Raw genomic sequence first — 72,089 nt, forward strand, 5'->3', positions numbered from 1 at the left:
TCCATCTTTCAGTATAAATTTATTCCACTGAGTCCAGGAAAAAAACGATATAAATTTTCATTAAAGAAAACGCTAGGGCTTCCCTGGTGGCGCAGTGGTTGAGAGTCCGCCCGCCGATGCAGGGCACGCGGGTTCGTGCCCCGGTCCGGGAAGATCCCACATGCCGCGGAGTGGCTGGGCCCGTGAGCCACGGCCGCTGAGCCTGCGCGTCCGGAGCCTGTGCTCCGCAACGGGAGGGGCCACAACAGTGAGAGGCCCGCGTACTGGGAAAAAAAAAAAAAAAAAGAAAACGCTATATTATGATAGCACTAAATGAATCAACTACAATCACTTTTAAGAGGCTTGATTTATTTCCTGCACTTGGGAGGCACTATGTTGTAAAAATATTTTCACTAACAAGTATGAAATATTGTAATATATATTTTTATACATACTGCATGTGGCTATATAATATGTTTCATTTTTGTGTGTATTTGCACACACGTGCATATCTCTAGTAGGCCCTCCAGGTAATTTCTTGGTCACATTTACTTCTTAATAAAAAAAGGAAAACAAATTGGCCAAGCAGCCCAGATGCACATCAAATTCAACATAGCTGAAGATAATATTTTCTTGAAATGAGTCATATTCTCACCTTCCTGCAGGAGTTTTCTCCACCCAGTGACAGAGTGACATAGTGAAATGTCACTGAAGTGAAGGCTATTTCGTTTAGCCTTGAGTAAACACAGAAGCTGAACTGTGGATACGCAGAGTTCCTTTCCCTTCTAGAAGCTGTGGGTTTTATGCATGTGTAACTGGAGCTAAGCTGAATCCAGAGAGCTGCTGCATGATAAGAGCTTGGTTTGAAAACATGTGCAACGGAATGACTTGAATAACAAAATCCCTGGGCAGAGTGTTTCTGAGCCAACTGCATTTGCACTCTGCAAGGAGATCAATGCTTCCTTCCCCTCATTGATTTTCCTCCATTGCAGAGTCAGGGTTATGCACATTGTGAAGCTGTGTTCCCAGATTCATCCAATCTGATTTCCTAGTCAGCCCTAAAAAGGCATAGTGCTCAACTGTAAACTGGAGGCTATAAAAGTATAACTGGACCATATCTGTCGCTCCCTTCTGCATGAGAAACAGAAGCACGCTGATGTATTCCTAGTGTGATGCAAGGGCTGCCCAGGACAGGAGGAATTCTGTTTGTGTGCAGCTTCTAAATAAATGACAGAGATGCCGAAGATAAATCTGAGATGCCTTGCATACCTTTGTGTAACTAACTCCCAAGATATTTTCCGATGTGCCTGAGCCTTCTTTCTGGAAGACTTGAAATGCAAAGTAAGCACGTAAGGAAATTTTTCTCTTCCTACATTCACGGATTGACTATAGCCCTTCCGATTTTGAAATTGCCTTAACATTTATAATTGGAGAAGGTGGATGGTTAGAAGGCTGTAAATATCAAGGGTCTATGAAAAAACTGAGGGTCCTTTTCACTGTAAACAATCTAGTGGTTGGTGTGTTTATTCTGCAGTTAACACAATTCTTATCCTCCTTCACTTTGTGGAACTTAATGTAATTCCGTTTAGCACTGACAACCAACTGTAAAATGAAAATACCCAAAAAAGGTGACCTCAGCTCTTCCCAAATTTTAGCATACTGTTAGTAAGGAGGAGAGGGGGAAAGCTGACACCCATATTAAATTTTCCTTTCCTCACTCCACTCTGAGGATAGGCAAGGTGTCACATTACCACTAGAACTTCAAGTTTGCTTTTGAAAAAATGATGTAAAATAAGCCATTTCCTCCCAAGCCTAGATGAATGATTACACAGCTGCTTGCCTTTCAAACAGAATTTGCTCAGGATCTGAACTTGCCTAGGTGCTCACTTCATTATTAGATGCTGCTGAGACAGCTGACTGTCCATGTGTGCTGGGGAGCAGGGTGCCGCTCACATACCCGCCGCAACGGCTGCTTCCTCTAGGGAAACCATGTCTGGGGGCGAAGGAAGGAGGGCTGGACACCAAAGAGCTTTGGGTAGACCTACATCCAGGATCAACAGTTTCCGCTTCCCAGACTTAACGTGTAAACTGACCTGGCAGATCTACCCTCCTAGCTAGGAAATCCGAGCATGTTTCCAAGTTACCTAATCAGTGGACATTTTCCTAGTAAAAGATTAACCAGTTTATCAGTTTTTCAGTGACTGAAAGTGAAAAGTGAGTTCTCTGTTCCAAACCCCCAGACTTAACCCACAGATCATCCTTCCTCCTCTGATTCATCACAAAGACTTTTTAAAAATTAAATAAGTGTTGCTGTCAAATCTAAATGTAAAGGAGACCAATTCAGTCTTACCCATGAAAAACTGACACCTCTTGGTTTGCTTATGTATTTCTAAACTGCCATGTGCAAAATACACACTTTACTTGCTGGCATTGGCTGTAAAGCATATTTTTCCATTTATTATTAACAAGTGTTAGTGATTTTCAATTAACTGTGATGTGGCATTAATTACATTAATATTTAAATGATACTATTCTAAGTATTATTTTTTTATTAAAGTAACTGATATGTCCCACATAGTAATTTTGAGATAGTTGAAACATATCGGAATTGTTTTCATTGAGTGCAAAGGAACACATTTCCCGTGTTCCTACCCAGAGACCTTTTCTGTTGGAGTGTTCACTTTAATGAAGTCTTCTCAGAAAGTCGTGTTTTTATAACTGGTGCCATTGATTCAGCGACAGTAGTCTAAATAAACATCGTGAAGTAATTTGATAATGAATAAGCAGGAGGAGATACCATTGTTTAACCTCCAAACTATGCTAATAAGTAGGGTGATAGACTTGCTGGGCTGAATAATGGAACTGTTATTCTAGCCCAGTGGGACTGTCTCCAGGGCCTCCTGGGAGGATTTGCCCAACGAGCTGTATGTTGTTCCTGAGTGCACTTCAAGTAGCCCCCAGGATCTAGTTACAGCACATTTATCAAAGGAAATCACAATTCGGAAGAAAACTGCATTCCCTACTCTTTCAAATAAGAAGCATCCCTCTATGTTACTTTCCCTTGACTTGTTTGACCTAGGTAAAACAGAAGACTAATCTGGAAAAATCATTGTTAATACAAAGAACTACAGCCTGGAGAGAATTTCATTCCTTTGAAATCTACATTTTAAAGAGACCGTTTTAATACGGTCAGGAAAAAAGTCTATTTTCTTAATAAAACCTGAACATGCTAATATATTATTATACACAGCATAAAGTTAAGGGTGTTTGGACAGTGGAAATGGCAAGCATTTGTAGTTATTCAACCCTGAATACTTAGGACATTTCATTTCTTTTTTACAGCAACCATATTCAGTCGATAAAAGATCAAATACTTTTGGTTACTGGACTGAAAAAAAATCAAATCCTCCAAACTTTTAGCACTTGATGTTCCCTGAGTACTTGCTCTCATCTATAGCTCATTAAATGAGCGGATTCACCACTGAGTCTATAAACTGAAACAAAAGCAAAGAGCCCTTATTTTTAAAGTAGATGGCACCAAACTGAAGCACACTTAAATCTGGGTTGTTTGCACATTTTTCTTGTGCATAGTAGGTATTCTGCAGAATAAGTACGTGTCCATTCATCTGGCAATTTTTCCGTAACAACCTAAATAGGACTTTTCTGAGTAAGAGTGGTAAAACCATGATTATTGATTGATAACTGTTTGAGATTGAAGGGAGATCATGCAAAAGGTAAAGGAAGCTAGATAAACTGAGTATTTTGTAATGGCATGACTTGCATCTACTTTACAGTTTTTATTGAATTTTATTTATCTCGTTTCATGCAAAAATATAGGCACTATTCAAGGCATTTTATAAGTATACTAAACAAACAACTCTGTGAAATGGGTATTATCACTTATCCTTAAAGGGGATGAACTGGGCCACAAAACTTACAGAGCTAAGAAGCAACAGAGTTAGGACTTGAACCCAGGAAACATTAGCCTAGAGTTGATCCTCTTAACCAATATACTACACCACCTCTTGCCTCTTTCTTTAAGGATGCTAAATAAGGAGACTTTTTTCTTCTTAAGGGACGTTAAATAAGGAGTCCCAAAGAATTTGAAATGGATTGACCAATATATATAATAGCCAAGACATTCACACTACCTATTTCTTCAATCTCCTTGTATTATACATCTTATTAGATGAGCTGTAAATCTAAAATCCTGTGATTTCTGGTGCAGATGAGTGTTGATTCATTCACTTCTCATTGAATTTCCACCTCAGAGGTAATACTGGTAATATTACTGATTCTCTATTTCAATCATTATTTTTCCTTTAATTTATATCCTAAACCAAAAGTAAAGGTTTGCAGCAATTTTGGGGTCTTAACCAAGTCAAGATGGTATTTTAATAACAGCTCTGCAGTACTCTCTAAACAACAGCAAAACAATCTTGAAAAAGAATAAAGTTGGAAGACTCACACTTCTTGATGTCACACTTAACGACAAACCTGCAGTTATCAAGACAGTATGGAAATGGCATAAGGATAGGCATGTAGACCAATGGAACAGACTTGAGATATAGAAATAAACCCTTATAATTAGTCAACTGATTTTCAACAAGGTACCAAGACAATTCACTAGGGAAAGAATGGTCTTTTCAGAAAATGGTGCCAGGACAACTGGATGTCCACATGCAAAAGAATGAAGTTGGACCCCTACCTCATAGTTCACACCACATACAGAAATTAACCCCAGATAGATGAAAGACCTAATATAAAGGCTAAACTATGAAACTCTTGATTGAAAGCATAGATGTAAACCTTCATGACCTTGGGTTAGTTGATGATTTTTTTTAGATATGACAACAAGGCACAAGTAACAAAAGAAAAAAACAGATAATCTGGACATCATCAAAATTAAAAATTTTGTGTTTCAAATGACAGCATTAAGAAAGTGTAAAGACTGGGGCTTCCCTGGTGGCGCAGTGGTTGAGAGTCTGCCTGCTAATGCAGGGGACACGGGTTCGGGCCCTGGTCTGGGAGGATCCCACATGCCACGGAGCAACTAGGCCCGTGAGCCACGACTACTGAGCCTGCATGTCTGGAGCCTGTGCTCCGCAACGAGAGAGGCCGCGATAGTGAGAGGCCTGCGCACCGTGATGAAGAGTGGCCCCCGCTTGCCACAACTAGAGAAAGCCCTCACACAGGAACGAAGACCCAACACAGCAAAAATAAATAAAAATAAAATAAAAAATTTTAAAAAAAAAGAAAGTGTAAAGACAGTTCGCCAAATGGAAGAAGATATTTGCAAATCATATTTTTGATAAGGGGCTTATATCTAGAATATATAAGGAACTCTTACAGCTCAATAATAAGATAAATAATCCAATTAAAAGGAGCAAGGTACAGACATTTCTCTGAAAAAGATATTCAAGTGGTCAATAAGCTCATGAAAAAAATACTTGACATGATTATCCATCAGAGAAATGCAAATCAAAACCACAGTGATATACCATTTCACACTCATTAGGATGGCGAGAATTTTTTTAAATATGTTGGCAAGGATGAGAAGAAACCAGAACTCTCATACAGTGCTGTTGGGAATGTAAAATGTTGCCACTGCTTTGGAAAACAGTCTAGCAGTTTCTCAAATGGTTAAGTATAAAGTTGCCATGTGATCTAACAATTCTACTCCTAGGTATATACCTATAAGAATTTTTTTAAATGTCCACACAAAAACTGGTACATGAATGTTCATAGCAGCACTATTCATAATAGCAAAAAAAAAAAAAAAACAGTGGAAACAACCCAAATGTTCATCAACTGATGAATAAGCAAAGTGTGGTTTATCCTTACAGTGGAATATTGTTTGGCACACACACACAAAAAAGAAGTACTGATACATGCTGTAACATAGATGAAATTTAAAAACACTGTGTTAGGGACTTCGCAGGTGGTGCAGTGGTTAAGAATTTGCCTGCCAATGCAGGGGACACGGGTTTGAGCCCTGGTCCTGGAAGATCCCACATGCCGTGGAGCAAATAAGCCCGTGCACCACAACTACTGAGCCCATGTGCCATAACTGCTGAAGGCCCATGCACCTAGAGCCCCTGCACTGCAACAGAGAAGCCACTGCAATGAGCAGCCCCCGCACCACAGCGAAGAGTAGCTCCCGCTCGCTGCAACTTCAGAAAGCCCGTGCACAGCAATGAAGACCCAATGCAGCCAAAAATAAATAAATAAATAAATTTGTTTTTTAAAAAACTACTGTGTTAAGTCAAAGAAGCTAGTCACAAAGAACCATGTATGATTCCATTTACAAGAAATGTCCAGAATAGGCAAATCTACACAGCCAGTTGTGTGGTTGCCTTGGGCTGGAGGAAACAGGAAGAATGGGGGTGATGGCTAGGATAAATGGGATTTCTTTTAGGGGCAACGACAGTGTTCTAAATTTGTAATGATGGGTGCACAGCTCTGTGAATATACTAAAAGCCATTGAATTGTGCACTTTAAGTGGGTGAATTATATAACATGCGACTTATATCTCAATAAAGCTGTTTTTTAAAATAGTAAACTATAGAAATAAAATCCCTGCCTTCTTGGTACTTACTTTCCAGTAGGGGTAATTCTATGTCAGGTGATGATAAGTGCTATAAAGAAAAGAATGAAGTTACAGAGTGATAGGGCAAGGTCATGGTGAGATACCATTTTGTAAAGGGCGGCCACTGAAGGCCTTTCTAGTGAGCTGAATTGAAGGATTCTGTATGGTACATAGAACACTATAAGGACTTTGTGTTTTATTTTAGATGAGATGGGAAATCATTAGAGGGGTCACAACAAAAAACTGATAGGACATGATTTCTGTTTAAAAGGGTCATGCCATCTGCTATGTTAAGAATAGGTTATAGATGGGCAAAAGAAGCAACAGTGAGACCGATTAAGAAGCTATTTCAATAATCAAGGCAAAAATAATGGCGACTTGGATCAAAGTGGTAGTAGTAGAGGTGGTAAAAAGAGTTCAGAGATATTTAAGAGAGAAATAGAAAGAGAGAGAGAAAGAGATTTTGAAGGTTGGGCTGGCATGATTTTGGATGTGAGAGGAAAGAAGAGTTAAGGATGACTCCAAAATTTTTTGCCCTGAACTTCCCAAAATATGGAGCACTCATTTACTGAGATACTTCCTTTGATTGGGATGGGGGTGGAAGAATGAAGGAAAAGATAAAATCGAAATGAAAAGTTACAGCTAGACCATTAATTATGTCATAATCAAAGTGACTAATCAAAGGAAACCAATAAAATTACACAGAATGCAAAGAAAATTCTATTCCAAAAGAAAACTCAATGACTACAAGACTCTTAAAAATACCATCATATGAGAGCATTGAAATTCTTTAAATGTTTGTAATTCATGTTTTACAAATTACAAAAGTAATGCATTTTTTTAATTCAAGCAATATGAAAACTATAAAACAAAATATTGAAGTCTCCCTCTCCTCCCAACAGGGTTAACCACCTTTAGTGTTTTACTCTTGTTGAACTTTTTATGACCATATATTCAACTGTTACGTGAGATATAAAGGGATATTTTACAATGCAAATAAAAATGTTTGGAATGTTATAGTTTCACAAATATAAGAAAAACAGGAGTGTATTTACAAATATTCAATTGTCACACAACTTGTTGGAAAATAACTTTAATAGAATCAGGTTATGTAAAAATATAAAATATATAAGAAGATATTCCAGTGCTCAAGATCACATCATAAATTTAAATACAAATTATAGAGGTAAAGTTAATTTTTTTTTAATTCAGATAACTTTAAACTTAATGATAAATTCAGTTCTTCATGGCATTTTCTGGTGAGTTATTGGTCTCTTTTTTTTAACACACTATTTTTAGGAGCACTCCTAGGTTCATAGCAAAATTGAGTGGAAAGTACAGAGGGTTCCCATATACTGCCTGTCCACCCACATACACAACCTCTCTCATTATCGACAGCTCATACTGAAGTGGTACATTTGTTACAATTGGTTAACCTACCTTGACACATTATTAGCACCCAAAGTCCATAGTTTACATTACTTTTCTTCCTTGGTTTTTTATATTTGTGGGTTTTAACAAGTGTATTGACCCATATCCACAATTACAGTATCATAAAGAATAGTTTCACTGCCTTAAAAATCCTCTGTGCTCTGCTTATTCATCTATCCCTCTCCCCTAATCCCTAGAAACCAGTGATCTTTTTACTGTCTCCGTAATTTTGCCTTTTCCAAAATGTCATATTGTTAGACTCATACAGTGTGTAGCCTTCTCAGATTGGCTTCTTTCACTTAGTAATATGCGTTTAAGTTTCTTCCATGTCTTTTCATGGCTTGATAGCTTATTTCTTTTGAACGGTGAGTAATATTCTATTGTCTGAATGTACCACAGTTTATTTATCCATTCACCTACTGGAGGATGTCTTTGTTGCTTCCAACCTTTGGTAGTTTTGAATAAAGCTGCCCTAAACATCTGTGTGCAGGTTTCTGTGTAGACATAATTTTTTAATCCATTTGGGGAAATACCAAGGAGTGCTATAGGGGAGGAAAGTTTTTCTCAACTCTCTTTGGGTCCTTAGCTAGGCCTAAAATTAAGTGTCATAAGACAGATTAACAGGAGAAAAGCTTACACATTTATTTAAGATAAAACTGTATGTGGCACAGGAACCTTCATAAGGAAATGAATACCCCAAAGAAATGGTTAAACTTGAGTGTTTGTATGCTAGTTTTGAGAAAGAATGGAAAGTCGTACGTAGAAAGAGTATGAGGCAAGTGTAGTAAACTGGGGAAATTTACATGGCCTGTTCCTTCAGATTCCTCTGTGTCCTTCCATCTTCAGTGATAAGGATGCTCCTTTTTTCCCAGTATAGGGAGGGCACCTCTCATAGAAGGGTTTTATGACCTGCCTCAGGGGAAGATCAGAAAGTCCTTCCTACACTTGCCATTTCTCAAATTCCTTCAGCTTGAAATATTCAGTATGCCAAGGTGCCGTATTTTGAGGTAGCATATACTGAATCCCATCAGAATTATTACTGGACTGTGTGGCAAGAGTATGTTTAGTTTTGTAAGAAACTGCCAAACTCTGTTATGGACTGAATGTATGCTCCCAAAATTCATACATTGAAACCCTATCCATACCCCCTTCCCTAACGTGATGACATTGGGAGGGCCTTTGGGAGGTATTTAGGATTAGATATCATGTAGATGGAACTCTCAGGAATGGAATTAGTGCTCTTATAAGAACCGTATAAGAGACAGCTTGCTTCCCCTCTCTGCTCTTTGCCATGTGAGGATATAATGAGAATCGGCACTTTGCAGTGGAGAAGAGGGTTCTCACCAGAACCTAATCATGCTGGCACCCTGATATTGGACTTCCAGCCTCCAGAACTCTGAGGAATAAATTTCTGTTGTTTATAAACCATCCAGTCTATGGTACTTTGTTATAGCAGCCCAAATTGATTAAGACACCATCTTTCAAAGTAGCTGTACCATTTTGCTTTCCCACCAGCAAAGAATGAGAGTTCCTGTTGCTCCCCATTCTCATCAACATTTGCTGTTGTCAGTGTTTTGTATTTTGGCCATTCTAATAGGTATGTAGTGGATCCCATTGTTGTTTTAATTTGCAGTTTCCTGATGACATATGTTGGACATCTTTTCATATGTTTATTTGCCATCTGTTTATCTTGTTTGGTGAGGTGTTTGTTCAGGTCTTTTGCCCATTTTCTAATTGCCCATTTTCTTATTTTTGAGTTTTAAGTGTTTTTTGAATTTTGGGGATAACAGTCATTTATTAGATATATCTTCTGCAAATATTTTCTCCCAGTCTTTGGCTTGCCTTCTTATTCTCTTAAGCCTCTTTATTTTTTAAGTTTAAGGAATTTGGTTCACTGAAGTGACAAACCAATTGGAAAATTTTAAATTTCTACCATAAGATCCCATTTTCTCCCTTCCATATTAATTAGAGTTTGCTATTCCCATTCTCCACCCATTCTCTGAACCTTATTCCTTAAATTGCCTAGAGTCATCTTATACTCACTTCTCTAAAAGTCTGGGTAACTAGATTTCCCACATAAGAACAGACCTCGTATATGTTGCCCTTTGAGCCTTGGATATCTGATGTAAACACAGAGGAAACCTCTTTACCGTTATCCATCTATATTCTCTGTTTCATTTTCTTGAACCAGCTCCCCATTTGCTTCAATCGTTCTCCTATTCCCCACAGAGCCATAAAATAAAAATGTACCTTAGTTTCACAACCGAAGGGGACAAAGAATTGAACGTGATTGTTTTCACATAGAATGCAGTGCTAGAGCCAGCAGCAAAGCAAATTCATTTCTCATTTGCATAACCATTTTCCGGCATTAGCATCTTACTTATTAATAAATGATGTAAGGAAATGGTTGGAAGAAGGGCCTACATAAGGACATTTATTTAGATTTTCAAGTAGTTTGAAAAATTGAAGCCTAAGTTTAAAGCTCAGGATCAAAAGCTCTGTGTTTTTGAAAACGCATGTCTGTGGATCAAACATAGAGTTACAAGAACTCCTGCTCATTTAGGGTGACCGTGGAAATCATAGAACAGTGGAAACCACTATTGTCCAGGAAACAATGTTGCCTTTGAAAATCTCATCTCCCAGAGACCTGTCTCTCTGAGATAGATGGAAAAAGCCTCCCTGGACATTGTCGTGAAGCTTAAATGTCTCCTATGCTTAGCACAGAGGAGAAGACGTCATTGCAGTGAAGATGACTAAACCAGCCAAACCAGGTTGGTTTTCAGGTTTTAAGAGTCATCTTCTCATTTGGCAGATATTTACATATCCCTATTCTGTGTAACTCAGTTCAGACAGCAAGAAAGACATATTCAGATGAACACATAAAAGACACCAAGAGCTAAATGACATGAGAGGAACAAAAGTAATTTTGTGACTTAGATGAAGCGAGTACTCTCCATTCAATAGACATGATCAGACAGGCTTTAAGGTGGAGATGTGACATGAACTGGGCCTTAACGAACATGAGGAGGACATTGGCAAGTGGAGACAGCAGGGAAGGGCAGTTTGGATAGAAGAGCATCTTGAGGAGAAGGTGTGGATGTAAAAGTCTGTATCCTCTCGTTCTGTTTGGGGGAAGAAGACCTGTTCAGTTTGGCTGGAGCTTAAAACACATATAAGGGTATAAGGGAGAGGAGAAGACAGATGGAAAAGAGCATCAGGACTATTTAGTATTAGTTCTCTTTTGTTGCATAACGAATTACCCAAAACTTAGCAGCTTCAGGCAAAAAATAATTGTTACATCACAGTTTCTGTAGGTCAGGAACCCTGGTGCAGCTTAGCTGAGTAATTCAGGCTCAGAGTCTCTCATGAGGCTGCAATCATGGTGTCTATGAGTCTGGGCTACAGTCACCTAAGGCTTGTCTGGGGCTGGAGTTTCCATTTCTCAATTCACATGGCTGTCAGCCAGAGGCCTCGGTCCGCCTCCGTGGGGACCTCGCCGCATGGGAGCTGGTTTCCCCTAGAGTAAGTAATGAGAGACATAGGCAGAAAGAAAGACCAGATCAGAAGCTCTAGTGCCTTTTGTAACCTGATCTTGGAAACAACTACCATCACTTCCACCATATTCTATGGGTCTCTCAGCCCAACCCTCCTGCCATATGAGTGGGACTACACAGGGCTGTGGATATCAGAAAATGGGGATCATCCAGGGCCATTTTAGAGTCTGACTAGCACAACCACCATTACAATTGCGCAGATGGGGCCGCTCTAAGGGGCTTCATTCATACTGTAAACATGATGGAAGAATTTTTGAGCAGTGGAGTGTATGAACAGATAAACAGAACTTTATGCTGCTCACAATGTACTTAGTGACATCTAAATTCATGCAATAGATAAATGGTAGAATGGTAAAACTGTCTGATCATGTCTATTGAATGGAGAGTACTCGCTTCATCTAAGTCACAAAATTACTTTTGTTCCTCTCATGTCATTTAGCTCTTGGTGTCTTTTATGTGTTCATCTGAATATGTCTTTCTTGCTGTCTGAACTGAGTTACACAGAATAGGGATATGTAAATATCTGCCAAATGAGAAGATGACTCTTAAAACCTAAATTCATGCAATAGATAAATGGTAAACGGCAGGGTGAACAGCTGGAAGGGTACTACACGTCCAGATGAGATCTCATAAAGCCTCAGCTGGGATGGAGGCGGTGGGAGGGGAAAGAAAGGTCTGATGCCCAAATCAATAGCACAAGACTCAATCAGCAGAACTTGGTACCTTTCTCCAAAGTAGTTCAAGCAGAGGGCTAATGGTGTGTAATGTGCTTGCTCTATGCACCTGAATATGTGAAAGACACTAAATATTTAATATTTAGGTGGCTGACAAACAGAGAAACAATACCTTTATAAAGATCTATAGAAAAAGAATGTAGTTTCAAGGACTAGCAGCTATGAAATCATTTCCTTTTTTGATTTCCTAAGAGGTCATCTAGTTTCATGAAAGCAAAGAAGGGAAAGAATAGAATACAACGTACTGTTTCCAATCCCGTTGCTCATCACCAGCACATTTCACTCCTCATGTGCTCAGAAAAACAATAAGCCAGCAAACCCCTGGGCCAGGGCCCAGAACTGGCATTCACTCTAGCCCTTGGACATGAGTCAGACCAATTACAGGTTTTGAAGACACTGCAGGTTGTTTGAAAATATTAAGTAGGTCAAATCATCCCATGAAACATAGGCTGCCAACTTCTTTGTTAGTAGGAAGACCATTTATTCAATTATTCATGTATTTGACATCGGTTTCTGGAGTTCAAGGCAGTCTGATGGAGATTTTGAGTCTTACCAAAATGAGTCAGAGGCCCTGTCCTCTGGGGACCAACAGTCTACAAGGGAGATAGACTCAAAAGGCTAACACAGGGCAGCAGTGTTACGTGCCATACAAGACAAATTTCACAATAACTCAGTTTAAACAACCCATTGACATTTTTTTGGATCTCTCACTGGCAGCAAAGTTCAGGAATGGTGAAAAAAATGAAGTAAGACATTGCTGTCAGCTGGGAACCAGTTTTTCCAGGCCAGCATCCAACTGCCAAGCTGGCACATGACCCTCTATATAGTTTAGGTGTTCTGAAACCATGCTCCAAGAACTTGAAATATCATACCCCCTTTCTTATCATGTTCAGAAAAATTAGTTAAAGTCAAAGTAGCTCCTTGGATGAAGAAAGTGTTAAGACTATCTCAGCTGAGATCAGTGAAAGTCATCCACTAATCTAGAGGTAGGCAAAAATACCAAAGTATGCCAAGAGGCAGGCAGAAAGACCAAACATCACGAGGGACTTCAGGGGTCAGGGGCAGGCCAATGCCACTCTGCAGGCTGCCTGAGCAGAGCTTCGGCGACCAGGCTGATGAGTATGGGCAGCTTCTCTCTGAATAAACTGAGCTGCAACAGGGCAGTCGAAGAGTAGAGGCACAGATAGTGGAGAGGGTTGTGAGTAGGAAAATGATCACCTCCACAGAGACACAAGAAAGGGGTAGGGCTGAGTTCCTTCCATTCTGCAGGAACATGCCCTTAGCAGATTCTGAAGGTAGCTTATAAGATGGACAAGCTGAGGGTCCTAGTAAACATGCTGGTAGCCAGACCTAAATAGTGCTGTGGGGTATAGAAGAGTCAGTTTGGTTTCATCCATGGTTTCATGGATGACCAGAAGAGGCACAAAGACACCAGCAGGACCACCTGTTCTGACTCAGTCTACATTGAAGGAAGAAATCACCACCACAACTAGGTGATGATTTCTTTCCTCCAGAATATTTCCGCCCCCATGAACATTCCCAAAGCATCTTGAGTTTACCTGTCTCACAGCACAGGGTTATCATTGCCTGCTTACCTGTATGTGCCCCTGCCTAGACTACAATCTCCTTGAAGTAACCACTATTTCTCTATTTTCATTACCCAGCACAGTGCTGAGAATATAGGTATCATCAAATATTTGCTAAATGAGACAGTAATTAGTTGATTTGCTGTTGGGTTTTGTTGGAGTGTAGGATATAGGAGTGGGAGTAGCAGGACATGAGACTGGGAAGACAGAGGGAGCCTGTAGTGAACATTTTGCCTTTACCCGGAATCTAACCCCCACTCCTTTTCTTCTGAGGAATTCCCAGTTTCCTTTATGGAATCCACCATTTTTGAATCATGGAAGGAGGCAGATCCACCTACCATTAAAGATAGCCAGTTGCCAACTGTTCTTTCCCAGCCTGCATTGCAGCTGGGGCATGGGCCTGTGACCTAAGTTCCACCCACCCCCCCGATTTTTGAATAGGGAGTTTGTAACGTAAGTAGCAGGGAGAGGAAAAAAATCCACGGTGGCATTGGTGACAGCTGTAGAATTTCGTGCTTGGGGCAGCAGTAGGGTGATGGCTGCAGCAGAAGCCAGTGCCCATGGCAACAACATGAGTGGTGGGAACCGCCTCTTCTGGCTTTTGGTAGCGGCAGCAGTGATGTCTTCATCCTAACAGTTCCTCGGCATGATTTTGAGAATAAGCTCTGGCAGCATAAACTTCTGAGCCTGGTTCTCCAGCCCTCCCAGCGATTCTGTGAACTACCCAGTATCCTTTTTAAGAAATTCCTTTCTTGGTTAAATCAACCAGAGTCGGTTCCTGTAACTTACAACGTGGAACCCTGACTGATAGAGGACTAAATCCTGGGGGACCAGGTTAGAACTTTCCAATATTATCTACAGGCAGCAGGAAGCCATTTACAAGTTTTAAGGGGATTGTAGCAATCACAGAAGTGCTCTAAGAAGATCAAACTGTCAGCAGCAAGTAGCACAAACTGGAGAAAGAAAAGTCTGGAAGGGGAGACCAGGTAGGAAGCTTTTGCACCTATACAGGTGAGAAGTAATGCAGTAATGAGGGACTGAACTAGATTTGTTAACTGCTCAGATGGTAGGCCAACAGAAGTAAGTCTGCTTCTGATTCCCTTCCTGGTTTTTCACAGAGACTTTAGTAAAGGAAAAAATGTGCTTCAGTGGAAAATGCATTCTTTAGAGCACACCTTTCCAGGTTATCTGATTCTAGTCTTTAATTGTCTTTGAGCTTTTACAATTCTGTAATTTGTAGACAACTGATAACAATGCAAAATAATTCTTGTCTGCAGGTGTATAAATTCTGCCTAGTGGAAGTTCAACTGACTTTCTTCCCCACATGGAAGAGGCCAGTTTTGCCTCCATTTGCGTGTTTATTTCAACATTTCTGATCTAAAAATGTAAACTTAAAAAAAATTTCTCCCTTGAACTGGTTCAAACAGCTCACTAGTTTCCTCATTAATGAAGTAAATAAAATCTTTAACTTGTGTTCCTATTTATATCTGTATAAGACTAAATTTTAATCTTTTTATTACCAATTTTAACAGCCTTCATTTCTTTTTTGTAAATGGAGTCTTGAAACCAAAGCTCCAAATGTAGGTAAATGACTGTTTCTATTATCCTAGGTTGGTGCTTAACTGCTAGAGGTAACTTTCTAGTAAATGATAGAATTTACTTTAAAAGGGCCACTTGCCAAGTGCAAAGGCCAATATTTTGAAAGTTAAGTACAAATAAAATAACAAAGGCCTTGTGCAATCTCTGCCTTCCAGAGAACCCTTCTTGCAGAAAAAGCAACATCATGTCAGGTGAAAAAGAATCCCAGTTGCTTCCATTTTATCAGGAGTCACCACAAAAAAACGGATAATTACTTTTTTTTTTTTTTTGCGGTATGTGGGCCTCTCACTGTTGTGGCCTCTCCCGCCGCGGAGCACAGGCTCCGGATGCGCAGGCTCCGGTCGCACAGGCTCAACGGCCATGGCTCACGGCCCCAGCCGCTCAGCGGCATGTGGGATCCTCCCGGACCGGGGCACGAACCTGTGTCCCCTGCATCGGCAGGCGGACTCTCAACCACTGCGCCACCAGGGAAGCCCTGGATATCTACTTTTTAAGAAATGGAAATCGGCAAATATTTCTTGTTGACACAACTGGCCTATTCAGATGTAAAGTATTTGTTACCCATGACCTAAGTGCACAGAAATCCAGTAGAAGTGGATAAGGGGTTAAAACCACTGTAGATAGATATCAGTATAAATGGATGGCTGTTTACAGTGCCAATCTTACGGCTGCATGCCAAATCCCTTTCAGTGAACTCCAAGAAAATGACCCAATTCTATGGTTATGTTAGAATTTTGTTGTATGGACTATTACTTAAAATAAGTGGGCCATCGGCTGAAAGTAAGAAATCTTTGAATATATTTCATTGGAATGGAATTTGATTTGTACTACAATCATAAAATGTAATCTAGTAGAGCAAGATACCCTTCTATGGGTTCATGAATACTAATCTATTTTTTACATAGATCTATCTCAGAAGCTAACATTCAGAAATGTGCTCGCGCAATATGTCACAATATGTTGTTTAACAAAAATATAGGAAAAAGTCATATCTGCCACAAATGAAAAGTGTCATTAATGCATCAGCTGCAAGTTGTTCACAGGCTTCTGACTTGGTAGTTGGCTGAAGAGAACCACTTACTTAAGCAATTCCTCACGATTAGATTCTGCTTGTTGCTTTTGGCTCCAGCGCAAAGCTGCTTTCAAAAGCAGGTGACAAAATGAATTCTATAAAGGCTCAAGTCTATGGCCTTATTTCAGGTCATTTGTAACTTCACAGATTGTTGGTAAAAAACCTAAGAGCATTAATAGGCTGGTGTAGTTTTCTTAAGCCAGCTGAATAGGTTGGTTCTCAGAAAGACCCTTGCCATCCTTAAAGCCAAACTGCCTGGGTGCAAATCATGGTTCGACCATCTCCTAGCTGTTTGACCCTGAGCAAATTACTTAAAGCTTGCCATGTCTTGGTTACTCATCAGTAAATCCTAGAGTCCTTGTGAGTTGTGAATATGTAAAGTGCTCAGAATGAAGTCTGGTCTATAGAAACGCTGTATAACAGTTGGCTGATATTATTAAGATTTATTTAGTGGTTGAGAGAGCATTCCTAAAAACTACAACGGTTCTAGCTGCTTTCCAACATGTGGAAGAGAGGGAGCATTCCTCAATGTTGCCAACAGCTGGAGAAGACCAAGATGGTCAAATACTCGCTTCTCTATTCTCGTATTTCCTCTCTCCCCTCCACATTTCCCACATTTCTGGGAAAAGCGCCCAATGGTGAGAATGATTTGTTTGTAGGAGCCTCCCACGAGATGTCTAAGGGACGGTACCTGGTCAGAATCCCATTCTTCAAGGGAAATGCCCTGACTCTTCCTCAGCTCAGTGGGAATGATCAAATTTTCTTTTGATCATTTTTCTGGGAATTTCAGCGAATCTCTCCCCAGATTGTAAGCATAATAAATGTGGATACCACCTTCTTTTATCTCTCTTGCAAAGTAGTTAAGGGGTGTGAGAGTGGTTCTTACATTTTCAGGCTTGTCTTCCAAAGTCGGTCCTAAAAGAGGTAGACAGCCTTCCTGCTCCAGGAACAGAACAGGTTGTGCTCTGCTGGCATGCTGCTAAGAGGGTTAGCATTCCACTGATAACCCCACAAGTGCTCTCTGTAGGGAAATGGGCAGTGCCTCATGGATTCCATCACCCCAAACAGGAGGGTCTGGGGAGGCTTGAGGAGCATTCATCCAGAGCATGAATGGATCATATCACTTTTATATAACTTGCCACACAAGCTTTGTTTAACATTCAAGTAAAATTACAGGAATGGGGAGCAGGGGGAGAGAGAGAAAGAAACTTAAGTAAGCTATGGTGAGGACAACCTAAAGGTCAAAACTGTAATGTTAAATAAATCTTACAAGATTTTATAAACCCTAATTTATTGTCTATGTGCAACTGACATTTTAGCTCTTGGTTTAATACCAGACACTTCAAAGTATTCTTGTAGAAGAATGGTTGATATCCCTCTTACACAGTATAATTGGAATTCTGCATGTTAGAACATTTGGTTTCTGAAAGATTTTTGTAAATGTTAATAGCTGTCTTTTAAAATGGTGTAAGTGTGAAATGCTATGAAAAGCAAAGGTTTAAATGTCACTCTGTCTATAATTTTCATATTGTAAAAACTAAATAAGTTTTTAAAAATGGAAAACCTAAAAGCCTGCTATGAGTTTGGAGACAGCAACGCATTCATTCTTCCTTTTTGACAGGGATGTGACATTTAGCCAAATGAGCCAGTTTTAGAATTAAAGGTAACCTGTTTTTTCTAAAATTTACTATTGAACATTTAGACTAAACTGGAAAGCAATTATATTTGCAGAGTTCCCCACTTCTTTTCCCATATCGCATGAGATTATGGCCAAAGATCTGTCTTTAAAGCATGTACCTGATGAGCCACCCCGGTCTGTGTGGTCATTGCCATCTGCGTTTTTGTTCTCGACACCAGGCAGTCTGGCTGAGGCTTTCAGGGTAGTGGTGAAGCCAGGTCACTTCTCCCCAGGGTGACCAAATGATTGGGTCATTACGAAAATTGAAAATCCCCCCTCCCTTTTTTCCCTTCTTTTCTTTTTCTCTCTAGTTAGCTTTCTCTTCCTTTTAAATATTTACTGAGCAGGAGAGAAAAATGTTCATTTTGCTCCCTTAACTCTACTTGGGAATCCGAATTCTAAATCACCTCCAGTGCTGCAGCCTAAGTGTGCAGTTCAAGACTGAGCAGCATATTAAAAAAAAAGTTAATAAGCCTGGTTCACTCAGAATAAGGTCTGGAATTACTGCTCAGAACCCATTTTTGCCTACATACTGTTTAATGCACTAGTATAGTTGTAAAGAGTCGTGTTGGTTATGTGGGTACCACTGGAAATTTGTTGCTCTTCGTAAAGTACCAAAAGTTGCAGACAAACAGTTAATTAAAACGGAAATGAGACGACATTTATGAACTTTCCTATAAAATATCACACTCGTTACTGCGTTTCAGTATGTTTTTCTTATTAGAAGAGAAAGGAGCCCAGTTGAAGCTCAAACACCAGAAAGTATACACAGCTCATCCTCTAGCTTCCCTCTGCTCCTATGAGCACGTGCTCTGTATTTCAGCATCCTTTGCCTTATGCAACAGAAGAAAGCCAGTTAGTAGTACTGGTTTAATTTTCATAGCATCATTTGTAACATTGATTGATTGTCCCACAGCCTTTAACTCTGTGAAGAGAAACCAGTTTTAGGCTAAGCCAATATTAGAGTCAGGAGGTACAGTATTGGCCAAATTCAATCTTTTCCGTTGGGATAAATTAGAGACAAATGTAGTTTGATCCCCTTTCATATTAACTTTGACCTTAATAATATACCATAATGTGATATCACTTGAACCATAAACTGGATGTTCTACTTCCTCCTTCTCCATAGAGAAGGAAAAATTATCATCCTTCTATATGAAAAGGGGATTTTTGGTTTTGAGGAGGCAGTCATATCCCGGGAAAGGCCTTAATAGATTATTAGCCCTCTTATTTAATTGTGACACATGAGCAGTGATTCTCAAACTTTAGCCACCATCAGAGTCACCTTCAGGGCTTGTTGAAACACAGATTGCTGGGTCTCACTCCACAGTTTCTGATTCAGTAGATCTCGGATAAGGCTGAGAACTTGCATTTCTAACAAGTTCCCAGATGGTCCTGGTGCTGCAGGTTCGAATTCCACCCTTTGAGAGTCACTGAAATTGTGTGCTTTTCCAGCACCCAAGCTGAAAGGTAACTGGGTTATAGCTAACAACCCCACCTAGCAAATCTACTAAGTCACCTAGGGACATATTTTATATCCTGCTTTTCCTGTCTCCTAGAAAGATAAATTACATAAAACCAGACATTCACTAGATGACTTACAAAGATGATTTCTAACAGCATGCGTCATGGAGTGGTAAAACTGCTTTAAAAATTTCCAGCTATATTATTGTGGACATTCCCTGTTTGGGGCCTTGATTATCCATTCACTCCTTTTTGTTTCCTGAAAGACAAAACTGCTAATAATTTCCATTTGTTAATTTCTTCTTCTGCCATCATTGGCTCTGCATTGCTTGGATCCCATCGGTTTACCTCGTTCAACCCTCACTGCAATCAATGAGGAAGCTTTATAATTCCCATCTGATAGATCTGAGGACATGGCTGAGGGAGATTTTAAAAAAGGACATTTGGAAATACTGCTTTAGATACTCTACAAGTTAACCTTGGAATAAACCAGACCACAGAGAGCACTGTCACCAGCTGACTGATCTCTTTTTATCCCCTGTGCTTCGGCATAAGGCGATCAGCCACATTGAGAGACCTCATAAGAAACAACCCTGTAGCTCATTTGCTGCTTTCCTGTAAGGATGTTGTCAAGGACATTATTTACTTCACTACAAAGCACGTTCTTTGTGAAGGCCTGCTGGAGAAACTTCTCTTAGCTCTCAGTGCCAGGACGAGTTGTTTCCTCTCACCCTGGGTTTGATCTACAGACAATGTCAATCACGTACCCAGGCGTGTCCTCTTTTGGCTATACTTTTTCATCTTCCAACATATACATAATAATATTTACTTTTTTGAATGCTCTCAACAATGAGTATGACTAAGACAATTTGAGGAAACCGATAACAAACTTTGTGTCAGCTTAATTGAGCTTATTTCCTGCAGGAAGATGCCACTGTTTCCACTGAAATGGAAAACAATGGCAGGAAGTAGGAGGGGAGAGGCAAATGGCTTAGGACCTGTGTATGTTGAAAGGGCTAAAGAGGATTTGTGCACATCTAATTTATGGGAGAAGACTTTGTAAACTGTCATTATCGTGCTTTTAGCATGTATGTGCTCGCCCCATTCTTCTCTCATGCCTCTTCCCTGTTAATAGTTCTTTACACCCCTGTCACCTTCCCTCACAGAAATGGCAGGCAGGGAGTTCCTAGATTATTTTGTCAACAAATGATAAGCCTTGAGTTTTGGATAAGGGAAGGGCACTGATGGATTCTGTGCGGGACTGTACACCACAGAGTGAGAGAAAAATAAAATCCAAATGTGTTTAGTCAACATGTTTTCTAAACTATTTAAGAAATCTTATCTAGCCTCCTCTTAAAATATGTGAGAATAGCTTCTAGCAGCTTGTTGTTCAACTATGCTTATCTTAGAGCAAAACCAACAAAGAAAAGGAGATTTTCCCCGACATTTGCTAATAAATTGTAAAGGGAAAAATAGCAGCTGAACAGTGGAGAACTCTGTCCGGTGCCACCCTACCCAACTTAGCATCACCAATAGTGAGACTAACAGCATCATGAAAAAAGGACACAAGGCTACAGTACCACTTATCACTTACCTTGTATTGCTTACCAAAAAAAATTAAAATTAAAAAAAGGAGAGAGATATGGATAGATAGGTAGATCCTGAATTTAATTGTAATGGAACGTCAGATCAACCCAAACTGAGTGATATTCAGCAAAATAAATGACCTATACTCCTCAAAGCAATATCATAAAGACAAAGAAAGGTTAAAGACACATACCAAACTAGAGAAAAATGAAAGCCATAAAAACTAAACAAAATGCAAGATCCTAAATTGGATACTGAACCAGGGACGAAATTACTCTAAAGGATATCACTGGAACCATTGGCAAAATTTGAATAAAGATCTGTAGATTAGATAATGGTACTGTATCAATGTGCAACTTCCTCATTTTGATCATTGTACCATAATTATGTGAATGCATATCCCTCTTCTTAGGAAATACACACTGAACTATTTAGGGATAAAGAGACACTGTGTCTACAACTTACTCTCAAAAGGTTCAGAAAAATCATATAATAATTACATACATGTATATGTATTATGTGTCATTTTAACCCATATTCGTTTTGCAGCAAATATATATCTTTCTATCTATCTACATATATATAGAGAGAGTTAATATCTATCCTTCCATCTACCTAAAGAGATATATATATAGAGAGAGAGGGAATATTAAAGTAAATGAGGTAAAAATATTAAAAACTCCTGAATCTGGATGAAGGGTACACATTGTACTATTTGTTCTTTGTACCATTATTGCAATTTTTCTTTGTATTTGAAATTATCACAAGATATAGTTCTTTTTAAAAAAAAAAAGAGAGAGAGAATAGCCAGAATATTCTCCTAAGCAACAGTGAATGAAGTGTTGTTTGTGATGTGGTAAAGCACATAGCTGCAAAATAAGGTCATTCATATAACAAGCATCGTCATCTGTAAAGCATGATACCTAGTGAAAACCACTTTTTTTTTCACGCATAGACTTGGCTAAATCCTTTTTAGAATTTTTTGAAGCTCTCGAGTTTATTATTTACACCACAGAGTTCTCATGTGATAGCAATGTTATGCATGCCATCTTTAAAACAGGCTTAGACCTCAAAAAGCCCTTCCCCCATCCTCTAAAAACAATCAGAACATACCAGAGCATAGGAGTTACCAGCTGGAGCCATATATCTGTTTTCTCTGGCAGGGTTAGTGCCATTATAATCCAATAGGCCTGTGTGAATGTGCGGCAAACATTAGCTTCGATTTTTATTGTGGAGCTTGATAGAAAAGAACAGTTGTTCCTTTTCATTCCTGAATGTTTTCATGGTGACATTTCTCAGTCTGTGGGTTTAGGGGTGGCGTGTGTGTGTGTGTGTGTGTGTGTGTGTGTGTGTGTGTGTGTGTGTTTACTGCTTTCTCTTTCCTCAAAGAGATCATCTAGTGACCTTGAAATCTGCACTGGCATTTTGCTGGCAGGAAGGGAAGCTCTCTCTTCTCATTTGCAAAATGAATAACAATTTGATCATCCTTAAACTTCTAAAAGGTTAATTATGCTCTCTCCGTGAGTACTGAATAAAAACCTGTTTTATCTCCACCCAAATGAAACCCACAGGGCTCACCCTCCCTCTAACTCTGCCAGGAGACCAGGTCCTTCCGGCTGTCAATTAACCACTATCAACTCCTAGATCTGCGTGAGCTGCAGTAGATTTTCTCATCCAAAAACTATGACAGCCCTCATTTGCTAGAGCTGTGTGGTGACTTTAAAAATGTCTCAGCAGGAAAGTGTTATCTGGCTTTGGGCATGATGGAAAGAAAAGGGAAGCAGTGGAGGGAGGGAGGGAGGAGTGAGCCGGAGAGAAAGAAAGAGCAAGGTAAAAAGGTGTTGGATTACTAAAGCTTCGTTTCACGCAAGAACAAAGCAGCAAAACAGAAATGGATGCACAAAGATAATAAAAATAACCACCATTAAAATTAAAAACAAATTTTAAGTCTTTAAGCCTTTTGCTCCCAGAAGCATTAGATTTTTGCTGAACTGACAATCCTCAAAGAGGGTACATGTTCCTGTACTCAACTATAAAAGCACCTGTGGGTCAGCACTTATGGGAGGGGTAGTTGACAAACCTTGTACAGAAAAGGTTCGACCTCTACCATTCCACCATTTAAAATTTCTAAGCTACTACTATTTCTTGGCCATAAACATAAATCTTTAGTTACAAGCCAGAAACCATATCTTAAAAAAGAACTCCAAGAGAGTTACATTTCATTTTATTCCAATAATACCTCGTTTTTCAAAGACAAGTAATAGCAGAAAATGTGGGTGAGGGGCAGAAATCCCTGCCTTCTGCCTGATACTCACGGCTCCTTGTTTTAATAACTTGAAATCTGTAACTTGAACAATTTCACGTAAGCCAGCCAACTTTATTACGTGGGAAAACAAAAGAAACAAGAACAGGTGCAACAAGCAATATGGTTTTTTCTAAAGGAAACATGTTACTGTATATAACAGTTGAGATGTTTTAACAGTAATGTAATTATCATGATGCCATGTAGGGCTGGATCTCTTAACCAGACTGAAGTGGGTTACTGTATGTGTATAAAAAGGCCTCTGTGTAACTTTACCCCACACGTTCAGTATGCAGCAGAGTAAATCCTGGTCGGGATGGGGCACCATGGCTCTGATTTCTATAACAACACCTCTGTAAGAAGATCTAGTGGAGACTACAACTTTCCAGTGATTTCATGAAAACGGAAATGATTTTCACCAAGAAGCACTCATGCAAATTATACAGTTTTTGTTGTTCTTCCTGGATTTGTGTGTATGTGCATGTAGTAAAATACGCATAACATAAATTTACCAATTTATAAAAATAGAACTACCATACGACCCAGCAATCCCACTACTGGGCATATACCCTGAGAAAACCATAATTCAAAAAGAGTCATGTACCAAAATGTTCATTGCAGCTCTTTTTACAATAGCCAGGACATGGAAGCAACCTAAGTGTCCATCAACAGATGAATGGATGAAGAAGATGTGGCACATATATACAATGGAATATTACTCAGCCATAAAAAGAAACGAAACTGAGTTATTTGTAGTGAGGTGGATGGACCTAGAGTCTGTCATACAGAGTGAAGTAAGTCAGAAAGAGGAAAACAAATACCGTATGCTAACACATATATATATGGAATCTAAAAAAAAAAAAAAAAAATTACCGGTTTAACCATTTGTACAATCCAGTGGCATTAAGTACATTTACAATGTTGTGTAACCATTACCACCACCCATCTCCAGAACTATTTCATTATCCTAAACAGAAACTCTATAGCCATTAAACAGTTCCCCCAACCTGTGCTATGTTCTGAATGTCTGTGTCCCCTCAAAATCCATATGTTGAAATCCTAATGCCCCATGTGATAGTATTAATAGGTGGGGCCTTGGGAGATGCTTAGGGGCCCTCATGAATGGGATTAGTGCCCTTATAAAAGACCTCACAGAGCTCCCCAGCCCATCCTGCTGTGTGAGTGTACAGCCAGAAATTTGTGATCAGAAGAGAAGAGGCTCTCACTTGAACAGGCCGGCCTGATCTTGAACTTCCAGTTTTCAGAACTGTGAGAAATGAATTTCTATTGTTTATAAGCCACCCAGTCTGTGGTATTTTGTTATAGCAGTCTGAACAGTTTAATATACCCCAGCCCCTGGTAACCTCCATTCTGCTTTCTGTCTATTAATTTACCTTTCTAGGTACCTTATGTAAGTAGAATCAGATGATATTTGTTCTTTGTGTACCTGGTTTATTTCACTTAGCATAATATTTTCAAGGTTTATCTGTATTATAGCATGTGTCAGAATTTTGCTCCTTTTTTTTAAGGCTGAATAATATTCAATTACCTGTATATATCACATTTTCTTTATCCATTCATCTGTCAATGGACATTCAGGTGGTTTCCACCTATTGGCTATTATAAATAATGCTTCTATGAACATTGATGTGCAAATATCTGTTTGAACCCCACCTTTCAATTCTTTTGGGTATATACCTAGAAGTGGAGTTGCAAAGTGTAGTTTTTGTGTGTAATAGTTGTGTAAGTTAGGCCATGATATGTGAGGTAAGAAAAAGAATAGAAATTTTAATTAGCAAATATTGGGTATTAGTTGCTTTGATTCTAGTCCAAGATCTTTTAAATCATTGTATTTCAATTATTTGAATGTTTGCAGGAAGATTTTGAAACTTTAGAAAATGGGAAAAGAAATGGAAACCATCCTCTTTATAATTTTCTTCTAGCAAATAGTGTAGAGTTGAGGTCCCAACTAAGGGACTTACATGGGTAATGAATATCTTTCTCTGAGTTATAAACAGAGCAAGAACTTGATACTTCTTAACAATAGTTATCCTTTGGGAGAGGCAGCTGACAAGAGTTCCATCTCCAGCTTCCTGCGTACCTCTCCTCTCCTACAGTACTGGAAATGTTTTCCACTGCCCATCTACAGTGTCCTTTGGCAAACAGCCTCTCTCTTCCCTCCAACCCACTGTGCCCCTCATGAACCAGATAATCCCACTGCCTTGCTCCCCTCTAGTGCTAATTTTTCTTAGGATAGGCCCATGATCTGAAGAGGGTCTGTCTAGACTGGCTCACTGACCAGTAGCCTATGATCCAACTTTTGGATTACAAACATGAGCTAAACTAGTTTGACTTCTCTCTTAGGAAATGAGAATCAGGAAACAGAGACTGAATCATATACCCACTGAGGCAGAGGGCAAAGATTGTACTAAGAATGCTATAAGGTAAAGTCACATTTGGAGAGAAGGCTTTAAGTCAAAGTCACATGCTGGCTGAAATTATGAGAAAGCAGAAAAAGTCGGACGTTAGGGGGAAAACATGGATCAGATACAGAGAGAATAGAAACATCATGTGAGAAAGAGAACATGCAGCCTGTGAGGAAGATGACAGAGTTGCTTGCAAGATCTGCCTTTGTGCCTAAGGCTTGCCATTTCAGGGTCTCTCCATGTGTTTCTTTTCCAGTGGACCCTTTTGTTGAGTTAACTGGAGTGGGTCTCTGTTCCTTGCAGTTTAACAAGCCCAACTGAAAGTCTCTGCTGTTCCTTTCTCTTCTATATCTGCCTCCTTCCAATGTCTCTTTTTGTCCTTCTAAGCCCCCTTCTTTCTTTTTTCCTCTTTTCCTTCCCCCATCTATTCCTTAGACATGCTGCTAGGGTCCATCCCTATGGAAGACCCTAGAGAATCGAAGAAAAATAATACAGTGAGTTGTTTTTTGTTTTTTATTTTGCGGTACACGGGCCTCTCACTGTTGTGGCCTCTCCCGTTGCGGAGCACAGGCTCCGGACGCGCAGGCTCAGTGGCCATGGCTCACGGGCCCAGCTGCTCCGCGGCATGTAGGATCTTCCCGGACCAGGGCACGAACCCATGTCCCCTGCATCGGCAGGTGGTCTCCCAACCACCGCGCCACCAGGGAAGCCCTGAGGTTTTTTTAATAGCAGTTTTATTGAGATATAATTTACATACCATAAAATGTCATATTTCCAAGTGTAAAATTTAGTGGTTATTAGTATTTTTGCAGAGTTGTATAATCATCACCACTGTCCAATTTGGGAACATTTTTATCACCCCACAAAGAAATCCCATACCCATTAACAGTCTTCCCCCTTTCCCTCCTCCCCCTAGTCCTAATCTGCCAATCTAGTCTCTGTCTCTATTGATTTGCCTATTCTGATTTCATGTAAATACAATATGTATAAAATACAACAAATACATTATGTGACTAGCTTCTTTTGCTTGCCATAATGTTTTCAAGATCCACGCATGTTGTTGCGTATATCAGCACTTCATTCCATTTTATCATCAAGTAACATTCCATGGTATGTATATACCAGATTTGTTTATCCATTCATCAGTTAATGGACATGTGGGTTATTTCCGGCTTAGGGTGATCATTGTGTACAGGCATTTGTGTGGACATGTTTTCATTTCTCTTGGGCACATATGAAGGAGTGGAATTGCTGGATCATATGGTATAATGCAGTGCATTTAATTGCCTTTCGCTCCCTTTTCCTTTCTATGATATTTTGAGACCTTCAGGTTTTGCTACTATCATTCTCTGTTCTTTTTATTTTCTTTGCATGTCACTGCTTTCAGTACACTTTTCCATTTTTCTCTTCTCATTTTTACTTTTCTGATTATTTGAATTCATTTAAAAAAAATCATCCTTAAATCCTTTTACTGTGTTCCCTTTATCATTCCTTCCTTCTCTTTCCCCGTCTCTGATTGTGCTTGAGGAAAACCTGCTTCACCTAGAGGAAAGTAAGACTCATGTGAAATATAATCCCATGAAGGAGTTATATAGAGTAAGAACTCAGAAACATAAACAGAAGGACATATTCAAGGGTGAATAGATACAAAACTATAATAGCTTGTATTTAAATGACCATCGTGGTCATATTTTTATTCCTGTGTTTGACAAGTCTGACCAAAAAAACTTGATGTTGACCTGCAGCCTCTCCCTTCCATCCATCCAAACAAACTGCAAATATAATATGACTCCCAGGTAATTGCTGCAGCCGCTGCTGTAGGGGATGTCACCATCAGCAGCACTAACCCTTTGCCTCGGGCACCATATGGACAGTGACAGGCAAATCACCCTGATGAGATGAAGTGCTGTAAGTGGGTTGAGGGAGGCCCTTCACTTGTCCCAGCCCCACTGCTTCCCAGTAGGACGTGCTTCTGTCTTATTCTCACAGTAAACTCAAGTTTCAAGCTGCGAAGCACCAATTTTGCTCAGGGAGATGACTCAGTGTTTTCTAAGTTTCTGACAGCTGACCAATTAAAAACCAGATGACACCGTTAACAAGCTCTAAATAAGCCAGGATGTAGAGCAGTAGAAGGCACCAAAGCACCTACTATACAGCCATTCGCAGTGTGAGCTTGAGAGAAATTCAATGATAATGACATTGATGAAGATGATGCTGATGACCTCAGGGATGCTGAGCAGGATTCAAATCATTAACTGGAAGGCAGCAAATTCTGTTTCTTCCAAATATTTCTAGTGAGCTTTCAATTTCCTCCATTTCAGTACTTTCTTTTGTCTTCAAAATTCTGAAATTTCATCCAATTCCAGTTCATGATTTGAATCCTGCCCAACATACCTAAAGGATTCATCATCATCTTCACCAGCATAGCTATCACACTCACACTAAGCATGGCCATGTATCAGATGAAGTAATGTGGCCGGTTTCACGTGTAACTTTAAAAGCATAGTTTCATCAATTTTTATAGTCAAACCACAGAGTTTATACCACTACTAAGATGTTTGTTTATCAGCCCATTGTTTAGCCTTTCAGACTGTGAAAGGGAAAGCCATATAAAGTCATATTCCTGAAATGCATTAAGGTTACCATTTTGTCAAAGCCTTTGGTAATTTTTCAGGACTAAGAATGACAGAGTGGGGCCTGAATCTGAAATTGATCTGCATTGCCCTTTCCTTACAGTTCTGATAAATATTCAGGATGTCAGGTAATGCTTTGTGTCTGTAGTGGATGTGAACAGTAATAGTTTTTATTTTTATTCTCCTCCTTCTTATTAGCCAATATACCAAACCCCCTGCCAAATAAAGAGGTGGAACCAATAATAATCAGGAATTTTTGCATCAGTGAGTGCATCTTTCTCTCTGCGTGATCAGACTTTAGCGCAAGAGGTCTGAGACAACAAGCATGGGGCTGCTGGACTTTCTGACTGAGTTGCTATAGAAAGTGCACATTCAGAAAGTTTTGGATAGCACAGCATGATGCAAATTGCTACCATACACATCACTGACTGGGACCAGGCCAATCTCAGCAGTGGTGGCGGGAGTGACATCACTAACGCTATGACTTGAACCACCCTCAGGGAAACGTAGCTGATGAACCAGTGATGGTGGTTAGCGACACACACAGACCCAGCAATGCACACCAGATGAGACCAATAGGGAAGCAGCTGCAGGGGTTCTTAGTTTCATTTCTCAAATTTTTTAGCTAACCCACGTAAAAAATGTACTATAAGAGAAACTTGGGACATTCTGAGGCAGTGATGGGAAGTGACACTCTGAGCAACCTTTTATTTTGTTCTTATCAGGGAAGAAATCAACAGAAATGAAAGCTTTCCTGGTAGATGTGTTAATAGCTAACCATTCTGGTCACCAGTTCTGATGTGTGGGTTTTTCCCCGTATCAGGCAATTCTCGAACACCAGCTGGGTGTCCTACAATTCAACTCAATTCTGACACTGTCTGCCTGGAGATAGCATCAGATGCCACAGGTTAAGGGCTCAGTCCTACAAGACTGCCCCCTCCCCCATTTCAGGTGCCAATCACAAGTCCAGGTTGTCACCTGTGCTTCTGACCAACCAGTTATAGATTGGAGATTCCAACCACCCCCTCCTTTGGGTTTGGTTAATTCACTAGAGCAGCTCATAGAACTGAGAGAAACATTTTACTTACTAGATTATGAGTTTTATATAAAAAGATATAACAAATGGAAGAGACATAGGGCAACGTATGGGGAAAGAGTGCAGGGTTTCCATCCTCTCTGAGTCAGCCACTCTCCACACATCGCCACATGTTCACCAACATGAAAGCTCTCCAGATCCTTTCTTTTTGTTTTTTTGTTTGAAGGCTTCATTATATAGGCATGATTGATTAAACCACTGGCCATTGGTGATTGAAATTAATTTCCAGCCCCTCTCCCCTCCCCAGAAGTCTGTGGTTTATGTACTTAGTATATTTTTCCCCACTAATGTGCACATTCATGCAAACAGGGAGCTAACTGGGTGAATGCTTTGAGGAAAAGCCATAGGGAACAGCAGAGGGAACGGCCTTTGGGAACTCCTGAGAAAGCAGAGAGCTTGGTGTGCTGAGCAACTGACAGCAGTGTGGCATTACGATTTATCTGGAACCACAGATGCCTCCAACTCTGAAAACTGAAGCAAGGATTTGGACAAAAGAATGAAAACACCATTAGGAAAAATAGTCCCTAGTGTGCAAAATAGCCCAGATATACCAGGGAAGGGTAGGAATTGAGAAGGGAGAAATCGACTTCCACTGCTTTGCAAGCCACACAAAGAAACATGTTCTCATTAAATTTCATAATTTTTTGTTTTCCATTTTCTTGATAAGGTCAAATGAAAAACACCTGCCTTTACAAAATTCAGTGAGAGAAGGTTGTAAGGCGAGAAGTGAAGCTGTTTTAGCATGAGTCAGCAAATTCTACACTCAACACCTTCACAGTCTTTGCTGCTGTCAGGCACTTGTTAAGCTTAAAATGTCATTGTTTGTGATAAAAATTAACAAAAACATGTCACAGACGAATTATAATCCTTTTACTTAACACATTATTCTCTGGATGCACTGTTTGTTGTACCAGTGTTATTGAGTATGTCAGTTAAAACAGGAAATCACCCCCCCCAAAAAAATACAGGCTTATCTCAAACATTTTAACGCTCATTTGCCATTTTTTCTGATATAAAGCTGAGATCAGGGACCTGAACGTTGGCTTTCTTTCTGAAATCACATGCAAAATGCATCACTAATTTTTCTGTAGGAGAAACTTAAACATATTTATGGAGAAATATGCATGCAAATCACTTCTAGATTCCTAGGATCAGGATCCCCTCCCCACAATGTTCATAGTTGTCTTTACCATACCTAATCCACTGCATTTCCTCTATAGCAACTGTTAAGTATTTCCAACACTTTCAACTTAGTTTACATTGAAATAAGAAGTTTCTTCTCAACCTCATATGTTATTGGTTTACATAAATTTGAAATAAATTTTATAATTACAATAGCCATTACAACTTGCTTAAATAGGCTTGGGAACAAATGTAACCAGCTTCATGAAGCACACAACTGGTAGGAGAAGAAGGGTAAAGATGTGTTAAAGAGACTTCTTTAGGCTGAAAAGAAATAGCACTGATTAATAAAAAGAAAACATACAAAAGTAAAAATATTTCTGGAAAATGTAAATATATAGTAAAGGTAGTGGATCAATCACTTATAAAGCAAGTATGAAGGTTAAAAGACAAAAGTAGTAAAATTAAGTAAAGTTACAATAAATTAGTTAAGGGATTCATAAAACAAAAAGATGTACAATGTGTCATCGAAAGTATAAAATGCAGAATGGGGGAGTAAAATGATAAAGCTTTGTAGGGCTGCTTTAGTGTCAGTGAACTGCTTTAGCTCTTGCTTATCTGAAAAACTCTTAACCTCTCCTTCAATTCTGAATGATAACCTTGCTAGGTAGAGAATTCTTGGTTGGAAGTTTTTTTCATTCAGTGCTTTGAAAGGCTGAAATCACTGAAATCACAGTGCTTTTTTCCATTCAGTGCTTTCCATTCATGCCCTCCCTTCCAACCTGTAAGGTTTCTGCTGAAAAATTTGTTGATAGCCTTCTGAGGTTTCCCTGGTATGTAACAAGTTGTTTTTCTCTTGCTGCTTTTAGGATTCTCTCTTTATCCTTAAATTTTCCCATTTTCATTATAATGTGTCTTTGTATGTATCTCTTTGAGTTCATCTTATTCTGTCTGGGCTTCCTGGACCTAACTGTCTGTTTCATACCCCAGATTAGGGAAGTTTTCAGACACTATTTCTTCAAATAATTTTTCTGACCCTTACTCTCTCTCTTCTCCTTCTGGGGGATCCCTATGATATGAATGTTTTTCCACTTGATGTTGTCCCAAAATTCCCTTAAGTTATATTCACTTTTCTTAATTTTTTTTTTCTTTTTGGTGCTCTGTCCGGGTGAGTTTTATTGCCCTGTCTTCCAGTTCACTGATTTGTTCTTCTGCCTCATCCAATCTGCTGTTGAACCCCTCTGGTGTGTTTTTCAGTTCAATTGAAACTTCTGTTTGGTATTTTCTTTGTTACAGTTCTATGTTCGTCCATTCTTCTCCTGAGTTCAGCAAGCATCTTTATGACTATTACTTTTAACTCTTCATCAGGTAGATTGCTTATCTCTGTTTTGTTTATTCCTTTTTCTGAAGTTTTGTCATGTTCTTTTTTTTTTTTTTTTTTTGGTGGTACGCGGGCCTCTCACTGTTGTGGCCTCTCCCATTGCGGAGCACAGGCTCCGGACGCGCAGGTTCAGCGGCCATGGCTCACGGGCCTAGCCGCTCCACGGCACGTGGGATCTTCCCGGACCGGGGCACGAACCCATGTCCCCTGCATCGGCAGGCGGACCCTCAATGACGGCGCCACCAGGGAAGCCCCTGTCGTGTTCTTTTGATGGAAACATAGTTCCTCTGTCTCCTCATCTTGCCTAATTTTGTGTTTGTTTCTATGTATTAGGTAAATCAGCTACTTTTCCCATTTTTGAAGAAGTGCCCTTATATAAGAGATGTCCTGTGGGGCTCCAAAGCACACTCCTACCTGGCCACCATAGCCAAGCACTTAAGGGGTCTCCCCTATGTGGGCTGTGTGGGCCCTCCTGCTGTGGTGAGGGTGTGGTAGCTGCTGGGTTCTGATGGGCAGGACTGTCCCCCAGAATAGCTGTGAGACCTGGCCTTAGTGGCTGCCAGGCACTGGTGAGTGGAGTTACCACCCAGCAGGTTGTGAGGTCTAGCTGAGATGCAGGCATGTACAGGGTTCTTAGCAGGGCTCACCGCCTGGCACTAACAGGTTAGATGGAGATTTCCAAAATGTTGCTCACCAGTGCTGGTATTAGCAAGGTAGCCTACAATCACAAAAATGACTTCCTCTGGTGTCTCAGGGCCCAGGAGCATCCCTGCTGGTTCCTGCCTCTCCAGCAGATGCTTCAAGATTAGTAAATGGATCCCCTTCACCTACGGTCCATGCACTTTCAATATGATGTTTTTGAGTTGCTTTTCAGGTCAGGTGAGTTTGCACATATGCCCTTTAAGAGTGGGTTTTTTTGTTCCCTGTGGTTCCATAGTTTTCCTGTATGTGTTCCCTGTTGGTTTTCAAAGCCAGGTATTTGGGGGACTCATCTCTCCTGTGCAAGATCTATGAGTTGGGGTGCCTGATGTGGAGCTCAAATCCCTTGCTCCTCAGGAAAATTAACCATACCTTTGTGATTGTTCCCAATTGTGGATTGCCGCACCTGGGATGTCATTTTTTTTCCTTGGTGTGGCCATATCTCTGTTTCTCCTACCCATCTCTGTCCTTTTACCCTTTGTTGTGGAGACTCTGTTCATCCAGTTTTCAGGTCTTTTTCAGAGAGAATTATTCCATATGTAGTTGTAGATTTGCTGTATCCGTGGGAGGAGGTGCATTCAAAATCTTCCTCTGCCACCATCTTGAACCCCTCATCGCATTATGCTTATTTTAGTAGGTCTTCTTTCCTCAATTATTTTAGAGAACTGGGTAGAATACTGAAAAAAGAGGATGAAGAAAGCAAAATATTAAGTGATGGCTGTGACCTTTTTCAAAGACATCATTAATTTAATACCCAGATTTCTTTAACAATGATGGAAAATGTCGTCTATTGCATTTACATTTTCATAATAGATAAATAATGCAAATTCATTGTAAATAATTCCAACAATACAGAAAAGTGTAAGAGATAAAATAAAAGCACTAAAATCCCCCAATCCACTGACAACTACCGTTAACATTAATTTATATATGGTATTCTACATGCATAAATAAGATTTTGATGGTGTACTGACTTCTTTCTCTGTAAATAACTCTGTACTCAGATTGTCACCTTTGCAAAGGAGTATGATGAATATAGATGTGCCATCAGGTGCAATCTCCTGATGGTCTTTCAGGGACTCCTTTACACAAATCCAACTGAAAGTAAAATAAATACTATGATACAGATATAATGATGTCCTGTTACGAACATCTTGGCATTGAGACGTAGCCTGTCTCACATTTTTTCTCTTGGTGCATATATGTGTATGTCCTAAATAAAATGGTATCTTTTTACCCCCTCCATAGAACTGGTAAGTATTTAATTAAATTGAATTCCATTGATTTATTGCAGTGAACTGCATTGAGTTGAATTAAAGAGAGCCATATGGGAATTGTTGAGCAGTTGTTAAAACATGTCTCTACTCTTGTGGCAACATGGTGCCTTCAGTCTCATGATTTTAATAACAAAATAAAAAGACTTCTAATCTTTTAAGATAGCAAAATCTCTTAAAGTCCCATCCCGGTGAAAAAGGTACTATTCTATTTAAAATGTCCAAAAATAAATAAATTACACCACCACAACTCTCTCAGTTGTTGAATGAATCAGAGAAAAAGATTTTTTTAAATTGTCTTGATAAGTATACGTGTTATTTTTATTCTCAGAATTATCACTCCTTCAAACCTTAATCTATTCTCAAAATCCTATCCCTTCGAGGAATAGAATCACTGCTAAAAAGTCTTTTAAATACCAAAATCTACCATTAGAAGCCAGGAAATGTGGAATTAAATAGTCCAGTTGTATAGCCTATTACGACTCCTCATTGATGGGCCACTGTGGGTCACTAGATAGGGAGGTGCTCTAGAATTCTGGCACTTTGAGAAAGTACCAAGAGGACGTCATCACTCCTTCTGCAATAAGAGGTTCATCTGTGCCTAATAATTGCTACCAATAATCCCTAAGGTGTATTCTTTATCCAGCTAGGAGATATTAAAACTACTCTTCACTGGTTTGGCATTTTTTTCCTTGTCTAGTTAAACACCAGAGCTCTTTAGTACATGTCATGATCAAGCCACTGGAATGGGCCCCTGAAAGGGGTGTACACATGAAGAGCACCCTAATAATCTTCAGAAATAAGCAGGTATCCAACATGACAGGGGAGGAAGATGTGTATCCTATCTGAAAAGCAATTCCACTAAATGGAATGGGGCCTGGGAGGAAAAAAAAGATAAATTAGAGCCCTTTCATCTACAGAATCAAGATAAACAAAAGCGGTGGAGAAAACTTAAACCCCTATGGCTGGTAACTGGCCGCCATCTGGCTTCCATAAATCCTTGGAAGTGGAGAAAGCATTTCAGGTGCTAAATGAGACAAGGGTTACAGCCCATATGTTGAAATCAGTGCATTTACAAATAGCCGTACCGTTAATTACAGTTATTTGCAAATGGCAGCAACAACAGCTATTGCTTCCCAGTAATCATTCTCCAGTTATTTAGTAACAGAATCCTGATTTTATCTGAGTGCATCTAAGAATGCAGATAGAGGGCTCTGTTTTTCTGCCACCCTTTCAGTTAGATGTGACCATGTGATGAAGTTTTGGCCAATGATACAAAACCAAAGTGTTATATAGTATTTACAGAAAGTTTCCTTACAAGGCAGGGATTAAACCTTCCTTTCTTTTTTTTTTTTTTTTTTTTTGTGTGTCTTTCCTCATCCTGCTATACAGAATATAAAAATGTAAAACCCCTCATAAGGAAAATGGAGCAGAAAACTAGAAGGAACCATGCCAGTCCTTGACTCACTACCTCCAGATTTACTTTACTTAAAAGAGAATTAAACTTTTGTATTGTTAAAGCCACTGTCCTTTGAGAGCTCACTATTATTTGCTGCTGAAACTAATTCCAGCTAATACAGATTTATAGAATGCCCAAATGTGCTGGCAGTGCAGAAGAATTGGCCAAGGTTGTTTACACAGGTTAATGGAAATGACTTCAACCTAAATGCCCTAGTAAGCAAAGGGGTAAGGAGGTACCAATGGGACATGGGGAGCCATGCCCAAAGGCCAGGAAGGCAATCACTGTATTCACCCCATACTGAGCCTGAACATAGCCTCATAAAACTTCTCAATTCAGTGAAGATTCAGGCCACTACTACCAATTTTTGAACTGGACATAGGCCGAGAGAAACATATTAAATGGAGGCTCTCCTGCCGTTTTTCTCAACTTTTAATTTGATACCACATCTGGTACACATAAAAAGCTCTAAGCCCTTACCCTTGAGATAATGATACACCCCTGGAGGGTTATTACCCCCCAACACACTCCATGCCTGTTGAGAATATCTAGAACAGAGCTTCCATCGGCTGTCTGGGTGCTGCCAGAGGTACTCATTAGGGGGGTTTGTTCTTTGTGTATAAAGCAGTTCTCAACTTCTTTTTTTTTTTTTTTTTTTCTGCTTCAAGAAATAGAACAGATGATATTCACAATGTGAAACACCCATGGGCATGCCCAGAGTGAAAAGAAATTCCCAGCTTGCTCACTGTAACTCCATCATCTTCTATCCCGCTGAAGAATGAAGAAAGTATATATGAATGGGGATAAGAACGATATTATTACAAAGCATATAATAATTGACAAATTTGAATTTCCTTTTATATAAAAAGATATTAAGTCATATCAAATTTTCACAAATAACTAGTCTCAGTTAAAGATCATTTGTAACAACTCTCATGAAGTCAGCTTCAACATGCTGCAGCACCTCTGAGAAAGTCACCCATTTATAAAACTCTTCTCTTGCTATAATCGTACTGAAGACTCCAGACTCTCCTCAGTGATTTCTAAGCTGGAGACAGGCTTCCAATACAGAAAACCATTCACCAGGTAAATAGCTGAGAAAGCTTCCCATGCAAATGAGTTCTGAATAAAAATCTCCTTAAAGATAATAATGAGGATGCTGATCAAAGCCAATTATTCGAAGCTTCATAATTTGTATATTAACTAAACATCCTCGTAATTAAGCAAGTTAGCCTAGGGAAATACCATTCATTAAAGGCTCTAGTGTATTTTGCTTTTGAATTTTCTGCTCTAAAATATTCCCATGGAATAAAGACACAGACCTACTAGAGAATGGACTTGAGGACACAGGGAGGGGGAAGGGTAAGCTGGGACAAAGTGAGAGAGTGTCATGGACATATATACACTACCAAACGTAAAATAGATAGCTAGTGGGAAGCAGCCGCATAGCACAGGGAGATCAGCTCGGTGCTTTTTGACCACCTAGAGGAGTGGGATAGGGAGGGTGGGAGGGAGGGAGATGCAAGAGGGAAGAGATATGGGAACATATGTATATGTATAGCTGATTCACTTTGTTATAAAGCAGAAACTAACACACCATTGTAAAGCAGTTATACTCTAATAAAGATGTTAAAAAAAAGAATGGATGGGAAGAGAGATGAGCTGTTACACAATTTTTTCCCTTTGAGATTTGACCAAAATGTTAATCATGCTTCAAGTCACCTCGGATACACCTGTACTGCTTTGGTACATGTATCTTGACAATGAATAAATGTAAATTTGAGCCAAAAAAATAATAATAAAAAAAACTTTTTGAAATAAAATATTCCCATGAATAGGAAGTAAGCTTGTCTGTAAGTAACAGGAAGCTGAAAGGAGAGTGCTTAAACAAATTGATGGCATGATTACCATTATTGTCATTATTTTAGTATAACCAGAAGTCTGGAAGTAAGCTGTCAAGAGCTGACATTGTGGCCCCAGTCAGCTAATAGGGATCCAGGGTCTTTTCTATTTCTGTTCAGCACATCCTCACGGAGAGCCCTCAAAGGGTGTCAAAATGGTTGCTCCACCCCAACTTCATACCCCATTTCCAGCAAGAAGAGGAAGGCCAAGGCCAGCCACCAGCTGAGTCAGCTTCCTTTCTAAAGCATTTGCTTAGAAGCTCTACCCAGCAATCCCCACTTACATACTGGTGACCCAAACCATCACGTGGCCACCTTTAGCTACAAAGTGAGGTGGGGTGAAAAGTAGTGAGAGTGATGGTAAGGAGGGTGGTGAAGAAAGCCTGATGAGAACAGTTTTCAACAGGACAGATTTTTTTTGTGTGGGGCTGGAGCATGGATTTTTATTTTTATATACAAACTTATAAACATCACTAAGAAGGGATAAAATATTTTCAGCATCTCCATTGTATCCCCTTTTCCAGTGTATATTCATCCACAAAGGTAACAGCTACTTTAACCAATGGATTTGTTTTCCTTTTTGATATTATATAAATAGGAATCAATAGTATATTCTCTTTTGTGTCTGGTGTCTGTCGCTCCATATTTTGTCTGTGAGTGTTGTCCATGTTACTGGGTATGTCAGGAGTTCATTCTTCTCATTGTTGTTTCATATTCATTATATGACTAGGCTACAACGTATTTATTCTATTGGTGGTTATTTCATTGTTTCCAATATTTGGCTTTTCTGCATGAAGTTGCTGTGAACATACTTGTATGTATCATTTGGTGAACAACTGCATTCCTTTTTCCTGGGTACATTCCTAGAAGTGGAATTACTGGATGATAGGTTAGGTGAATGTACAGGTGTATGGTACAGTTTTCCAGTGTAGTTGAACCAATTTAAATTCCTACAAGCAACGTCTGAGTGCTGCATTATTCCACATCCTCAACAGCACTTGAGATTATTTTAGCCTTCCTGGTAGGTAACTTTGACCTTCCTGAGTAAATTATTACGGTTTAATTTGCATTTTCCTGATTAATAGTGATGTTGGGCACCTTTTCATGTACATATTGGTCATTTAGACTGCCTTTTTAGGAAGTATCTGTCCCTTTGCCCACTTTTTATATTGGATTGTCAATCTTTTTGTTATTGATTTGTAGGAGTTCTTTATAAATTCTGGATAGAAGTCCTTTGTTAGATACATATTTTGTGAATACATTTTCCTATCTGTCACTTGCCTGTTCACTTTTTTTTTTTTTGAGAAGACAGAGGGATTTATTTCAAATGAAAGAACAAGGGAAAACACCTGAAAAAAACAACTAATAAACAGAAATAGATAATTTACCAGAAAAAGAGTTCAAAGCATTACTACCAAGAATGCTAATTGAATTACAGAAAAGAATACATGAACACAGTGAGAATTTTTTTTTATGCTGACATTAAGATACATTTTAATTTAAAAATTTGAATCCACAGGATTCAAAGAGGGTTGAAATATAAGTGTTCTTTCTCACCAGTGGCCTTTTGTACTATCTTTTGAAGATGCCTCCAAAAGCTATTGCCTCATTTACTTGCAAAATCTCCTACCCGAGCATATCATAATTTCAGTGAATTTATATCCCAGGCTGGATTCTTCATTGAGGAAGCCTATGATCACATTGTTAGAATTTTTAATGTTAGCTACATCACTAGCGATATTTAATGATGTGGGAACTATTATCTCTAATATAGTACTACACACCAAGATGATGTAATTTTTTTTTGGATGACTTGAATAATATATATATATTTTTTTTTCTTTGTATGCAGCAGGTTCTTATTAGTCATCAGTTTTATACATATCAGTGTATACATGTCAATCCCAATCGCCCAATTCATCACACCACCACCCCCACCCCACCCCGCTGTTTCCCCCCCTTGGTGTCCATACATGTGTTCTCTACATCTGTGTCTCAATTTCTGTTCTGCAAACTGGTTCATCTGTACCATTTTTCTAGGTTCCACATATATGCGTTAATATATGATATTTGTTTTTCTCTTTCTGACTTACTTCACTCTGTATGACAGTCTCTAGATCCACCCACGTCTCAACAAATGACCCAGTTTCGTTCCTTTTTATGGCTGAGTAATATTCCATTGTATATATGTACCACATCTTCTTTATCCATTCATCTGTCGATGGGCATTTAGGTTGCTTCCATGTCCTGGCTATTGTAAATAGTGCTGCAATAAACACTGGGGTGCATGTGGCTTTTTGAATTATGGTTTTCTCTGGGTATATGCCCAGTAGTGGGATTGCTGGATCATATGGTAGTTCTATTTTTAGTTTTTTAAATAACCTCCATACTGTTCTCCATAGTGGCTGTATCAATTTACATTCCTACCAACAGTGCAAGAGGGTTCCCTTTTCTCCACATCCTCTCCAGCATTTGTTGTTTGTAGATTTTCTGATGATGCCCATTCTAACTGGTGTGAGGTGATACCTCATTGCAGTTTGGATTTGCATTTCTCTAATAATTAGTGATGTTGAGCAGCTTTTCATGTGCTTCTTGGCCATCTGTATATCTTCTTTGGAGAAATGTCTATTTAGGTCTTCTGCCCATTTTTGTATTGGGTTGTTTGCTTTTTTTTTAATATTGAGCTGCATGAGCTGTTTATATATTTTGGAGATTAATCCTTTGTTCATTGATTCATTTGCAAATATTTTCTCCCATTCTGAGGGTTATATTTTCATTTTGTTTATGGTTTCCTTTGCTGTGCAAAAGCTGACAGGATAGATTTTTTTTTCCCCGAACAAAATCAGGGTTGTATTAGGAAGGAAGGTGGGACATTGAACTTCGGTAAGCAACCGGCATTGCCAGTTATAGCCAAGCACTCAGAAAGGTAAAGGAAGATCATAATTGAGGAATTCCAAAAGCCCCTTTAAAAAAAACTTGACAAGGACTTCCTTGGTGGTGCAGCAGTTAAGAATCTGCCTGCCGGGCTTCCCTGGTGGAGCAGTGGTTGAGAGTCCGCCTGCCGATGCAGGGGACACGGGTTCGTGCCCCGGTCTGGGAAGATCCTACATGCCGCGGAGTGGCTGGGCCTGTGAGCCATGGCCGCTGAGGCTGCGCGTCCGGAGCCTGTGCTCCGCAGCGTGAGAGGCCACAACAGTGAGAGGCCGGCATACTGCAAAAAAAAAAAAAAAAAAAAAAAAAAGAATCTGCCTGCCAATGAAGGCAACACAGGTTCGAGCCCTGGTCCGGGAAGATCCCACATGCCGCAGAGCAACTAGGCCCAAGCGCCACAACTACTGAGCCTGCGCTCTAGAGCCCGCGAGCCACAACTACTGAGCCTGCATGCCACAACTACTGAAGCCCATGTGCTTAGAGCCCGTGCTCCACAACAAGAGAAGCCACCACAGTGAGAAGCCCGCGCACTGCAACGAAGAGTAGCCCCACTCACCGCAATGAGAAAACCCGTGCACAGCAACAAAGACCCACTGCAGCCATAATTAATTAATTAATTAATTAACTTTAAAAATAAAGTTAAAAAAAAATTGATGTTTGAGTCTACCTATAGAAGCCATCAAAATCATACATGGGAGACTTCCCTGGTGGTGCAGTGGTTGAGAATCTACCTGCTAATGCAGGGGACACAGGTTTGAGCCCTGATCTGGGAGGATTCCCACATGCCGTGGAGCCACTAAGCCCATGCGCCACAACTACTGAGCCTGCGCTCTAGAGCCTGCGAGCTACAGCTACTAAAGCCTGTGTGCCTAGAGTCCGTGCTCCTCAATAAGAGAAGCCACCACAGTGAGAAGCCTGCACACCACAATGAAGAGTAGCCCCTGCTCACTGCAACTAGAGAAAGACTGCATGCAGCAACGAAGACCCAACGCAGCCAAAAATTAATTAATTAAAAATACATTTTAAAAAATCATACATGGAAGACAACCCATAGCATTGGGATACATACTTGTCTCACTTTGAAGCCAGAGCATAAAGTTGGAATCTATGCCTGTCTGGAAATGCCCACAGACCCAGAGAAGATGACCCTAAAGAAGTTCAACTGTCTAGCAATGTAACAAGTGTGAGGAATATTGTATTTCTTTTAGTAAAAGAGGAAGGAAGACTGAAATGTAATTCTTACTAATTGAACCTTTGTTTTTCATTTATCCTTAAAGCATCCTTGTTTTTACTTAGGTGTCTCTTTTCTCCTTTTTATGATTAAAAAAATTCTGAAAAGGTGCCATAATCATGTTTTTTAATACTTTTTCCTAACCTACTCTGTTCTGATCAGTTGGCCCTTCTTTACAAGTCAAACGGTACAGGTTTTTATTTGTCAGTAGTGGAAACCAGCTTGACATCCGACAATCAGGCTCAGTCCTTTCCACTCTACACGTCAGTAACAGCTGGAACAGTTCTGGAATTAGCGCTTCACTGTCAGTTTTGTTAATGATGTTTGAGGCAAAGAGGAACACAACCTTCTCTTCTGGGGATATGATATACTGACTCTGCAGAGCTGACAAAAGTAAAATGTTGGTTTCATGCCAAATTCACCGTTCAGGTATGTCATAAGTTCTCAACATCTGAAGAAAGAATTAATAGAGCTTAACCCTATATTAGCAAATTGTGAAAAGCTGAATTTAAAAGTTAGCCCAAGAGATTTTTAAAAATTATTTTTTAAATAAATTTATCTATTCATTTTTGGCTGCATTGGGTCTTCGTTGCTGCATGCAGGCTTTTCTCTACTTGCGGCAGGAGTAGTGCGTGGGCTTCTCACTGCGGTGGCTTTATTGCGGACCAGGGCTCAAACCCGTGTCCCCTGCATTGGCAGGCTGATTCTCAATCACTGCACCACCAGGGAAGTTCTGTTTCCAATGTATTTTTAAATAAGAAAGCTGAGTACTGGTGTTTATTTCATATGTGGGAGGAAAAAAAACACTTCAGAAATATTCAGAAAAAAAATTCAGTCTAGTGGGTAGCAGAGCAAGAGCAGAGGATAGTAGAAAGGATGGACTCATCTCTGTGACTTCCCAGCTTTGTGAGCAAATGACCTTATGAGAGACATTTTAGCTGTAGTTTCCTCATCTGTAGAATAAAAGCCTCTAATTATGCAATTAAGTCTCCATTTCATTTCTATAATTCCTTGGTTTAATGTGTCTAATCAACTCAGGACTTCTCACCAAAGCTTACGTGATAGTTCATGATGCTCCAGGGCCTGATCCAAAGTTCGAGGTTTTTCTTGGTTTTTAAGTTTACTTTTAAGCTCTGAAATTTCTTTTCCCACTTGTAGGGAAGGAGAAACAAGGCATTCATATGAAAAGCAATTGGCATTTTTCAGAAGAAGGAGTTAAGAGAAAAATGAGTGTTCCAGGGCATAATCCTTGTGGGTTATATTCTTTCTGAAAAGAAAAATGTATTCACTTGTAATATCACTGTAAGTGTTGTGAGAATTTGCAGTGTATTATCGTGTTATTTTTCAAAATTGTCCACTGATGTGCTCTTCTTAAAGTACAGTTTAACTAAAAGAATCTCAACAAATCTGTTATCCAAGTGAGGTTTTTTCCAATTACATTTTATTCAAACAGGGTTGTGTGCGTGTGTGCCAGGGTGAATGTTTTCCTCTATATTGTGCAGTGAACATCTTCAACTCTTTCCCCCAGTTTGGTTCACGGCTGAGAGTCGAATTACCAGTTTGGATGGCTCCTTGGTTCAAATAAGCTACATAATTGCAAACTTTCCACTTCATTTTCTGTTGAGTGAACACAGAGCTTGTGTTAAGGCTACGGTTTTGCAATCAGACGGAGCCCACTCTCCCATCCTGGCACAGAGGCCGCCGACCCCCTGCCTCCTGGGCCTGGCGGAGCACCAGGACCAGCAGAAGAGGCTGGTGGTGGTAAAACAGATTCAGGCAGCTGCTTTTCTCAGGGTTGCGAGATGTGGCAAATTGCTGGGCTGTAGGCCTTTCCATTCTGTGATTGGTTAGCGCTCTGACGGGAAGCATGTAGGAGGCATCTGATTGGAACAGAAAGTTAACCTTTATGCTGGATACTTTATTTCTGATCTACATACACAATTCTACCTCTTGCTCCTCTTCTATTCCTGTGAAATTCAAGCCTGCAGACAGCTTGCCTGCATGCCCAGCCATTGAGCCTCTGCCTAGTGATATCTCTGTGTGCCTCCGTTTCTTCATCTGTAAAATGGGCGTTACAAAATACTACCCCTTAGGTGGGTTGCCAGGATTAAATGAATTAATACAGTCCAGATGCTAAGATCTGTGCCTGGCACATGCTGAGCTCTGGGCATATGTGAATGAGTAGTAGTATTATTCCCTACCTTGGGCTCTGGCCCCTGACCACCTCCACAGTTTATCTCACTGCTTTGATTTTTGCATGGAACCCGCATGTGTGTTCTGATTCTGTGTCTCTTCTGTGGCTCCAGGCCCTTGCAGCTTGCCTCATGCTTTGGGGCACTTATGCCTGCATCTGACCCATTTCCAAACCTTTCTTATCACACTCTCCCAGGCCTCTACCCTGCTTCCATGACCAGCTGCCCTACACAGTTCCAACATTAACAATATTCAAGGTTTGGTCTTGATGAAAAGCTCTCTTTTTACTGCCTGACCTGAGGGGAGATTGGCAGGGGCACATGTGGCTTGGATATTGTCTACTGGATAACCTTCTAATCTGATGAAAAACGAGGATGTTGGAGCCCCGTACCAACCCTTACACCCATCTCCCCTCAGGTCCTCCTGGATAATGAACATGGGGTTGAAGCCGTGTCTCTTGTCCTGAAATCACACGGGATGTCAGTAACAGAGCCAGGAATCGGGGCCAGCTCTCGGCTTTCCCATGGTTATATTCTACCCACTCAACTGTAATGCCAAAAAAAAAAAAAAAAAAAGATACCACAGGCATTTCATCAACCTGTCTCTTCTGTCAAATTGCGTTATTCTCAAATTGTGTAAGCCTTATGTAAACAATAGCACGTCACACATGGGGTTCCATAAGTACATTTTCTGCGTGTTTCTCACATAGCAGGTTTTCTATGGATGGGTATATAAAAAGTGCCAAGATTTCAAACTTAAGAAAACACTTAAAGGGCAGCCATCCAGCAGCATTAGAGTCAGTTTTTGCCCCGAGGCACAGAAGCATAAGTTCTCTGCAGCTGGGCTGTCATAGGTGGTACTCATTACCCCACACTTAGAGCCAGACTGGGTCCTGCTCTGCTGATTCACTGAGACCCAACAGCTGATGGATGTGAGTGATTTTTGAGGCACATTCTTTTATACTTTCCGGCTGCATTTTTCTTCTTTTTGTCACTCTTCTGGTCCCTCACTCTCTCATTCACCGCTCAAAATAACCATTAGCGCTCTCCTCTCCATCCCCTCCCCCTCCCCCTTCTCTCTCTTAAATAGCCTATAATACTGCGAGTTCACACATGTTTATTTGAAGTTATCATGTCTAGGGAAGGAGAGTCTCTTTTAAAACTCCCTTAAAACACCCAAATTCGTTACATAAAAATGGTCCTCCTATCTTTCTGATTTGTGTTTATAAGGTTGCTGAATTTTTATTGTATTTTGTGTAAAAGTTGGAGTTTCCTCCTACTAGTTACTAGCTACAAGTTATTAAGTTAACTTTCACGATAATAAAATGAAAGCATTTAATTGATTGTTAAATAATTTAAAGCTGGCTCACTAAGGTATATTGCCACAATTTAATATGTTGTACCATAAAATGAAGATGCTAAAACTCTGACAAAGAACAGCTTTGGAATTCAGCAGCAGGTATTATAATTTATATATATGATGCTAATGAAGACATTATGTTAAGAAAACAGACTTTCCTGCCTCCAATCCTTTCTCTATCCAACCTATCTCACCCACAGTTGCCAGCTGAATCTTCAGAAACACCGCTTTATAAGCATTACGTTCCTTTCAGAAATCTTCCGTGGTTTACAGTAATTTAGAGCATTGGTTCTCTACCCGGAGGGAGGGCTTGTTAAAGCAGATTGTTGGGACCCTCCCGAGAGTTTCAGATCTGGTAGGACTGGGATGGGGCCTGAGAGCTTACATATATAACCTGCTGGTCTAGAGCTCAAGCTTTGACAACCACTGACATTAAAACTCAGATTTTATTTTATTATTATTGTTAAAAATTATTTATCTATTTTTTCCACACCAATGGGCCCTTTTTTTTCATTGAAGTATAGTTGATTTACAATATCATGTTAGTTTCAGGTGTACAGCATAGTGATTCAGATATATATATACTCTTTTTCAGATTCTTTTCCCTTATAGGTTATTACAAAATATTGATTATATTTCCCTGTGCTATACAGTAGGTCCTTGTCGGTTATCTATTTTATATATAGTAGTGTGTATATGTTCATCTTAAACTTCTCATTTTTTTCAATAAATTTATTTATCTTATTCATTTATTTTTGGCTGTGTGGGGTCTTCGCTGCTGCACGCAGGCTTTCTCTAGTTGTGGCGAGCAGGGGCTACTCATCGTTGCGGTGCATGGGCTTATTGTGGTGGCTTCTCTTGTTGCGGAGCATGGACTCTAGGCACGTGGGGCTCAGTAGTTGTGGCTCGCAGGCTCTAGAGCACAGGCTCGGTAGTTGTGGTGCACGGGCTTAGTCGCTCCGCGGCATGTGGGATCTTCCCGGACCAGGGATCGAACCCGTGTCCCCTGAAATGGCAGGCGGATTCTTAGCCATTGGACCACCAGGGAAGTCCCTTAAACTCCTAATTTAAAACTCAGATTTTAGTATGACTTTCAAAGCCTTTTCTTATAGTAATGTGACCTTTATTTAACTCTTCAAAGGGTCATCCATGAGTCTCCTTCACAGGAACCTTCTGTTTTATTGGAACTTTTCTATTTGTTATTTCCAAAATTGATGCTCCCATCTGTATTGAAATGGTTTCTGCTGCTTATAACAGATGCCTACCCTAGCCATAAAACAATGCCACCATTTCTGTGAAATCTCCACATCACACCGGATTTAAGGATTTCTTCGATCTCTGATTATAGTAAGCGTTGGTTTTTCTCTGCTGTGTTTTGCCCACAATACAAATTACCTTGTATTATTACTTATTTGTCCATAAATGCAATCAAAAAAGTAATTTGCTGTGTGATACAACCAAAAAGTTTGAAGATCTTAGATGAGGTGCATAAAACAAAACCAAAATTAACTGTTATTTAATTTTTAATTTTTAAAAAATAATCCTGATAATGGTCAGTCACCAAGCAGTCCTCCTGGTAGAAGCAAATCAGTGATGTGGTGATCCCACAAAGCTCTCTCCATGTGCTTAGCAGAGATCTTTTACCAGTCCATTAATATAGATATATGATTTTTTTTCTCATAATATGACTGAAACGTAAAACTGATTTCCACAAGCCTTACACAAATCAATCACATGTGGTTTTGATGGGTAGATTACTTCAACTTCATGTCCCAGTTCTGCTGTGTATATAAGTCCAGAGGTGGATTTACTGTGAAGAGAATGAAGCTTAAACTTCAAACTCATCACTTGCATGATGGAATGGGCCCCTTCCACGGCTTGGTGAGGAGCCCTAATCAAGTTCATGAGATCATCTATTTCTGTAAATTTTGCAGAAGTAAAATATTTTTTAGACTTTTTTCCTAAAAAGGGTTCCCAAAATTGTATAAGCATCAGACCCTGGGTTTGGTCCTGAGACCATCCACATTTGTAAATCTAAAATGACTAAGGCATACAAATCAGAAGCAAAATTAAGGCCCTCAAAAATAAATGATTATGCCTTCCCCTGGTTTTCTACTTTGCTTTCAATCCACAAATACAACTCTAAAACTATTTAATCAAATGAAGATACATGTTTTGCTATATGAAAATTGGCAGCCATCTTATTCATTTTTGAAATCAGACAATATTAATTTGTATTCTCATTGATTTTATGTGATCATATTATACATAACATTACTTGAAACACAGGCAATTATAATTTTAACAGCGGTTTTCTTTGTTAAATCAACGTGGAGCCCAGGGAAGTAAAAATCGTATTTTTTTTACTTATTTTTTTTTACTTCTTTTTACTGGTCACAATCGTATGACTAGTGTGAAGAACTAAAAAGCTTAAACCAATCAACAAAGCATTGCACGTTTGCATAATAAGAACATGTGAAGGAGTGATGTTTCAGTAGCAGTAATAATACATGACTCAACTCTTTGCTGCCACAAAGAACATAGGTAGACAATTTAGAAAGCTCTGAAAAGCACAAACTAGAAAAGTTAAAATTGGGTTTTTTTTAAGTTTATGGTCAGAGAAGATGATTTACAGATACTGGAATATGTCTAGTACTTACACAAACTTGCTTCAAAAACAAAAACTGGTGTTTAGTGTTTTCTTCCAAAGCAATTCATTGTGAGCAGTTTGTCATCACAAACAGCTCTGGCACTTGACCAATTCTTTTCAGAGACTTGCTTTAAAACAAATGGCCGTTAAAAATCTTACAATGTCACAATAGAAAATTCTTACGATGATTCATTCTTTTTTTTTTTTTTTGGCGGTACACGGGCCCCTCACCGCTGTGGCCTATCCTGTTGCGGAGCACAGGCTCCGGACGCGCAGGCTCAGCGGCCATGGCTCAGGCTCAGCGGCCATGGCTCACAGGCCCAGCCGCTCCGCGGCATGTGGGATCCTCCCGGACCGGGGCACGAACCCACAGCCCCTGCATCAGCAGGTGGACTCTCAACCACTGCGCCACCAGGGAAGCCCCGATGATTCATTCTTAATGCAAAATTTGCTTAAATTACTGTATTTATTGAGATTACTAAACTTCATTTCATAGACAAAGTCATTTTCATAAGCAGTAAATCATAATTTAGATTTCTTTTTATTTTCATTAGATACATTTTTGGTTTTCCATGTAGAAGGTCCTAATCGTTTTTCTTCAAACAGTAAGTAATTGCTAAGAACAAAGATTTTCATTTTTAACCCTCATTTCTTGAAGAAATGATGGAAAGGAAGTGAAATTTACATTATTTAGTACATTAAAAATTAGGCTTGCATTTTTAAAGCCAAGAGACATGAAAGTTGAGGATCATAAAAAGTATTTAGTAAGATCCATTATAATCTATTTTTTTAATTTTTATTGGAGTATAGTTGATTTACAATGTTGTGTTACTTTCTGCTGTGCAGCAAAGTGAATCAGTTATACATATTCCTATATCCATTCTTTTTTAGATTCTTTTCCCATATAGGTCATTACAGAGTATTGAGTAGAGTTCCCTGTGCTATACAGTAGGTCCTTATTAGTTATCTGTTTTATATATAGTAGTGTGTATATGTAAATCCCAATCTCCCAATTTATCACTCCCCACCAGACTCATTATAATTTAGATTAAATAGGCACTATTAAATAATCACTGTGTGCACAAAGCACAGAGAAATTGCTTCATGAATGCTGTTTGAATGAATGGCAGATGGATGTGTAAATTACCAGGGATGAAAGTAAGAAAATTTTGTTGACCATATACAACTGAAGAAGCTCTAACACTTTAATAATTAAAAGATGGCTATTCTCACAGTGTATTTAAATGAAAATTTTCTGACTCTTATCATTGCAGACAACTTGAGCTGCGTAACAAACCTTACTAAACAATCCTTATCTACCATACATTTCCTAGTCACCTTCCCCAAATTTACTGCTCCTAGAAGCCCAAACCGTACCCCTCTTCTCCTTTGTCTAGTCATTCTCTGAATTTATTGTCCTTTGTTAAAATGATACATAAGCCACTGGGTCTAACCACCTCTTTGGGTTTTTACTTCTTTCTTTTGAAGTCCCCATGCATGTAAAAAATGTTGACAAAATTTGTATGCCTTTTCTCCTGTTAAGCTGTCATTTTTAGTTTAATTCACAGGCCCCATTGAAAGAATCTAAGAGAGGAGAAGAAAAGTTTTTCCATCCCTACACTGCTTTGGGGGATGAGTTTGTGTCTTAGAAAGGCATTTAATGACAGGGAACACTTTTAGATTTGTTTGTTTAATGCTTTAAACCTGTGCCACTTAGGAGAACAAAAAATGTTTGTTTCTGATCCACTGCAGCATTGTTCCCTATTTACTATAAAATTTCTTCCCACATTGGAGCACAGTGAAGATTTCAGCTGAATGTATGCACTTAGCTTTCAAGCAGACTGAGACCAGGGTCCAGGAATCAGCAATAATGGTAGTATTTGAACAGAACTCATCTCTGAATTTAGAACGGAGGCTGCTGTCCTTCTCCTGTTTCAGACTTCCTGCTGGTATAGAGCATCCCTTGGTCTAGAGATATTGATTAGAGACAGAAAAAAATCAGAGACGTCTGTGCCTGCTTGTGTTAAGAGAAATCAGAATCCATGCTCTTGACAGCTCTGCCTGGGCTGAGGTCTGTGCCCAGGCAGCACGAATCATTTATAAAGAGAAGTGGGAAGGCACTCTCCCAATATAGCCACGGCCATTGAAAGCATTAAGCCAAAGCAGTGGCTCAGTCCCAAAATTAGCAGCATCAGTATCATCTAGTCACACTCAGACCCACTGAATCAGAAAATAAGGAGGTTGGGTCCCAGTAGTTAGAATCTTAACAAGTCCTCCCTGTAGTTATGATACAAGTTAAACATTGAGATAAAGGAGCACTCTTCCCTTGTGTACTGAGCACTTCTTATGTACCAGGCACATTTCTAAGCCTATTAACTCATTCAGTCTTCGCACCAACCCTATATGGTGGACACCATTTTTATCCCATTCTACAGATGTCCAAAGTGAGGCTCTGGGCTTCCCTGGTGGCGCAGTGGTTGAGAGTCTGCCTGCCGATGCAGGGGACACGGGTTCGTGCCCCGGTCCGGGAGGATCCCACATGCCATGGAGCGGCTGGGCCCGTGAGCCATGGCCGCTGAGCCTGCGCGTCCGGAGCCTGTGCTCCGCAACACGAGAGGCCACAACAGTGAGAGGCCCGCGTACCGCAAAAAAAAAAAAAAAAAAAAAAAAAAAGTGAGACTCTGAGCTGCGTTTTACTCCCTTTAACAAAACTGAAACTATTAGTGCCTGGCCCTGTGCTATATTGGGTACTTGAACATAATAAGGATCAAAAATGGGTATGTCTCTGTTTTAATGGAAACCATAGTCTAGAGTATCCACTAAAGACATAAACAAATCAGAAGTGAGGCAAATTTTGTTACATAAAGAGATACCGGAAGCATAAAAGTGGTTCCAAGGTGACTCTCTGACCCAGGCAGCAAGTTGGTGCTGACCTGTGGTAGGAGGTCTCAGTTCCTCTTCACGTGGGCCTACCCACCAGGCTGCTTGAGCATCCTCACAAGATGATTAACAATCCAAGAGAAGAAGATAGACGCTGAACTGCCCTTCATAAAAGGGTTGCCAGATTCAACAAGTGAAAATACAGGACACCCAGTTAAATTTGTATTTCAGATAAGCAATAAATAATTTTTTAGTGTTAATATGGCTCATGCAATATTGGGGACATATTTATATGAAAATTTTTTTGTTGGTTTCTGAAATTCAGAGTTAACTGGGCATACTGTATTTCATCTGGCAACCTTACTTGCATGATGCAGGTTCAGAAATCATCCACCAACACTTTTACAGTACTTTTTGGCCACACAGAGCAGCTCTGATTCAGTGTAGGAGGAGACTGCAGAAGGATGTTAATACCAGGAGGTAAACATCCTTGGGAGCCATCTTGGAGGCTGGCTAAGACACCAGATCTGCAACCTTGTCATCAAAGGTTTTTCTCCAAGGAGTCATTCAGTTTTCTCACATTTTTCCCAAAAGGAAGAGTGAACTTTCAGCATCCGTTATCAGAATTTTATAATATCAAGCACAAAATAAGAATAATAAGAGTAATTTCCCTTGAAGGAAGGAGGTGAACAATATAAGCCTTGGCTTCCCTGGTGGCGCAGTGGTTAAGAATCCGCCTGCCAACGCAGGGACATGGGTTCGAGCCCTGCTTGGGGAAGATCCCACGTACTGCAGAGCAACTAAGCCCGTGTGCCACAACTACTGAGCCTGCGCTCTAGAGCCCGCAAGCCACACTACTGGAGCCCGCCTGCCTAGAGTCCATGCTCTGCAACAAGAGAAGCCACCGCAATGAGAAGCCCACACACTGCAATGAAGAGTAGCCCCCGCTCGCCACAACTAGAGAAAGCCCGCACACAGCAATGAAGACCCAATGCAGCCAAAAATAAATAAATAAATAAATTTTAAAAAATGAATAAATAAAATAAAATGAAAAACAATATAAGCCTTATTTTTTTTTATTTATTTTTTTTTTTGTGGTACGCGGGCCTCTCACTGTTGTGGCCTCTCCCGTTGCGGAGCACAGGCTCCGGATGCACAGGCTCAGCAGCCATGGCTCACGGGCCCAGCCGCTCCGCGGCATATGGGATCCTCCCAGACCGGGGCACGAACCCGTATCCCCTGCATCGGCAGGCGGACTCTCAACCACTGCGCCACCAGGGAGGCCCTAAGCCTTATTTTGAAGCCACTTCCCCAGCAGTGAGATCGATGGACGTTTGCATATGTCTTACTTTAATGTCTATTCAAAATTATGTCTGTACCCACATATGTAAAAGGCTTTCAAAAAACAGTGATGCTTTACTTATATTCCATTTATAGTTTTAAATACCCACTGTCGGTATTTTTTTTTTGCGGTACACGGGCCTCTCACCATTGTGGCCTCCCCCACCGCGGAGCACAGGCTCCGGACGCGCAGGCTCAGTGGCCATGGCTCACGGGCCCAGCCGCTCTGCGGCATGTGGGATCCTCCCGGACCGGGGCACGAACCCGAGTCCCCTGTTTCGGCAGGCGGACTCTCAACCACTGCGCCACCAGGGAAGCCCCCACTGTTGGTATTTTAATCAGCCTCTCTGTGGACTTTTTCATCCCCCAGAACAAAACATTGTGTTTCTTTCCTTTTCAAGATCTTTAAGTTATTTTGAACCTTTATTCTCTAGCCTAATAACATCATTAAATGAAAGGCTTTCACATTTTCACAGTATCAAGAACATGCTCAATGCATAACATTTTATTGGCTGTTTAGACTTCGGAAAGCAACTAAGCAGAAGTGGAAATATTATTTAGCATTTCTTGAGTACCTACTAATGTTTGGGAACTTTTCATACCTTTTAAGCCTCACTGAAAATCTGCAGTGTAGGTATTACATCTTCCTTTTTCCCAATGAATTTTATTTCACCGATATACAAGCTGAACACAACATTTTATGGACAGTTTTCAGAGACTGGGATTTAAATACCTGCTTTATCCCACCCAGCCACAGGCATTAAAGAAGAGCAGGCCCTGAGCTAGTTAGAGCAGAAGTGGAAAGGAGTAGGCTGGTTTTCATGGTAAGGTTGGTGAGGACCTGAAAATCAGGATGTCAAATTCTGGAAAACAATATAGCAGCATCAGAAGGCAGGATATAGTTTGATAATGGGCTAAGGGCAGTTTGTCTTCTAATGGTCAAAGTCGGACACTGCCTTTTCCATTATACCATTCTAAAACCTTCAGTTAGAATCTGTAGTTATAATCTCAACTCCTACAAAAGAGTTCTTTACCTCTTTTATTCTGCATTTTATTATGAATAGCAATAGAAACTTTCATTGAGCATATTACATACGTGAGACAGTGTCCTAATTACCTACATGTATGGGCACACTTCTATATGGGGTGCCCATATAACCCTAATCCTGACACCAGTCCTGAAAATTGGCTTTCTTTCCCCCATATAATATAAGGGAAAACTGAGGTTCAGAGATATAATAAAGTAACTAGCCTAAGTTTTCAAAACCATTAAGTGTCATAGTTGTAGCATGACCAAATGTTTCAATTTGTCCAGGGCAGAACGGTTTCCTGGGATGCAGGACTTTCAGTGCTAAAACCAGTAACGTCATGGGAAAACCCCCGAGGTTGGTCATCCTACCCAGTTGGGTTCAGACTCCAGATCCTTTTGAATCCAAAGCACATGTTCTTTCCATTACTAGGCATTTCTTTGTTGAGTGGTGTAGTGTATATTTTCTTCCATTACAACAATGTTTCGCACAGTGCTTTGTACTAACAGCACTAAGTAATATTTATTGAATGAATGAATGAATGAAGGGATGGGTAGGTAATTTCTCTAAGTATGGTTGTATAATGATAATGCCTATGGTATGCGTGGGAGAGGCTAAAGTCATGGGGCTTTTTTTTTTTTCTGGTCCAATTAACTTTAAATATAAAGCTGCTAAATGTGTTTATAAATGCTTAACAACTCTTGGGGGCAGGAAAGGATGAGTGTATGGGAGAGGGAGTGGGTAGGTGGCTCTAAATTGTAATGTTTGTTGATTTCCTATGATGGCCAATTTTAAGTTACCCAGGCAATGTCATTGAACATAGAGTTGGGAAGAGATGAAATAGCACATCATTATATTTCCATCCTACAGACATGTCAAATGTAAATAACCGCAAAAGGATAGGTAATAGGAAATAATTAAGAAGTGATAAGTTTTGAGGTATTAACCTTTGTTCGAATATAATTCATTCAATTGTAAATTTACATAACTTAATATTTAAGAATGACTATGTTTAACAACCAGCTCACCAAAATCCTAAAAACTGAACCATCAGTTCTTAGAAAAAATTGGTTCCACTGGCTGGAATGTTCCTGGCCTGTGTGGCGGCCCCAAAGATTTATCCCACTGGAAAACTTATTAGTAAATAAGTTGGCTTAGGCCAACACCATCATCATGCCTGGACTGAAAAAAAAGACAATTCAGAGCAGATATCTCTCTGACATATAAAAAGAGCAGGACATATTTTCCAGAGATAAAGTACCAAAATCGCTGAGGTGAGACTTTAGAGGATTTTAGAAATTTGGTGGGCAATTAACATTTATGAAAGTATTTCTAAGGTTGGCTAAATTTCATAGAAGAAAGCAATATTCCCACATAATTTTAGTTGACTGATGAAAACAGACTTCAGCCAATTTCCTGGAGAAATGTGATGATATAGCTTAACCAATATGTATTTATATACATAGTGCAAGTATTTAGTTATAATATTGTTACATCTACATACTGAAATATAAGTAGCTGGAGAAATCCATAATGCTTGTGATATTCTGTTAGTTTTATACAACTGTTTCTTCAAATGAATTTCACATAGTAATATAAATTCATAATTAGGAAGGAGACCCTATAAATACTTCTGTAGTCTAAAGGAGATTTATCTATCTTTGTCAAATTTTGACTTCAAGTATAGTAAGATTTTTTCATTGTTGTTAAGAGCTGAGCTTTATTTTGAAGAATAATTAATTGTAAAATTATGTCTCTGCAAGTAAAACAAAATGAATCCCCAAAGCAATTATCCATCACTACCTAAGCAGGAGGAACAATGATTGAACAAACATGCTTTTCCAGGTAGATCAACTTTGCGCCTCATTTTTTTCCAGGCTAGCCTCAAGGTACACATGATTTTGTGTTTGATGAAAGTTATGTCTCAATTCTCAGCCAGCAGGAAGATGAGCTTCTAGAGCATTTCTGTGACTACTCTCAGGATGAAAGAGGATCTAAAATGTCCATAAGGTCCAATCTAGATCATATCCTGGTAGTAAGCAATACATGACCAGTGCCACCAACACCTGTAAAGATCTTTAGGACCCTGAGAAGCAGCCCCGTTTGTAGGGTGCCTTTGGCTCAAGAAGACCTAGAGCTAACAGGGCCATCTGGGCTGTGCCCTGCTGGACTAGTGGGGATCTCCGCGTATTCCATCAGTCGGTACAAATGAGGCCCAGACACGTGCCTGATGCTCTTCTAGGCACTGGGTTTCCATCCCAAATCAGTCACATGAGTACCCCCACTCTTTGCATTTCAGGGAAACAATCAGACCCTGCCTGGACTTAACATTCTTCAAAGGAATCAAACATAAGCTTTTAGTGATATCTTCAAATAAGGTTATGTAGTCACAGGAATACACTGACAAGATGGCAACCTTTTTTAAAGTTGGGGTTATTGAGATAGTTTTTATATTTAAAAAAAAACACTGTTTTTGAGTGTCCATTTGGTGAATTTTGACAAATGCATACAGTTGTGTGACTATTACCATCACATTACTTTAAGCTTACTTCATGTTACTAGATGACACCACCCGTGACTGAAAATATTTTTCATCTTGATGAGTTCCATAAATAGGATCTGCATTTAATAATTTGAAGGTAGAAGCATTAAATATGTTCAGTGTAAGTCTCTAAATATACTTTAAGGTTTTTAAGCTTGTTTTGGCCATTGTTCATTTTTAAAATTATACCTCAAAAAAGCGAGGTACTCCTGGTCTCTCTCTTCTGCTGAGAGGACTGGACCTAACTATGTGGTAGTTTTTGTGGACAGCTAAGAAACTGTGGGAAAAAAAGGATGTGCACACAACACTTTTTTGCAGAAAGTTGAATTGGATTTCTCTTGCACTATCCTTGTTTTATCCCACTTCTCTCATCATCACCTTCAAATGTAATAGTGGCAAGAAGTTAAGTTTCATAAAGTAGTATCAGAAAGCTAGTGGTGTTATCAAGTCCAAGCCCGTACTGCTCGCCACACAACAGGCCAATAAATCGAGAGATGAGGTGTTGGGGCAAGGAATAGTGACTTTATTCAGAAAGCCAGCAGACCAAGAAGATGGTGGGCTAGTGTCCCAAAGAACCACCTTACCCAAGTTAGAATTCAGGCTTCTTTTATGCTAAAAGGGGAGGGGGTGTGGCTGGTTGCTGTAAAATTCTCCGTGCAGGAATCCTGTGTTCTTGCAGCTGTCCAGGTAGGTCTGATCACAATGTTCCTATAAACCTCCAACAAGACAATTGTTATTTTCTGTTCCGCAACTTTTTATCTCTGTATGAATGGAAAAGTGTTATACCTTTAAAGGTCAGAGCCTGAGAATGGGCTATCCTGTATATTTCAGGCTATAGGTCTTTTACAAAAGGTACAGAGTGAGCATGACTAAGCACAGGCGACAGAGCACAAAGATTAGGGCTAAAGGACTAGATCCAATATGGAGTCAGGTTTGTTCTTCTCTGTTACAGTGGGTCCATGCATTCTAAGTATCTGAGACACTGGGAGGGGCCTATCAGTTTCTCCTCCCCTCTGCCTGCCCCATCCCACTTCCCGCTCCTTGGAACTAAGTGAGTCCATATTACTGTGTATTATTGAGGATTTTCAGGCTTGTTCCAAGTCTACATCGTAGCAATACTCTACCTCAAAGAAACTGGCCTCAGCATAGGGGGGAAAATCAATCACTCGGGCAAATGTCCAGGCAAAAATCAGGCAAAACATTTGACAAAGAGTTGCAGGTGTGGGGCTTCCCTGGTGGCGCAGTGGTTGAGAGTCCGCCAGCCGATGCAGGGGACACGGCTTTGTGCCCCGGTCCCGGAAGATCCCACATGACGCGGAGCGGCTGGGCCTGTGAGCCATGGCCGCTGAGCCTGTGCGTCCGGAGCCTGTGCTCCGCAACGGGAGAGGCCGCAACAGTGAGAGGCCCGCGTACCGCAAAAAAAAAAAAAGAGTTGCAGGTATGGATAGTAGTAGATAGACATGACCTTTTGGTGAATCTTTCCCCGATTCAATTCCTAATGACTCACTACGTGAATAGGAGCTGTGGACTTTATCTTTCCATGCTTAGATGTGCTCATCTGTAAGATGTAAATAGGACATAGCTTGCGGGGTTGTTGGGAAAATTCAATGAGAATAACCTGTTTACCAAGCAGAGCCTCTAGCACATAGAAGATGCTCAATGATTTTAGTTCCTTCCTCCCATCCTCCTTAAAAATTAGTAACAAAACCCACTTGAAGTATTCAAGGCCATTTATAGGCCCCAAAACCCACATTTAAAATAGAATATACTTAGTAAGAAAACTCTCAGTAATGCTGACCCTTAGCAAAAGTATGAGACTATTTTGAAAGTACAGATCCCCTCTGGGTGGATTTTGTGTCTCATAGCTTCTTACTTCAAGTAAACAAGAGCCTTTTGTGGTAATCTCTCCCACGTGAGCAATGGGAACAGATTGTCTTCAATCTAAAGCAAACTGAGAAGTTGCTTAAGTAAAGGTAGTGACTATGAGTCATAAACCACTTTCTCAGATAACAGCCATTAAGTACGTCTGTGTACAAATTTGACAATTTTTATTTCACTGCCTTTTGACAGCCCTTTAGAAGGGTTTAAGAGAATAAGATCTGACCACAGCTTTCAAAATTTCATCAGTGAATATTTGTTAACCTTGCTCCCTGTGATAGCTGAAGAACTAAGATAATGCCCTTCAAATGGAGATAAATTACAATCTTTCAGAAGATTATCACGGTCTTAATCGAGTTTGTTCCAGCAGCTGAACAGCCTGTGACCTTGTTAGTTATACAACAAACTTATCTGTTACTTTATGTTCCTATAGGTATTAGGGTTGAGCTTTTACTCTAAGTGTTTTCTGTATACAGAAGGATGGATTTACTTCTGTCAATGATTTTGGAGATAAAAACAGAAGATTTGGCTTATTTAAAGAGTGTATCAAGCTAGTGCAGATACGATTCCAATTTTTTTTTAATGTTTCATGTTGACATAATTTCAGAATTACAGAAAAGTTGAGAGAATAATACAAAGATTATCTGGATACCTCTTACTCACAGTTCCCAAATGTTACCATTTTCTAGATGTGTAGTGTGATTTAAAGGAAGAGGAAGATAATTCCATGTTCAGAAACAGGCATTGTCTTACATAATTCTGTGATAGTATGCTCTTTTTTTTTTTTTTTTTTTTTGCGGTATGCGGGCCTCTCTGTTGCGGCCTCTCCCGTTGCGGAGCACAGGCTCCGGACGCGCAGGCCCAGCGGCCATGGCTCACGGGCCCAGCCGCTCCGCGGCATGTGGGATCTTCCCAGACCGGGGCACGAACCCGTGTCCCCTGCATCGGCAGGCGGACTCTCAACCACTGCGCCACCAGGGAAGCCCTGTATGCTCTTTTATGTATGATAAAAGCATAGGGATTTCACAATTAAAATATTCATGAGAATGTTAGAGAATCCACATCCTAATTTCTTTGAAAGAAATCATTTGCCAGTTTTTATATATAAGTGTAAGTAACTGCAGGTATGTGAACAGATTCCAACATATGGCCCCAGTTTATGAAAACTACAATTATTACATCTTGGGAAATTAAAGTACTTTTATCCTGAATAGCATGTTCCAATAGCATGGAACTCAGCAGGCAGGGTGTTCCAGGATGTCAGCACATCGGCAGTTATGCCCTCGTGCCAACTTTAAACAGAAGGGAGGGAGAGTTTGAATGGTATTAATTATTAAATGGTAACATTTAATCCTAGATCCTTATTATCGGTGCCAAGAGAAAACATCTGTGGGTGCTTAGAACAGGCAGATTTTGGAGCATCCATGCAGATTCTGTTAGGTTTTGATGAAGCCTCCCAGGGAACAAGGTAATTTGGGAAGCTAAGCATTTATTCTCCCACTTACGCTCTTAACCTCGCAAATACATGACTCTGTGTTACTGAGAGGGACTTTATGACTTACCCCTTGTGGCAGAGAAGAAAAGGAGAGGCGCTTCCTTTCTGCTTCTGCCCTGTCAGAGCTATTTGAAATGAGTTCACTGTCAATCATCGCATGAGAGAAAACTCCGTATCACTGTATCAGCCACTTGAGCAGTGACTGCCATCTGTATGACAATATCCATTCATTCTGTTTCCTGCCGCCCCTTGCCTCTCTGTTTTAGTGTTCTTTTGTAAGTGTGCCTGACATTTTGTTTATCTTTCTTTTAAACATTCTGCCAAGATTATGTCTGAAAATGAGAAAAAAAGAAAAGAAAATGCTCCTTTTTTTTTTTTTTTTGTTAAATCTGTTGCAAAGGAAACAATTCAGCACAATTCTCAAAACACTAAGAATGTTTCAAGGTACTAGAAAGTCTCCAGCAAATGGCTGGGCACAGTCAGGGCTAGGGTACAAAAGGGACTAAATGAATTCTCATCATTCATGTTACTTAGATGAAATCAGACTTTTAATTGATATTCTAGTTTCTCCTATGTTGAAGTGACCAACAGTCTTAAGGAAAAACACATTTTCCCTCTTAGCTTCACATGTAGACACATCCATAAGACCCTCATCCTCCTCTTTTGAAATAAATGTATTAATGTTCATTTTGTTAGATTTCAATGACCTGCCTAGCAATGGATGCCCCCAAATGGAGCACTTAACAATTCTATAATAAAAATGTTGCAGCTTATCAACAGAAGGAAGTTTATGAGGAAGTCAAAAAAAAAAAAAAACCTGTTTCACAAGAGTGTCTAAAGACTGCTTTTGAATTTTAGACTTAATTCACCCACCACTGTAAATCTGATTTCCATGTTATGGTTTCTTGTCTACGCTTTTTTCATTTGCTGGATTACTTGAGTGCCCAACCCCTCCCCCATTTCTGACCTTTCCTTGATCTTTTCACCTCCTAATTTTTGAATCATGCTCTTTTCCCCCAAGATTTGGATAATATGTAGAAGGTACAAAACTTCCAGCACAATGTCCAGAATTTTTCCCTAATTTCTATATAATCTCTGTATCATGTCTATAAATCCATGACCAAAACTTAGACCACTTTTGCAGATGTATCTCAACTAAAGAGGCACACCCAAAAAAGTAATTCCTAATCTTTATTGATATCCTTATCAAACAATTAAGGACATACAAGAGTGTAGTTTTAATTAATTTGCTTAAAATCTCCTACTCTCATTTAAAAAGCCTGTAAACACCTAAGAGCCTTTCTCTTCATTGTCCCAACATTGAGTTCTCTGTCATCACAGTATCTCATCATTGTCATCTTTGTCACTCCATCTTCTCACCCTTCACACCATGTGTTGTCCCATGTGACATGCTTCTCACCCTTCACACCATGTGTTGTCCCATGTGACCCCTGTCCCAACAGAGCCCTTAAGACAAGGTTCTTCTTCTCTAGTTGTTCACCAAAAACGTTCATGTGGTTTTTATCATTTCTACACTACCACACCTATTAGGCAGGGGGCCTCAAACAGAGCCACATTAATTGTAATAAACTGTTTCTCCAGCTTCCCTTTCTACCTGCTATTGTGAGACCTAGACCCCCATGCAAAGTCTACCACTTAAGTATGTGAGCCCCCAAAGGTTGCTCTAAACTTCTTATAAACAAGACTTAGTATTAAATATGTATAGTTGGTAATTAGATCTTGAGCCCACATAGCTGTGTGATCTTAAGCATACTATTTCCTGACCTGCTACAGTGGGTTGAGCAGTGTCCTTCAAAAATTCATGTCCACCCAGAACCCCAGAATGTCATCTTATTTGGAAATAAGGTCTTTGCAGAAATAGTTAAGGGAAGAGTCAAAATGAGATCCTACTGGATTAGGGTAGGCCCTCAATCCAATGAAAGAGTCCTTATAGGGACAGAAGAGGATACACAGAGACACAGGGAAGAAGACCATATGAAGACAGAGGCAGAGATTGGAGTTATGCTACCCCAAGCCAAGAAGCACCAGGAGCCACCACGAGCTAGAAGAGGCAAGGAAGGATTCTTCCCTAGAGCATTTGAAGGGAGCATGACCCAGCTGACACCTTGGTTTTGAACTTCTGGCCTCCAGAACTCTGAGAGAATAGTACGTACCTAATACAGATGTTCTGTAGATTAAATGAGATGATGCATGTGAAGAACCTGGTATTGATACAAGAGCAAGTTCTAGTCTCTACTTAGTCACTCGCTAGTGATGGTAGGGAACATTACTCAAATTCTCTAAGCTTCAGTTATCTTCACTGTAAAAAACGGAGCTTATAATTTCCACCTACCTTCACTGAAGAGGATTTGTGATGAACAAGCGAAGTATAAATATGAAAATTCCTGTCATACAAGAAACGATCATGAAATGTGGGAATCTGTGTTCTTCCTTCCCCCTTTCCCCTCAAATTACAGGATGTGGTGGATTGGGGGAAGAGACCAGATCACCAGGATTCTCTTCAGTTATTTGCCTCAGTACAAATGACCATCGGCACACTGCAACACCAAAAGGAATGCTGGCAGTATCTTTGGGTTGATTTCTGGATCTTCTTAAGCTATTCTCCTCTAAATATAGTTTTCAGAAGTGTTGATATTGACACCACTAAGCCACCACAATCTCTGTGCGGGTAGAATTGGTACAAATCTTATCAGCGGTACCATCAGTTTAACCAGTCCAGATCTTCCTCCTTCCCTCCCTCTCTCTTTTCTTCCCTTCTTGCAACATTTCTTCCCATCCACTCTCTCTCCATATTATCACGCTTCTCTGACCTCATGACTGGGGACAATGCTGAAAAGAGGCCAGCCCCACTCTGCTCACGGTGATTCCTCATACTCTAAGCTTGACTTGTGAGTGAGTACATAGATGTGTGTACCTGGGAGCTGTAGCAGTCTTCACTAAGAACTGGGACAGATTGCCTGAGAGAAAATATGCAGCATAGAAACAGTGTAGTAGGTATTTGTGAACCATTCAGTACATCACAGTGATCCACAAGACCAGGTTGGTAGCTAGAGCCAGGACTATAATTTCACAAATGATGACCACAAGACCACCAAAGTATCATAGAGGAATCAAGCCAGGGAACTATGTGACAGGAGCACAGCCTTGTTATCAGCCATTTATTCAGTGACCTTGAGTTTACCTCAGTCACCTGTGAGAGGGGTAGCCAGGCACAGGGCTGGCTTCTGAGGGCCCTAGGAGAAGCATGGGAAATACCCAGGGAAGGAAGCCCAACAGCCAGATGCCAGAAGGCTGTGCAGGTGATGCCTACCACCTGCTCAGCAAAGAGATGGTCTGAGGGGATTGCAAAAGTCCAAAAACCTTTCCGAGGGGATAGATAAAGGGCTAAAAATGTTTAAGGTGTAGAAGATATATGGCTTTGGAGTTGCACGGTCCTTGGTGTGAATCTGGCTCTGACATGCACTTGAGTGGCCTTGAGAAAATCACTGCTTTAAGCTTCAGTTGCCCTAAATGTAAAGTGAAGATAAACCTACCTTGCAGGCTTGTTGTAAGATTTAACTGAAATTATATATGAAAGCATCCTGGGACATAAGATTAGAAAAAAATTGATTCTTTCTTCCCTCCCTCCCTTCCTTCCTTCCTTCCTCTTCTCTCCTGAGTTCCTATAAAATCGCCTTCCCAAGATAAAGACAAAAAAACTTTACATTCCACATGAAGAGAATAATCTATTTCTTGTTCATTTAGCGTTAAGATTCAAAAGGTCCTTTTCTTAGTGAAAGCTAGAAAGGGACATTGGTAATATCTCCTACAGACACCCCTAGATTTCCAAAGCTGGTGACAGTCTGAACATAAGCTCCCTCTCCACTTATCACTGGGTAAAGTATCCCCATACTGTGAACAAGAACTGGGCTACATATATTATATATACACTTCGGTGCTCCTAAATGCTAATTTGTGATAGGCCAAGAGTAGACAGAGAAGAAATGGTAAAAATGGTGATTTAATAGTCACTAAGTTATCTAAGGGTCATAAAGCTGAAAAAGATATAAAGACAAGGTAAATGGCCAAGAAGTTAATAATAGTTACCTGAGAGCAGGGAATGAATTAAGGCCTTGAGTGAGAGATTTAGACTTAAAGAAGATGGATTATTTAGGAAGATTTCAGCTTCAGGGAACAGAAAACTCAGCTCAAAATTGCTTAAACAATAGATTTATTGGCTCGTATATCAGGAAGTCTGGATAGAGTGAGAGCCTCAGCATTGCTGGATTCTGTGGTTCAATATATCGACTGGGTCTGTTCTCTAGTCTTTCTACTCTGCAGACTGAGTGTCAGCTCATCACCAGAGTTCAGTCCACAGGATGGCCCCAGTAGCCATCAGAGCTATGTTCACTGTTAGTAGGAGAGAGGAACAGGCTGTTACCAAACACAAATTCCTGTGCCCAATGCACAGTGAAGCCAAACAAACCAGAATTTGCAGCAGAGAAAGGTTTATTGCAGGGCCATGCAAGGAGATGGTGGCTCAGTGGCTCATGCCCCAAAATCCTCGAACTCCCCAGAGGGTTTGAGCAAAGGACTTTTAAAGGCAAGGTGAGGAAGGGGCATGGTAGTTGTTGCAAACTTGGTGTCAGAATCGTTTGTTCTTACAGCTGTTCATGTAGGTCAGGTCACGATGTTCCTGTAAACCTCCAAAAGACAAATGTTGTTCTCTGTTCTGCAACTTTTTGCCTCTATATGAATGGACTCTTAAAAGTCGGAGCCTTGAGAATAGACTATCCTGTATATTTCAGGGTGTAGACAACATTCTTTTACAAAAGGTGCAGAGCCAGCATGAGTAAGCACAGACAATAGAGCACAAAGATTAAAGTAAAAGGAACAGATCTAATATGGAGTCAGATTTATTCTTCCCTATTACAAGGCTTCTCACAATTCAGAAACCTCCCACCAATCTGTCTTCACTTTAGATTAACTGGACTTGGGTCACATACCCATTCCTGAAGAGGGAAGGACTTATCCCTCGACCAGTCAGGCTCTCCCCTGGGCTGTGTGGGGGTCAGCTTCCTTTGGGGAATTTGAGCTGTGTCGGGGGGGCTTAGATACTTGAACAAAACTGGAATTGATCAGGAAGAAGGAAGTATGACTAGGTCCAGGGTAGGCCACCAAACTATAGAAGATTAGAGAGGTGAAATTTACAAATTTCCGAGAGCCAGGTTTTCATACCCGAGGGCAATGTTGCACAGGGAGTTGCTGGCAAAGTCAGATCTGGACCTTTTTCTTAAGTCCCAGGCAGGACATTTGCTTTATTGTTGTGTGTTTTTTTTTTTTTTGCCGTACACGGGCCTCTCACTGTTGTGGCCTCTCCCGTTGCGGAGCACAGGCTCCGGACCCGCAGACTCAGCGGCCATGGCTCACGGGCCCAGCCGCTCCGCGGCATGTGGGATCTTCCCAGACCGGGGCACGAACCCGTGTCCCCTGCATCGGCAGGCGGACTCTCAACCACTGCGCCACCAGGGAAGCCCTGTTGTGTTGTTTTGTTTGAATTGTACTACTCTGCCTCTTAAACAAGTAGTGCAAAACCTCCTCTCCCTAACAAGTACACACAAGAAGCGATTCCCTATTCTGAAGTCCTCTGCACTCAGTCGGTTCCCAAGCCCATGCATCATATCATGTACCCACTATAGTGGGAGGTCCTGGGAGTGTTGTCACCCTGTCAAGGTCCGTGGTTCTTAACCTGACTGAGCAATAGGATCATCTGGGCAGCTTATTAAACATACACCTGCCAGAGATACTGATTCAGTAGGTATGAGGACTGGACATCTCTATTTTTTTTTAATCCTGGATGAGAGGGAATTGGAGACTGGAAAACTGAAGGCTGGGTTGGGAGAGAACATTATTTCACTGTGCACTTTTTTGCATGGTTTGCCTTTTCTTTCATCATATTATACTATTCTCTTCCTTTCCCTTCCTTTCTCTTTTCTTTTTTAAGGCCCCTGATGTTTCTGAGGTGCAGCCTGGGGCTGAGAACTTTTCATCCATATGGTGCAATATCAAGCTTTGGATTGGCTACTCTGGAGGCCAAAAGTGTTTTGAGCCCTTTTTTCAGAGTCATAGAGGAGCATTGCCTTTTAAGGAAAACACTGAGGTCAGTGCTGATGCCTGACTCACGTTCTAAGACTCATTTATTTTCTGGTTTCTGCAAAGACCTCAGAGTCTCAAATATGCCCCATTTCTTGAAATGAAGAACTGTAGATGACCAGAGAGTTTTGTTGACACAGAAAAGGAGACTTCAACAGAAAGTTGTTCAGTTCCCTCTTGAAAGAGTAAGCAGACGGATCGCTCATAAGTAGAGTCAGCTCCATGCTGTTCCCATCAGTCAGTCCACTAACAAGTATGTCAGAATGGCAGACAGAGACCACAGTAAAAAGATGCTGTTTATTTTTAAATCTCATTATAGGTGTTCTTTCCAAAATCTCTTCTAAGTGATCAGAGGCACTGCTCCTCTTCGAATTACAACCCAAGAAGCAAGAATCACTAACTGGATGTGTTAAAGCCCTTCTCATTAGCAATTTAAAGAGATTGGAAGGTTGATGGAGAGAGAGACGTGTTTAGAAATCATTGAAATGGTAGACATTGTTTTCAGAAAGGGACATCCTTTGTTCACTCTTTTGTAGCTAGTTATGGTCTGATGGAAACCAACCACAAAGGCAATACAGTGTAGCCTAATGGTCATTTTCACAAGAATAGACAAGACTACTTGTGGACACAGTAATTACTATCTCTTTCACCTTTGCTTCATACCGGATATTTTTTAACCAGCGTATAGATTTGTCTGGCGAATCTCAAAGTTTACCATATATGGGAAATCATTCTTCCTAGAGGGCCAAAGTCATAGTTTGTCCTTAACAACTGACTAAAAACCTTTTAGGTGCACAGTGCCTCCCTCCCCACCCCCCGCCATATATCTATACTGTACTTTCTTTCACAAAGCCTTCCTGTCCTTATAACACCTGTAGAGCTATTCCTCAGCAGCCAACTTTAGAGCAAAGAGCTTGTCTGTTTGCAAGATGCAAATACCAGGTAATTCTGGGGTAGGAGAGTCCAGAAGACATCTCAGCCATGAAATTTGTGCAGAACAATGAATGACTCAATCTGAGGAAATATTGATCTGAGCTGTTGGCACCAAATTTCCTACTGCTCCCTTCAAGTGACCAAGCCTTAGTCTGGGCTTGGGGCCTGGGGGTTCATCCAAGATGGAAAAAAGATCCAGGTTAGTTCCAGGAACTGATAAGAGATTGTAGGAGAAGGGAGACCAACATTTTCCTATGGCCATTTTCCCCATGAAGCATTGTGAGGAAAGAAGCCAAATTTTGTTCCCCAGTGTTTTTCTGTTCCCATCCATCCACCTGGGCCTTAAATTTCTAGCCTTAAATTTCTAAATATGATTATTTTCATGAGCTAACTAAGTTCTACAGAGTACATATTTCTTTTTTTTTTTTTTTTTTTTTTTTGCGGTACGCGGGCCTCTCACTGCTGTGGCCTCTCCCGCTGCGGAGCACAGGCTCCGGACGCGCAGGCTCAGCGGCCATGGCTCACGGGCCCAGCCGCTCCGCGGCATGTGGGATCTTCCCGGACCGGGGCACGAACCCGTGTCTCCTGCATCGGCAGGCGGACTCTCAACCACTGCGCCACCAGGGAAGCCCCATATTTCTTATTAAGTGAAATTTGGTATTTAGTATTCTACACTGCTTTAAAAATTAAAGAATATTTTCCCTTTAGTTCAAAGAAGGAGGTAGAGAACTAACTGTTGAGTTCCTACTGTGATTCAGACACGTGTTGGATTTTTATGTTATCTTATTTAATTCTTGTAACTATCCTACAAATTAGTTACATTGTATTATTTAATATTTATCCCCAGATAGTATCTACTGCATGTCTTCTCTGTTCTAGGTACCCTTGTAGGTGCTGGAGACATTGTGATCCCACCAGGAATTCAGTCTGGTGGGCAAGACAACACCAGTGAATCATTACAAAGAAAAATGCCATAACAGATATATATATATATTTTATAAATTTATTTATTTACTTTTGGCTGTGTTGGGTCTTCATTGTTGTGCACGGGCTTTCTCTAGTGGCCGTGAATGGGGCTACTCTTTGTTGCAGTGCGCAGGCTTCTCACTGCAGTGGCTTCTCTTGCTGTGGAGCGCAGGCTCTAGGCGTGCGGGCTTCAGTAGTTGCGGCATGCAGGCTCAGTCGTTGTGGCTCGCAGGCTATAGAGCTCAGGCTCAGTAGTTGTGGGGCACAGGCTTAGTTGCTCCGCGGCATGTGGGATCTTCCCGGACCAGGGCTTGAACCTGTGTGGCCTGCATTGGCAGGCGGATTCTTAACCACTGTGCCACCAAGGAAGTCCCGCCATAACAGATATATAACAGAAGGCTGTAGGAGCGTGCATTTTAAAAATGTAAATCTCTTTAATGTATGCACCAATCAAAAGGGTAGACTTACCCCCCCCCCGAAAGAAATTGCAAGGTAGTTGCAGAGAACTCCAATATTTTAATACAATCAACTTAATTTTGTAAAAACAGATAATTAAGTAGGAACATAAGCTGCCCTTTTTTTCCTTTAGGGAACATTGGGAAGGTTTCTGAATCTTTTTTTCCCCTAATCAACTAACTTAAAATGTTCTAAAGAGACTTCATTTATTCAATCATACTCCCACATTATTTTTAAAATAATTTAACATGGCTTACAAAGATGGCATACAACAGCACAGGGTAAATAAAAATATTCAGTACAAAAATGACTCTATGTCGATTTCCTCTTACTATCTATTTCCTGTTCCCCACAAACAACTGTTTCCTTTTTTCTGGTTTCAATTCTGTTTCAAGTCTCTGGGGCTGTCCCACCTCTGGAACTAATTCCGTGCCTTGCACATGCCCCAGACTGCCTGGCTTGTCTCCACGTGGGGTCTGTGTCGCCTTTCCACGAGCACAATTAAGTCTCCAAACTACTTAGGCAGGAACTTCTCTCCCAAACAAATCTGTTTATCAGAGAGCAGTTGGATTGTATGCACAGAAGCCTCAACAAACAGGATGTTCCATCTCAAATTTATGGCCTCTTGGCATACACCAGAACGCCTCCCAAGGACGCGAATGACTCTCAAGATGCTATAGTGCGTCATCAACTACAGTCGCTGAAGGGAACAGGCTGGGCATCCACTTATTGGCACTTCCTGGTTGAAGTACGACAATCAGTGCCTTTTTTGAATTTGTGCAGCTTTTGGCTTATTAATTTCAGGATGGGAAATCATTAATGTTCTTAATTTAAAGAGGAAACCATTGGACAAGAGTCTGCAGCTATAAATCAATGCTAAAGATTTTCTCTGAAATATGATGTTTCTACCTGACTCTGAGATTGGATTTTTTTTTTCCCTTTTCGTTTTTGAGCTTTTGAATTTGACTTAACATACTGACTCTGTCAGATTCCTGTGGTGAATTGATAATGAAATTAGGGGAGACAGGGCCCATTGACTTAGAAGATCTGTGCCATTAGTTAAGTCTTCTCTCTGTTTCTGCAACTGGCTTGACACCAGCTTAGTCACCTTGGTTTTGGCACTTGCCTCTGACACAGACACTTAAGAGACCATAGCTCAGAATGGAGATGAGGAGGTAGCATGGTAAATAGATGCTATAAAAAAGAGGGGAAAATCAATATTTCCATTAACATCTGGGAGAGACTTTCCAAAGAAAGTTTATATGTGTAGCTGACAGTTATGTGCCAAGAAGACTAGTTCCTTTAAGGATCACAAATTATGTGACTATCACTGTGGTGTTATTTTGTTTTTATTTTCAGAAGAAACTTCACCAGTAGCTTTTAAAACTAAAACAAACAAAAATCAAGGAAACAAAAAAACTCTGCCTAGGAAAAATATTGAAATAAAGGTTATATTTTTTAAGAAAATTGATATGATAAAAATTCTACTTATATACATCAAAATTATTAGTAATGTGCAACAAAATATTATAGATATTTTCTTGAAGTTTATCATAATAGGCCTTGATTTGTACATATATCTTCTTTATAAGGTCATGACTTTTGTAATATATGTATTAGCAATGCATTGTTAATTTTCTGGTTTTGTTTTGTTGTATTACCCTCTCATCCTCAGGTCTAGGTTTAATTCCTGGCTTCTGCATCCCCTGTCCTATGACTTAGAGAAGACAGTCAACTTTTTCAATGTGTTTCAATTTCCGCATATTTAAAAATGGTATTTAATGTGTTTCAATTTCCACATATTTAAAAATGGTATTGGGAGGAATAAATGATAGGTGTATGTAAGTACCTAGCACAGTGCCTGGCACACAACAGAGTTTCAATCGCTGTTACTTCCCCACCTCCACACTCTGTACTCCGTTTTGCATTTCCCCCATGTTAGTTCCCTTACTGCCTCTGCATTACCATCTCCAGGCTGTATCTTCAGAGGAACACCTCTGGGCAAAGGAAGATGGCATTCAATACCTTTAGATAAGGGATTGATTGACCTGGTGGCCTCCCCTCCTGCGAATGAGGCTGGGTACCTCTCCTGAGGCTGCCACCACTCCTCTTCCTCTGTCATTCTTTCCCAGAGCCTATGCCCAGGAGCCAAATCTTGGTAGGATCACCCATCATCATTAGGCAGTGTGGAGTTTGGGCATTTCTCTGCCTCTGGGGACAGAGGTCTTCAACTCAGCAGATCAAGAGATGTAGATTGTCAGCTTGGATCTGAAGGACACAGTTCCTCTAAACTTGATTCTGATCTTCAAGATAGGGCAGGTTTAGAACAAAGTGCTGAGAGCCTTGGGAGAAAATGAGAGCTTCTCAGAATTCAAATGAGCAAAAGCCAGGAATGTTCATCAGTATCTGACAAGCATTCAAGACTATGGAAAAGCAAATTTCAAGAAGTTCAAAGAAAATATACGTTTAGTCTCTTGACCAGAGGGTTTTCTAAAAGGGTGTAGATAGGTACATAAGGAGTAGAAGATAAAATTCTAACTATGTAATAAAAATCAGCCGAATATGGAAGAAAAACCACAGAAATCGATATGGTTGCTCAGAGAACTCTCCTTTGAGCTAAGATTTTTAAAAGCACGTTTGAAAGATTAAAGAACTTGTAGCCAAGAACAAAAGCAACACAATAGCACAAACCTAGATGAGTAGCGTCATAAAGAATAAGGTAAAAAATAAGCTCAATTTTGCTAGGGGAAAAAAGGGATAACAAAGAATGACTTTTACCAATGTGTAGGGAGCAAAGAAGAACAAGGAAGTGTTAGTCATGTTTCTGAGAGATTATGATGTAATGGTAACAAGACAAAGAGAAAATAGAATTACTCAGCTCCTGTTTTGCTCTGTCTTCTCTACCAGAAGAACAACCTTCAGATTCAAAATGTAAAGATGCCTGGCAGATGTGCCTGAGGACTGAAAATGTTAAATGCCAGGCAGAGAGCTCCTGAATGATTGTCCACAGGGGATGCAGCTGTGTAAAGGACAGAGGTGGGATCAGCCAGAAGCTGGGCCACTGCTGCAACGGTCCCTACAAGAGATAATGAAGGGTTGAAGGGAGGCCGAGCAGAGGGTCAGAGAAAGGAGGTCAAGGCTGAGGAGATAGAACTGATGGAATAACCCATTGCAGATGCTCTAGAAAAGATATGGATATGCTGTATGAGGATTTCACAGATCTTCTGTGAAAACAAAAAGCAGATGGGACGGGGGAGTGGAGAATGTGGGCGGGGAGTAATCATGTGAACCTAGTCATGGACACAGGAAGTTGGGGTATGTTTAATACAGAGAGAATCCAGTTTTGCCAGAATCACGGGTTATAATAGCTGGATATAAAGGGGACATGGAGGAAGGGATAAAGTCCAAAGGTTTATTACTCATCAGAAAATCCAGAATGAGGGCTCCACTCCTGCTGAGGAGCTGGGGAGGAATTGAAAAAAAAAAGTGATAGAAGCCATTCATGTATCTCATCCTGTGGACACCAGGTAATTGGAATATACATCTCAAACCTAATGGAATCAGGAGTTTTGTGAACTTTTTTGTGGGATTGAATAGTTAATAGTAAAACTATTGAAAATGGACAGTACCACTCCTCCTTACCCTATTAAAGGCAGGGTATCAGGGTTATTAATTATTTTTAAAAAATTTTTTATTTTTAATGAAGTTTAGTTGATTTACAATGTTGTGTTAATTTGGGGTTATTAATTATTGAATTGAAGGGTGTTAGTGCTAAGAAAGAAACGTTCATGGTCCCACCAGAGCTCATAATAAGATGAGGGGTCAAGGAAAGCATCCCCAAGGACATGATATAGGGGCTGAAAGCTTGGAAATGAGTAGAACTTAGCCTGAAGAAGTATTGCACACATTGGGAGTGTTAAGACTTTAATCAGATCTGGCCGCCTCACTTCCAAGAGGAATTTTGCCAAACTGAAGCTCTGTCGTATAAATATGAGGAACCAGAGACAGCAAGCCAGGACTTAGGAGGAAAGCTGTTTTATCAATTTTGTGTAGCAGAATTGTAGGAAGAGTTTGATCTAATTCTGAAGTGATCTAGCTTCAAGGTCAAGCTCAGAGGCTCCAGAGCCAAATATCTAGATTTGAATCCTGGCTCTGCCATGAATTACATTACTTCCTATGTATAACAACAACAACAATAATAATACGTATTTTATAGGATTTTTGAGAGGATTAAATGAATAAATACATGTCAAGTGTCTAAAACAGTGCCTGGAATAATAATAGCAGGCACTGGCTATCGTTGGCTATTATTATTACAAAGCAGATAGATATGTATCATGTTGGCTATTATTACAAAGCAGATTGATATGTATCATTATATTTATAATAGAATATTTTAGCAATCTAAGTTGTTGAGCAAAGTAATCTCAGTTATCTGAAAAAATAACCTGAAATGTTTTCATTCCAAAGTGTGAAATGAGGGACTT

The sequence above is a fragment of the Hyperoodon ampullatus genome, assembly GCF_949752795.1.
Source record: "Hyperoodon ampullatus genome assembly, chromosome: 4".
NCBI lineage: Eukaryota > Metazoa > Chordata > Mammalia > Artiodactyla > Ziphiidae > Hyperoodon > Hyperoodon ampullatus.